We start from the raw sequence: 72,089 nt of genomic DNA, 5'->3' as shown, positions 1-72,089 counted from the left end.
CCAGGACAGATATTGGATTAAAAGCAGCTATCTGAAGGTAGAAGTGGTTTGGGGGGTCAGATTGTGGGTACAGAGTCGCTTTAAAAATTGGACTGGTGATAATATGTCTAAGACTAAACTCTGTAGTATTCCCTTTGAGGGAAAATATGTGTTTGGTGGGACCCTAGAGAAAATCTGCGAGAAATCTTCAGACAGGAAGAAAGCTCTTCCAGAAGATAGGACCCCTAAAAAGAAGGAGCCATATAAAAGACCCCGGACTCAGGAACAACCCAGAGGCAAAGGGAGGCGTTGGAGTTACCCCAAGGGAGGCCGTAGTAAGAATATTTTTTACAACGCCATGGCCTCACAAGATAAGCCATGACATAGTTCCGGTCGGGGGGAGACTGATCTAGACCATCTAGAAGCTTGGGAGAATATTACACAGAACTCCTGAATCCTAAACATTATCAGAGAAGGATACAAGATAGAGTTTACCCAGCCTCCTCTCAGAAAATTTCATATCTCCCGACAGTCATCTCAGCTTCTTCAAACAGAACTAACAAAAAGTGTAAGGAAACTGATTTCTGCCCAAGTAGTGGCCCCTGTACCAGTGACGGAACTTGGGAAAGGACACTACTCAAATCTCTTTTTGGTGAAGAAACCAAACGGGTCCTTCAGATTGATAATAAATCTGAAACTCTTGAACAGATTCAAAAAGTACAGGCGTTTCAAGATGGAGTCTGTGAAGTCAACAACTCCACGTATAAAGAGAGACGCAATGATGGCATCGATAGACTTGACCGATGCATACTATCACGTACCGATCCTAGCCTAATCCCAGAAGTTCCTGAGATTCGCAGTTCGATTGGACGGTAAAGTTCAACATTTCTAATTTAGAGCACTTCCCTTCGGGATCTCATCTGCTCCCCGTGTTTTCTCATGTGTAATGGGAGAGGTAATATCCTTACTCCACTTACAGGGAATTAGCATTGTGGCTTATCTGGATGATCTTCTTTTGATTGCAGACACATCAGACAGACTCCTCCAGGACTTGGAGATGACTGCAAAGCTCCTTCAGTCTCTAGGATGGTTGATCAACAGCCAGAAGTCGGACCTTACTCCAGACTTTCAGAAGGTATTTCTGGGGATATTGTTGAATTCAAACAGGCAGATGTCTTTTCTTCCCACAGATAAGAGATCGGCTCTAATAGAAAAGATTCGACACTTTCGGGAAAAGAAAACCTGTCGGATTTGTGAGGCAATATCCATCCTGGGATCTATGACAGCTTGTATCCCGGCATGACCTTGGAGCCAGGCCCGCTCGAGAATTTTACAATCTCAGATTCTCTCTACTTGGAATCATCAAAAATCAAGTTTGGACAAAAAATTTACTTTATCTTCCCAGGTACTACAGTCACTGAACTGGTGGTTAGACGAGAAGAATCTGACGGAGGGTGTAGTTTGGAATCCTTCCCCCAAGAAGATCATAACAACAGAGGAAAGTCAGGTCGGTTGGGGAGCACAGCTGGACTCAAAGCTAGTACAGGGCCGATGGAGTCCAGACATAGCAACAGATCATCCAACTACAGAGAACTGATGGCAGTATGGATGACTCTACAACAGATGGAGGACCTCCTGAGCGGCAGTCATGTCCAAATTCTATCTGACAATATTACCACGGTAGTCCATCTCCGACATCAGGGAAGCTCAAAGTGGAACTCCCTTCAGGGAATATCTCAAAAGATATTTTTCTGGGCAGAGCAGAAGATTCTCTCTCTCACAGCCACCCACCTCAAGGGTTCCGAGAACACTCAGGCGGACTACCTCAGCAGGCACTCAGTACTCCCAGGAGAATGGTGTCTGAAGGACAAGGTCTTCAACATGCTAACCCGTTGGTGGGGTTACCCGCAAGTAGACCTCTTCGCAACAAGAAAAAACAGGAAAGTTGATCTCTTTTTCTCCTTGAATCCAAAGGACAGTCCTCTGGGAGTGGACGTACTGGTACAACCATGGGAATACAGTCTAGTGTACGCATTCCCTCCAATACCGCTGATTCCCAGAACACTTCCGAATATTCTCTCAGAAGAAGCAAAGGTTATCCTCCTGGTACCATATTGGCCAAAAAGAGGCTGGTTCGGTCTGCTAAAACACCTAGCGTTAGAACCTCCAGTTCTTCTCCCATTAGATCAGGATCTGCTTCACCAGGGCCCTCTACACCATCCAGATCTCCTAAACCTGAAGTTGTCAGCCTGGATCCTGAGAGGACAATGCTCCGAAGCCGGGGCCTGTCAGAGAAGGTAATTTCCACCATCCAAGGAAGCAGGAAGCCAGTTACCAACAAGATTTACCTGAAGGTCTGGAAGGTATTCTTGGCCTGGTGTCCTAATCCACCAGATTTCCCGGGTGAACCTAATATTGCTTCTATCTTGGATTTTCTTCAAGCTGGACTCGACAAGGGTCTTAAACCCGCTACCCTAAAAGTACAGGTGGCAGCTCTATCAGCGATATACAACCACAATATTTCAGAACACAGATGGATCAAGAAGTTTATGAGAAGTGCGGCCAGACAAAAACCCACAATCAGGAATATTCATCCTCCTTGGGATCTCAACATTGTCCTGGAGGATTTTACTCGCTCTCCCTTCGAACCCATTGCGGAGGCCGATATCAAGTTCTTGTCCTTCAAAGCAGCATTTTTAGTCGCTACCGTTTCAGCTAGGAGAGTTGGGGAAATACAGGCCCTAACTATTAGAGAGCCATACTGTAATATTCTTCAGAACAGTATTATCCTAAGAACGGACCCTAGCATCCTACCTAAGGTAGTTTCTACATTTCATCAGTCACAGGACATTGTACTACCTTCCTTCTGTCCTTCCCCCACAAATAGTATGGAAGAGAAATTCCACACCCTTGATGTCAGACGTACAATATTACAATATCTGGAGACTTGCGCTAACCTAGCGTTAGAACCTCCAGTTCTTGTCCCATTAGATCAGGATCTGCTTCACCAGGGCCCTCTACACCATCCAGATCTCCTAAACCTGAAGTTGTCAGCCTGGATCCTGAGAGGACAATGCTCCGAAGCCGGGGCCTGTCAGAGAAGGTAATTTCCACCATCCAAGGAAGCAGGAAGCCAGTTACCAACAAGATTTACCTGAAGGTCTGGAAGGTATTCTTGGCCTGGTGTCCTAATCCACCAGATTTCCCGGGTGAACCTAATATTGCTTCTATCTTGGATTTTCTTCAAGCTGGACTCGACAAGGGTCTTAAACCCGCTACCCTAAAAGTACAGGTGGCAGCTCTATCAGCGATATACAACCACAATATTTCAGAACACAGATGGATCAAGAAGTTTATGAGAAGTGCGGCCAGACAAAAACCCACAATCAGGAATATTCATCCTCCTTGGGATCTCAACATTGTCCTGGAGGATTTTACTCGCTCTCCCTTCGAACCCATTGCGGAGGCCGATATCAAGTTCTTGTCCTTCAAAGCAGCATTTTTAGTCGCTACCGTTTCAGCTAGGAGAGTTGGGGAAATACAGGCCCTAACTATTAGAGAGCCATACTGTAATATTCTTCAGAACAGTATTATCCTAAGAACGGACCCTAGCATCCTACCTAAGGTAGTTTCTACATTTCATCAGTCACAGGACATTGTACTACCTTCCTTCTGTCCTTCCCCCACAAATAGTATGGAAGAGAAATTCCACACCCTTGATGTCAGACGTACAATATTACAATATCTGGAGACTTGCGCTTCCTGGAGGAAAGATCAAGCTTTATTTATCCAATTCCAGGGGAAAAATAAAGGGAAAAAAGTGTCTAAGAGTGTTCTAGCGCGCTGGATTAGAAACACTATCGAAGAAACTTACAAATTACAAAACTTACCTTCTCCTATCCAGTTAAGGGCTCATTCAACTAGAGCTATATTCACCACATGGGCGGAGAGAGCCAGCGCCTCAATTGAACAGATATGCAGAGCAGCAACTTGGTCTTCTCCGAACACGTTCATGAGGCACTATCGACTGCAGCTGCAGAGGAACAAAGACCTAGCCTTCGGCAGGAAGGTTCTTCAAGCTGTAGTCCCACCCTAAGGTAAATAGTTGGTATTTCTCCTGTGGTGCCGTCGTGAAGGTGAGGAGAGAAAATGGTATTAGTCTTACCGGTAACACTGTTTCTCCGAACCTTCACAACGGCACCAACACCCCACCCTATACTGTGTATGGATCATATATATATATATATACACTCACCGGCCACTTTATTAGGTACACCATGCTAGTAACGGGTTGGACCCCCTTTTGCCTTCAGAACTGCCTCAATTCTTCGTGGCATAGATTCAACAAGGTGCTGGAAGCATTCCTCAGAGGTTTTAGTCCATATTGACATGATCGCATCACACAGTTGCCGCAGATTTGTCTGCTGCACATCCATGATGCGAATCTCCCGTTCCACCACATCCCAAAGATGCTCTATTGGATTGAGATTTGGTGACTGTGGAGGCCATTTGAGTACAGTGAACACATTGTCATGTTCAAGAAACCAGTCTGAGATGATTCTAGCTTTATGACATGGCGCATTATCCTGCTGAAAGTAGCCACCAGATGTTGGGTACATTGTGGTCATAAAGGGATGGACATGGTCAGCAACAATACTCAGGTAGGCTGTGGCGTTGCAATGATGCTCAATTGGTACCAAGGGGCCCAAAGAGTGCCAAAAAAATATTCCCCACACCATGACACCACCACCACCAGCCTGAACCGTTGATACAAGGCAGGACGGATCCATGCTTTCATGTTGTTGACGCCAAATTCTGACCCTACCATCCGAATGTCACAGCAGAAATCGAGACTCATCAGACCAGGCAACGTTTTTCCAATCTTCTACTGTCCAATTTCGATGAGCTTGTGCAAATTGTAGCCTCAGTTTCCTGTTCTTAGCTGAAAGGAGTGGCACCCGGTGTGGTCTTCTGCTGCTGTAGCCCATCTGCCTCAAAGTTGGACGTACTGTCGTACTCTTCTGCCTACCTTGGTTGTAACAGTTGGCTATTTGAGTCACTGTTGCCTTTCTATCAGCTCGAACCAGTCTGCCCATTCTCCTCTGACCTCTGGCATCAACAAGGCATTTCCGCCCAAAGAACTGCCGCTCACTGGATGTTTTTTCTTTTTCGGACCATTCTCTGTAAACCCTAGAGATGGTTGTGCGTGAAAATCCCAGTAGATCAGCAGTTTCTGAAATACTCAGACTAGCCCTTCTGGCACCAACAACCATGCCACGTTCAAAGGCACTCAAATCACCTTTCTTCCACATACTGATGCTCAGTTTGAACTGCAGGAGATTGTCTTGATCATGTCTACATGCCTAAATGCACTTAGTTGCCGCCATGTGATTGGCTGATTAGAAATTAAGTGGTAACGTGCAGTTGGACAGGTGTACCTAATAAAGTGGCCGGTGAGTGTGTGTATATATATATATATATATATATATATATATATATATATATATATATTATATATAGTACTCACGTGGTGCCAGTTGTGGTGATAATGCACTGGTGTTAGTGGGAAGGGGAGGGGCTTTTAACCTCTCGTGTTGTGCTTTTCCTGTCCCTAGGGCTAGAGTTAACTCCTGTGGTGCCGTCGTGAAGGTTCGGAGAAACAGTCTTAAGCTGCATTTCCACGTTCCATGATCCTGACGGATCACGGATGTGGAATGCATGTACTGGAGTCCCCCCGCGCCCGGACAGCATCTGTAATTAGATGCTGGGAGCGGGGAAGACTGTATTCATAAGCGCTGCGCTGTACTGAATCAACCGCGCGGTGTTGTTACTACAGCGCGGCGCTTATAAATACAGTTTCCCCCGCTCGCAGCATCTAATTACACTTGCTGTCCGGGAGCGGGGGGACTCCGGTACATGTATTTCACGTCCGTGATCCCTTAGGATCACGGAACGTGGGAATGCAGCCTTACCGGTAAGACTAATACCATTTTGCCTTATGTACGTTTACTGTTTAATGATGATTGTGTATAAGTATCCATGTCTTAAATATTTTTTGCATCTCCTAATAAAAAAGAGAATAAAAAAAAAAAACATATACCAGACCTAGCAACAGAATGAGACAAAAACAGAGACACAAGGGGAGGAGAGGGGGTTTCCCTGGGTTGGTAAAATAGTTTGTGATCATGGCGAAATATAGTATGGAGATCGGCTCGGCTGCGCCCACCATTAAAGAGGTTGTCCTGCTCTGGACGGTTCCTGTCTCGGCCAGAGATGTCAGCAGAGAGCACTGTGTCTGAACGTAAAAAAACAACACTTCCTGCAGGATATACAGCAGCTTATACGTATGGGAAGACTGGAGATTTTAAATATGAAGTAAATTACAAATACACATAACTTTCTGACACCAGTTGATTTGAAAGAAATTTTTTTCACTGGACAACCCCTTTAAGGCGGTGAGAATAAGTTGGTTTTTTTAATAGAAGTAATTTATATCTGTATAGAGGTCCATTTACATAGTAATATTGCACAGAATTTTTTTTTTCCCTCTGAAGTACCCCTTCAAGTCGTCTTAGCACATTCTATATAAGCTCCCTGTACTGTCTAACTATTGCGATATACCCCAGTTATGCTAATATTTACATTTAGTTAAATAGGTAAGTACTTACTGTCAGGCCCCTTATGTTTTCTGTGCTTTATTTTGAACACAAAAGTACTGGAAAAAAAAAACAATAATAATGTAAAATCAGCAAATAATGAATCTGAGTATATATGCTTAATAGTGCTTAATGTAGGTAGTACTAGTCCATTGTAAGAACACTATACTGTAAATTAAAGGCTCCCATACACTTTGGGGGGGATTTACAAAGCGTACGCCAGGGAAAAGGTGCAGATTTGCCCCTTCTACCTGGCATACGCCTCTTATATGCCTGGCTTGCCCGATGGGCGGGCTGGCGAAGTTTGGGGGGCATGACGAGGCAGGGAGGAGGCGTGGCCTCTTCCCGCACCTCATTTATCATGATTTAAATGGCGTAAATCATGACGCAAATCTACACCTGCTGGAATCATGTGTAGGTTTGGTACGCCGGGGATTTGGTACGCCCGGACAGATTCACTAAGAGGCGTACGCCTCTTAATGAATCCTGCTGGAGAAAGGGGGTGGGGCTTAATATAAGACCGACGTACTTGTACGCAGGGCCGGCCTTAGGGTAGATGGCGCCCTGTGCAGAATATTCTTTTGGCGCCACCCCACCCCCCCCTCCTGGCTGATTGTAGCCCAGCCCAAGCCTATCTCTTGGAGACACACACTGTTTATACTGCTTACACGAACGGATACAATCACATATACACATACAGACACGGAGAGATTTATCAAACATGGTGTAAAGTGAAACTGGCTCAGTTGCCCCTAGCAACCAATCAGATTCCACCTTTCATTCCTCACAGACTCTTTGGAAAATGAAAGGGGGAATCTGATTGGTTGCTAGGGCAGTTTCACTTTATACCATGTTTGATAAATCTCTCCCAGTGTATATACTGCTTACACAGACACACATACACACCACACATGAGCATGATGGGAGTTGTTGTATTCCACACACACCACACAGGAGCATGCTGGGAGGAGTTGTATTCCACACACAGCCACACAGAGTACTAACACACACACTCCACTAACACACAGACATATACATTAATATACTCACACAGAAGGATCAGTGGAGGATGTCTCTGCCCATGAGGAGGAGGAAGTAAAGCGGAGGATCACACTGCTGATGTGTCCATCTAGAGGGAGAGGGGGCGGGGGCATTTGTGAGTCGGGAGATGCTGTGGGGGCGGGGGAAGGGGCCAGGCTGCAGTCACATGTCCAGGGGAGAGGAGGTTTTTCCTTGCTGACACTCAGCGGGAGACGGATATATGGGCTCAGGGGGAAGCAGGTGGCACCCCCTTCCTGCTGGGAGTGCACAGTGCACTGCTCGCATACCCCTAAGGCCGGCCCTGCTTGTACGCCGGTCTTCGTAAATCCCCCCCTATTATATTGACTGACAGCATAGGGCTATATTCACACAATGTACATGCTAAAAAGAACCATCCTTGTTTTCAATTAAAACAGTGAAATATGTTGCACTGAAGCCAATGAAAACAACGGCCATTGTCCACATAATGTATTGAAAAACGGCCATTGTTTGATATGGTCGTGGAAATAGTTGACACGTCAATTATTTCCAGCCATTGTGCATTCATTTTGATGCAATTTTTAATGCAACAACGGCCATTGTTTGACACGCAATAAACGGCCGTTGTTTTTGAGTGCCAAACAACAGCCGCTGTCTTTACGTTGTGTGAAGTTTGAACACAGTCTAAGGTCATGTTCACACATTGTGATACCTCGGCCATTCTGTGAACCGGCCGGGTCACAGAACGGCCGGTGTTACTAAAGATCGGATGATCTTCATTTCTGATGAATTGGGATGCGGGTGCATAAGTGTGCGCCCGCATCCCAATACAAGTTATATAGATTTGCAATTTACTTCTATTTAAAAATCTCAAGACTTCCCATACTTATTAGCTGCTGAATGTTCTGCAGGAAGTGTTATTTTATTTACATTCAGACACAGTGCTCTCTGCTGCCACCTTTGTCCATGTCAGGAACTGTCCAGAGCAGCAGCAAATCCGCACAGAAAACCTCTCCTGCTCAGGACAGTTCCTGTCTCGGCCACAGACATCAGCAGAGAGCACTGTGTCTGAATGTAAATAAAACAACATTTCCTGCAGGGCATACAGCAGCTTATAAGTATGGGAAGACTTGAGATTTTTAAATAGATGTAAATTGCAAATCTCAATAACTTTCTGACACCAGTTAATTTGAAAGAATTTTTTTTTGCTAGACAACCCCTTTAAGGGTTTATTTAACAGATAATATAAAAATAAATCTGCAAATACATCTTATTATCAAACGTCAAACGTTATAAAAAAACAGACTAGTGTAAATAGGGTGGATGCTATTTTGTGTTTTGGTACCTGCCATAGTATACATCCTAGAGGCTGTTTTCTCTTCTAGTCAAGCATGGTCAGATCTCTGATCAGCTGACCAGCAACTCCTTCTTTTTGGCGTGGGGCGTTTTTTCCCCGCTATATCCTACCGCCACTGTCTGCTGATAAGTGCCGCACATAAGTGCGGCATTTATCAGCAGCTCCTTTCTTGGCGTAGGGATATTTTTTCTTACTGTCAAAAAAACACGTAAAAAACACTACACTACACCACACTACATGGAATAAAGTTTTACACTACACCACTACATACCCCATATACCAATCCCCGTATAAAGATGGCCCCCAGGGTGTTTTCTGGGTCGGACGCATACGTTATTATTGCCTCCGACACCGAAACAGCCAGTGAGGATGAATGGGGGGATCCTTCTTTCCTCCATTCATCCTCATCATCCAGTGACGTGTCTGGGGGTAGCGTAGCGTACGCTGCCCCCCAGACACGTCTTTCCCGCCAGTACCGTCCCAATAAGAGATGACGGTATGGCGTGAAATTCTACAAACTCTGTGAGAGTACCTCAGGGTACACTTACAGATTTAGGGTACCTGCACACGGCGGAATGGCGAAGGATAACCCTTTGTGCATTCCGCAGCTGGCACCCACCGGCAGACTGATGCAGGCGTGTGTCTCCACCCATGTCATAGACTCCATTCTATGCACGGGCGGATTCCGTTGTCCGTCCAAAGAATGAACACGTCCATTCTTTGGACAGAGGGCAGAATCCGCCCGTGCATAGAATGGAGTGTGACACGAGAGGAGACGCGCGCCTCCATCAGTCTGCCGGCGTGTGCCAGCTGCGGAATGCACAAAGGGTTATTCTTCTCCATTCCGCAGTGTGCACGTACCCTTAGAGTGTATGAAGGAAGGGACACCCGAATCCAGCCCCCAGATGCCCCCCCCCCATCCTCGGAGTTAGTGGGAAGGTCGTTCGGGAACTGATCTTCCCACTGCTGGATAAAGGTCACCACCTGTACGGGGATAACTTTTATACCAGCACCCCCTCTTCTGGTCCCTCGCTGCCCGAGCTACTGTAGCTTGCGGCAAAATATCAGCAGTAGTAATAAAGCCCTAATATTTAGCAGCCATGGAGCGGACACAGCGCTTCTGCATATGAAGGACCCCGTATCAGGACAACATTTTCCAGGTGACATCCCCCACACTGGAAAACAGGAGAACCCAGAAGAATTGCAGAGTGTGGGGTAACAGGGGGATCAGGAAGGACACCATTTTCCAGTGTGCCACCTGTCCTGATCCCCCCGGCCTCTGCATACTGGATCGCTCCAAGGCGCACCACACGTCATTGGGGTTCTACATTATCTAAATTCTGTCCCTTATTCCTATTTCAGGGGTCACGTTAGTCCAGGGATTATTCTGATCGCCATTATGGAGTCGGGAAGCAATTTTTCCCCTGTGATGAGGCTACTGTCTTCTGCCTTACGAGGGTTTTTGCCTTCCTCTGGATCAACACAGGTTGAATTTGATGGGCTTCTGTCATTTTCAACCTTATAAACTAATAATTGGCCTAACACCCCCAAATAAATTAGAATTGTCCCTTTTCCCCAGCTAAGTAGGTATGGCCGCCATTCCCATTAGAGGATGCCATGATGCAATTACAAAGCCTCTGTGCGGCCAGGACAGTAGAAACCCCCCACAAGTGACCCCATTCTGGAAACTACACCCCATAAGGAATCTAACAAGGGGGGCAGCGGGGATATGGCCCCCTGGTGACGGCCACATTTGTGCCGTGAAAATAAAAAAAAATATTTTTTATTTTCACGGCACATGTTCCACATATGTGCCCGTCACCAGTGGGGTCCATATGCTCACTGTACCCCTTGTTGGATTCCTTATGGGGTGTAGTTTCCAGAATGGGGTCACTTGTGGGGGTTTCTACTGTCCTGGCAGCACAGGAGCTTTGTAATTGCGACATGGCCTCCATCCTCCATTCCAGCCTCTAAATGGCGCTCTGTCCCTTTGGTGGCTTGCCCTGTGCCCATATGGCAAATTATGCCCACATGTGGGGTATTTTCGTACTCAGTGTTCACTTTCTTTTTTAACCCCTTGTGGAAAAGGAAAAAATCAAGGCTAGAACAACATTTAGTGTAAGAAATGTTTAATTTTTACACTAAATCATTGATCTTGTCTTGATTTTTTCATTTTCACAAGGGGTTAAAAGATAAAAAAAACACTAAATGTGTAGAGCAATTTCCCCTGAGTACGCAAATACCCCACATGTGGACATAAAGCGCCATGCGGGTGCAGTGTAAGCCTCCAAAGGGAAGGAGCGCCATTTGGTTTTTGGAGGCTGGATTTGGATGGAATGGATTTCGAGGGGCCATGTTGCATTTAAAAGACCCCTGTGTTGCCAAGACAGTTGAAACCCCACACAGGTGATCCCATTATGGAAACTACACCCCTTAGGGAATGTAACAAGGGGTGTAGTGAGCATATGGACCCCACTGGTGACGGGCACAAATGTGGAACAATATGGCGTGAAAATGAAATATTACATTTTTTACACTATAATGTTGGTTAAAGAGTCACTGTCGTATATATTTTTTTTTTTTTGCAGAAATCAATAGTCCAGGCGATTTTAAGAAACTTTGTAATTGGGTTTATTAGCCAAATCTGCCATTATCTGCATGTAAAAAGCCTTTTCCCAGGTCCCCCCCTCCTTCCTCTTTTTCATCCACTCTGAAAAATCTGAAAATTGTGACTTGTTGCAGGAGACGTACCCTGTCTGTTCTAGGGAGAGGGAAGGGGGGAGGAGGAAGGAGGGAGTTAGCTGGCAGCAGAAAGCAGATAACAGAGGATTACAGGCATGGAGCTGGGTGACAGCTGTAATCAGACAGGTCACTGGTGACTGTCACAGGAGATATCCCGTGAGGGATTTGTAGATTAACTCTTTGTTGTCCTGTTTTGGTCTTTTCTTTAGCTCTCTCCATAGGAGAACAATGAAGACAGGGGGGAGAGCTTCAAACTGCTTTTTCATGATAAAAATGCATTTTTCGGATAATAAACCCAATTACAAAGTTTCTTAAAATCGCCTGGACTATTGATTTCTGCAAAAAAAAATTTCACGACAGTGACACTTTAAGCCTTAAATTTTTCATTTTCACAAGCGGTTAAAAGAGAAAAAAACACACAAAATGTGTAGAGCAATTTCCCCTGAGTCCGTAAATACCCCACATGTGGACATAAAGCGCCTTGTGGGCGCAGGGCAAGCCTCCGAAGGGAAGGAGCGCCATTTGGATTTTGGAGGTTGGATTTGGCCAGAATAGATGATGAACGCCATGTCGCATTTACAGAGCCTTCGTGCTGCCAAGACAGTGGAAACCCCCCACAAGTGACCCCATTCTGGAAACTACACCCCTCAAGGAATCTAACAAGGGGTGCAGTGAGGATATGGACCCCTTAATGACGGCCACATTTATGCCGTGAAAGTGAAAAAATGAAAATTTTCCCTTTCACGTCACATTGTTCCACATTTGTGCCCGTCACCAGTGAGGTCCATATGCTCACTGTACCCCTTGTTGGATTCCTTATGGGGTGTAGTTTCCAGAATGGGGTCACTTGTGGGGGGTTTCCAGTGTTTTGGCAGCACGAGGGCTCTGTAAATGCGACATGACCCTTGAAATCCATTCCAGTAAAATCCAGCTTGCAAAGGCCAATTGGCGCTTCTTCCCTTTGGAGGCTCGTGCTGCGCCCGCTTGGCACTTTATGTCCACATGTGGGGTATTTCTGTACTCAGGAGAAACTGCGCTACACGTTTGGTGTTTTTTTTTCTTTTATCCCCTTGTAAAAATGAAAAATGAAGGCTAGAACAACATTTTAGTGTAAAAAATTGAATTTTTCCTTTTTTACACCACATTGTTCTGAAAATCTGTGAAGCACCTGGGGTCCAGATGCTTACCGCACCCCTTGTTACATTCCTTGAGGGGTGCAGTTTTCTAAATGGTGTCCCTTTAGGGGTGTTTTTTAGGTTTTGGCACCCCAGAGCCTCTGCCAACCTGAAGTGGTACGGTCAAAAATGACCAAATATAACGGAGGCGTTGAAATTCACTAGGCGCTCCCTTATATCTGAGGCTTGTGGTTGCGTCAAATAGAGCAATAGGGCCACATATGGGGTATTTCTATAAACTGCAGAAACGGAGCAATCAATATTGGGGTGCATTTCTCTGCTAATAGGTTTATCATTATGAAAGATATTGGATTACAATAAAATCTCTGCACAGAAAATTAAAATTTTCACATTTCTTACACACTTAGCTTTTATTTCTGTGACTCCCCTAAAGGGTTAAAAAACTTTCTGAATGTGCTTTGCAGAGTGTGGGGGGGTGCAGTTTCTGAAATGGGGTGCTTTGTGGGGCTTTCTAACATACAGTCCCCTGAAATACACTTTAAACCTGAACAAGTCCCTAAAAATATCTGATTTTGAAATTTTACAGAAAATTTGGAAGATTGCTGCTAATGTTTTAAGCTTTCTATTGTCTAAAAAAATGAAATATTGTTTAATAAATGCTGCCAACATAAAGTAGACATGTTGCTAATGCTATTTAATATATAACCATTTTCTGTATAAGCAGAAAGGTTTCAAATTTGGAAAAATGCTTTTTTTCACAATTTTCAAGTTATTTTGGTGTTTTTCATAAAGATTCGTTATGAGTATCGACTCCATTTTACCAGAAATGTAAAGTACCATATGTCACGAGAAAACAATCTCAGAATCGTCCGGATAGGTAAAAGCATCCCGAAGTTATTAATGAATAAAGTGACACTGGTCAAATTCATAAAATTTCAGGCTCTGTCCTTAAGGGGTTAAGGGTGGGTTCACACTACGGAATCCACAACGATAAGTGCCAGAGTCTGCCGAAAGAATTGACGTGTCTATGGAGCCGGTGTGGATTTGCAGTGTGAACCCACCCTTATACAGTGATCAGCAGATCAAAACAAGATGGCGTCCTCTCCTCCCCTAACTGTGTGCACAAACTGTGGACAGAACCAGTGCACAGCTCCCCCTACAATAGTGGACTGATCCGACACAGCAGCACATAAACTTATCAGCCCAGTTTAAACTCTGTAATCCAGGGGTCGGGAACCTATGGCTGAGGCCGCATCTGGCTCGCAGCCCGCCCGCTTCAACTACTGCTCTGCTCCACTTACCACCCGGATGTGCTCCTCGAATCCAATCAATGGGGAGCAGGAGCGTGAGGTCGGCCATGGCGCACTAGTTGATTGGATTGGAGGAGCACGTCTACCGCTACGTGGGGTGGGAAGTAGGTAAAGCTGCCGTTTCTATTGTTGCTGCGCCCAGCGGCAAGGAGGTCAGGTGGTGTGTGTGGGAAGGTGGGTTCAAGTGGGTAGTATGTATGAGGGGGAGGTCAGGTAGGGTATTGTGTGTGGGGGGGAAGGGTAGGTGGAATAGTGGGGGGGGGGCAGGTTGGTAGTAAGTATGGGGGGGTCAGGTGGGGTAGTGTGTGTGGGGAGGTCAGGTGGGGTAGTGTGTGGGGGGTCAGGTGGGATAGTGTGTGGGTGGGAGGTCAGGTGGGGTAGGGTGTGTGGAGGGGTCAGGTGGGGTAGTATGTGTGCGGGGAGGGCAGGTGGGGTAATGTGTGTGTGTTTGTGTGTGGGTGAGTTGGAGTATTGTGCATATGTGTGAAGAGTCAGGTGGGATAGTGTGTGTGGGGGGTCAGGTGGGGTAGTGTGTATGTGTGTGAAGAGTCAGGTGGGATAGTGTGTGTGGGGGGTCAGGTGGGGTAGTGTGTGTGGGGGAGGGGGTTAGGTGGTGTAGTGTGTGTGTGTGTGTGTGTGTGTGTGTGTGTGTGTGTGTGTGTGTGTGTGTGTGAAGGGGTCAGGTGGGGTAGTATGTGTGCGGGGAGGGCAGGTGGGGTAATGTGTGTGTGTTTGTGTGTGGGTGAGTTGGAGTATTGTGCATATGTGTGAAGAGTCAGGTGGGATAGTGTGTGTGGGGGGTCAGGTGGGGTAGTGTGTATGTGTGTGAAGAGTCAGGTGGGATAGTGTGTGTGGGGGGGGGAAGGGGGGTAGTGTGTGTGGGGGAGGGGGTTAGGTGGTGTAGTGTGTGTGTGTGTGTGTGTGTGTGAAGGGGAGGTCAGGTGGGTTAGTAAGTATGTTTGTAGGGGGGAGGTCAGGTGGAGTAGTGTGTGTGGGGGTCAAGTGAGGGAGTGTGGGGGAGTGGTCAGGTGGGGCTGTGTGTGCTGAGGGGTCAGGTGGGGTAGTGTGTGTGGAGAGGTCAGGTGGGGCATCAAATTTGGCGCTCCTGGACTGGACGGTCGTAGGCTGGGGAGGACCAGAAAAAATGGCCCTTCCCACCCTAGTACTACTAGGCTGCTACTGTTTGGTTTTTAAACCTAGCTGGTTATGAAACTAATTGGGTTCCCCCTATTTCCATAACCAGCCAGGTTTAAAAATCAAACAAAAGCAGCCTAGTAGTACCAGGGTGGGAAGGGCCATTTGCTTTGGCCCTCCCAAGCCTAATTATACCAGCCTGCTACCGCCAAGTCCAGGAGTGCCTAATTTGACGCTCCTGGACAACTGGTACCCGGCTTATCCCAGTACCCCTGGTGACATTGGGTACTAGGGTAATATTGGGGGGGGGTAGTGTTAGCCATTTTGTAGTGGCTAACATTAGGCCTGGGCTTAATAATGGATGCTGTCTATCCTTCCACTAAGTCTGAAAGTAAATAAAAATAAAACACAACATAACAAAGAAAAGTATTTGTTAAAGGCGTTATCCAGTGCTACAAAAACATGGCCACTGTTCCCCCTACTGTTGTCTCCAGTTCAGGTGCGGTTTGCAATTAAGCTCCATTTACTTCAATGTAGGGCTGGGCGATATGGCCAAAAAATAAAATCTCGATTTTTTTAAAATTTTGGACGATTCTCGATTTAAATCTCGATTTTTTTCTCTTTTTGCTAAACAAACAGGACATTTTTCTCCCTGCAGCATCAGAAACTATTTTATAGACGTTTGAGACAACAACCATATTGCTTCCCAGTGTAACAGTGCTCCTCCCGTGCCCCTATGTAGTAGACAAGCCCATTGTGTGCCCCATATAAGTAGTTTTCCCAAATATGTGCCCTATGTACTAGTGTATTAGTAGTAGTACAGATGAGGGGATTAGCAGTACAGGTAAAGATGAGGGGTGTAGTAGTGGTACAGATGAGGGGTGTAGTAGTAGTAGTACAGGAACAGATGAGGGGTGCAGTAGTAGTAGTGCAGGTAAAGATGAGGGGTGTAGTAGTAGTACAGGTACAGATGAGGGGTGTAGTAGTAGTACAGGTACTGATGAGGGGTGTAGTAGTACAGGTACAGATGAGGGGTGTAGTAGTAGTACAGGTACAGATGAGGGGTGTAGTAGTAGTACAGGTAAAGATGAGGGGTGTAGTAGTAGTAGTACAGGTATAGATGAGCCTGGTGTAGTAGTAGTACAGGTACAGATGAGGAGTGTAGTAGTAGTAGTACAGGTAAAGATGAGGGGTGTAGTAGTAGTACAGGTAAAGATGAGGGTCAGGGACATAGCTAAGAGCATGGGGCAGACTGGGGGGAAGGGCATGGGGTACACTGGGCTGGAGAGCATGGGGTACACTGGGGGGGGGCAAGTATGGGGCACACTGGGGGGAGCAAGGGGCAGACTAGGGGGGAAAGGCATGGGGTACACTGGGGGACATGCATGGGGCACACTGGGGGGTGCATGGGGCAGATCGGGGGGAGAATAGGGCAGATCGGCAGGGGCATGGAGCAGACCGGGGCAGGAGGGAACATACCTGGTGTACCCGCTCTGCGCGGGCGCACACCACCGGCACTTGCGCTCTCCTCCCGCCCGCACTACTCCCCACAGCGGACCCGCCCCCATAGCCAGACATATACGCGCGCGTCCTCCCGGCCGCACATGGAGGTCCCCGGAGGAGGCTGCAGATACTGAAGCATCGGGTGATAGTGTCGCTGCTGTACAGCTCCAGCACCCGCAGCGATCACCCGATGCTTCAGTATCTGCAGCCTCCTCCGGGGACCTCCATGTGCGGCCGGGAGGAAGCGCTCGTACACGTCCGGCTATGGGGGCGGGTCAGAGGCGGGGACATAGGACGCTGCTGGGCGCTCTCACTCCTCACGCTGTTTCAGTAGCTGGAGGATGCGAGCAGCCCGCCCGCGCGTCCAAACCAATGATTTTTTTGGAAAATCGATTTTCGATTTTCCAAAAAAGTCAAATCGATTCTCAAATTCTGGGCGAATTAATCGAATTAATTCGATTAATCGCCCAGCCCTACTTCAATGGAACTGAGTTTCAAAACCCCACCCAAACTGGGGACAACAGTAGGGGGAAAGTGGCCATGTTTTTGTAGCGCTGGATAACCCCTTTAAAAAAAAAAAAAAAAAAACACCCCCACACTTCTCGTTGACCATTTTATTTAAATAAAAACAACGCTGGTCATCGCCATACTTCATTGAATCTGACGTAATCCACAAGATACCAATACAGGGGTACCTCTGTTCTCGAACTTAATTGGTTCCGGAAGGCAGTTTGAGAACCAAGCAGTTTGAAAACCGAGCAGTGTCTTCCCATAGGAAATAATGTAAATGTGATTAATTGGTTCCAGCAGCCACCAATAATTACATACAGTACCCATATATTACACTTATAAGTGCCCAGTATAATCTCTACAGTACATTACAGCACTATACTGTACAGGACATTAAACATAAGAAATGTTCATCAGAACCAGCAATTATAGTACAGTAGTCACCAACTCCTCACCCATCCTTTACTGTATAGCGTCCCCCCCATCCAAGCACTGTAATGTATGGGATAGGTGGTGCACTGCCTGTACTACTACTGCACTGTATATGCACTCAAGCAGTCTTATACAGCACTGTACTGTATGTGAAGCCTCACCACTGCTTAACTCGCCAGGTACAACCCACCATCCACGCTCGCAAAAACGTTCGAAAACCGAGCAAAGTTCGAATTTCAAACACTACTTCTGGGTAAATTTTCGTTCGAATACCAAGCAGTTTGAGTTCCAAAGCGTTTGAAAACCGAGGTATTACTGTATCTGGAAAACAAAAGGAGCAGAACACCCAGCATTGTGGCAGGTGTTCTGCACCTGACAGTAGGCAGCATCTTAGCAGATGCTACTTATAGTCTGCCACACAAGGGGTTAAGTATGGATGCATAGCATCCACACTTTAACCTTTGTGTGCCAGACTGAACTATGTGGCCCCCAAGGGGCTATAGGGAACCAATCAGCCCAAATGGGCTGATATGGTTCCCTGAGCCGCTGTATACAGCTTCTGAGCAGCCCGCGGCACGTATCGACCGCCGCTGCAGCAGGAGCTGTATACCCGAGAAAAAGCAGTTTGATGACCCGGGCGCGTGACAGGCAGAGACAGGGAGGTAGTCATCTGGGTGGCTAACCCCCCCCCCCCCCCCCCCCCCCCCCCCCCCGGGCTCTAGTCACCACTCTGTGTCTGTTAACACTCTCGGATGGGATGACTGACAGGCAGAGAGGTCCGTTACTGGAGCCGCTCAGATGACTACCTCCCAGTGTCTGGCCAGTAACAGACCTCTCTGCCTGTCAATCATCCCGTCCAAGAGCGTTGACAGGCAGAGAGCGGTGACTAGTGACGGGCGGGGAGCACCCAGATGACTACCTCCCCGTCTCTCCCTGTCACACGCCTGGGTCATCAAACTGCTTTTTCTCAGGTATACAGCTTCTGCTGCAGCCGCAGTCGGTACGTGCTGCGGGCTGCTCAGAAGGTGTATACAGTGGTTCAGGGAACCATATCAGCCCAATCGGATGCATGCCATCCTCATTTAACCCCATGGGGGCCACAATGATGTCACAATGTGCCCATCCCAGCAAGGAATGGGGTTAATTGCACCCCTCCCTGTGCCGTGTCTGCCACCCGCTCCAGCAAGGTAGGGGTCACTAAACCCCTTCCTTTCTGGAGCAGGTGCATTCTGGTTGGCATTTTGACCCAAACATGGACTTCAGCATTGAGACTTTCACACAGAAAGGCAAAAACACCATGTGTTGCGTTGGCGTTTTTTGGGGGCATAAGAAAAAGCCCCAAAAAAACTGTGTCTGAGGGCACCTTTAGGCTCTACAAAAGATGTGTCAAACGCAGGCCCTCCAGCTGTTTTAAAACTACAATTCCCATCATGCTAAAGCTTTGGCTGTCCAGGCATGATGGGACTTGTAGTTTTGCTACAACTAGAGGGCCTGAGTTTGACATCCCTGCTCTACACTTTTCCAGCGCCCCAATTAATGCCTTTCTTGAAGCCCTGCATAGTATAAGTTAGAGGGCTTTGCAGGACTAGAAGGTCTGCGTTACTGTAAAGTGCAGAATCAGGGAGTGCAGATAGAATAGGAGTCCCTGTTACTATACACACCGTACACATTCAGTAGCTCTCTAAGCTGCAGTCATAGAGCGCCGCACAATGTATATATAGGATAGCAGGGCTATATGCATTACCACTCACTTTTCATTCATAGAGGCAAAACATTTTGCACCCCCAGACAATGCAGTCTATGGTGCTTCCATTCACTGCTTGTGTCAGAATATCATAACATGTGATCCAAAGCAGGATGGGGGTATAACATCTAATATACTCCACCTCGTGATACTGTCCAGGCATGATAAAATGGCAGTATTTTAGTACAATAAATCCTCATCTGGAACATAATAATACCACACGCTGTGTCACCTGAAAATAGTGGCACTCACAAGGTCCCCTGACAGCATTATCTACAATTTGCTCCATATACATCATAACTCCTATATTAAAAGGGTTATCCAGCGCTAAAAAAAACATGGCCACTTTCTTCCAGAGACAGGCCCACTCATGTTTTTGTAGCGCTGGATAACCCCTTTAATTACACTAGACACAGTGCTGTCTCATAGTAAGACTCTTAGTTACCCATAGCAACCAATCACAGCTCAGCATTCATTTTACCAGAGCAATGTGAGAGATATAAGCTGAGCTGCGATTGGTTGCAATGGGTCTCTGTTGAAATGAAAGCTGAGCCATGATCGGCTGCTATGGATCTCTGTTGAAATAAAAGCTAAGCTGCGATTGGTTACAATGGGTGTCTGGTGAAATAAAAGCTGCAATTGGTTACTATGGGTGTCTGGTAAAATGTAAACTGAGCTGCGATTGGTTACTATGGGTCTCTGGTGAAATAAAAGCTGCCCTGTGATTGGTTGCTATGGGTCTGTGGTGAAATGAAAGCTGACCTGTGATTGGTTGCTATGGGTCTCTGGTGAAATGAAAGCTGACCTGTGATTGGTTGCTATGGGTCTCTGGTGAAATGAAAGCTGTCGTGTGATTGGTTGCTATTGGTCTTTGGTGAAATGAAAGCTGTCCTGTGATTGGTTGCTATGGGTCTCTGGTGAAATGAAAGCTGACCTGTGATTGGTTGCTATGGGTCTCTGGTAAAATGAAAGCTGAACTGTGATTGGTTGCTATGGGTCTCTAGTGAAATGAAAGCTGAACTGTGATTGGTTGCTATGGGTCTCTAGTGAAATGAAAGCTGAACTGTGATTGGTTGCTATGGGTCTGTGGTGAAATGAAAGCTGACCTGTGATTGGTTGCTATGGGTCTCTGGTAAAATGAAAGCTGAACTGTGATTGGTTGCTATGGGTCTCTAGTGAAATGAAAGCTGAACTGTGATTGGTTGCTATGGGTCTGTGGTGAAATGAAAGCTGACCTGTGATTGGTTGCTATGGGTCTCTGGTGAAATGAAAGCTGAACTGTGATTGGTCTCCACCTGATCTTGTTATAATGAACACTGGTCCAGATTTATTAAAGTGTGTGTATATAGAGCTCTCCACAGCAACCAATCACAGCTCAGTTTGAAGCTCTAGTAAAATGTAAGCTGAGCTGTGATTGGTTGTTATGGGCATTTTACACACCTTAATAAATATGGGCCACTGTGTATATGCAGGTTTATAATGGTTTGCTCCTTCAAACTTTCCAGGGCAGCTGTAATATATGTTATAGCGATTTATCAATTCGTGTGGGGCAGTTACCCATAGCTGGGGCAGTTACCCATAGCAACCAACCAGATTCCAGCTTCATTTTCAAGAAGACCTCAGACAACTGAAAGCGGGAATCTGACAGGTTGCTATGACAACTTTCCCTCACGGTGAGGTAAATCTCCCTGGCTGCTACACAGGGCAGGTTGTGCACATAGAACAATTACTCAGGCTAGTGATGCTGTGGATTTCCTGCTGGTGAACCTCCGCAGCCTATCTGCCGTGTGTGCATACACCCTCACAGAAAACAGCCAAGAGGCTGCAGACACTATATATATATATACACAGGTGACCACCCCACAGACCTATTATTGGCGGGCCCCTGCGGAAAGCCGCAGTACATGGGCCGGGTACAGGGTTACTAACTCCCACTAACTTGTAGGTAGGTACCTGGTAGTTGCCTGTGATGAGGAGGGGGGCGCCACCTGCTTCCTCCCTGCAGCTAATTGGGACAACCCAGCTGGCCGCCTCACACTGACTGCCCCAGTGACCGGAAACCAGAGGCCACAAGGGGGAGCTAGAGAGGAGGAGGAGCGTGTCACATGATCACACTGCTGGCCTCTCTGCTGAGGCGATGAATCTCTCTGCAGCTCATCACACTAATAACCCAGGAATATGTTATATAGAGCTGCTCTGTACTAATAATCCTATATGATGAACACCCCCCAGCGGCTGAGCTATAGCCTCTCCACTGCCTATCCTCTCTATGGAAGATGCTGCGGAGGAAGCTCCTGTGATTACGGGGCAGACAACGCGTCAGGGAAACTGCGCATGCGCGTCCTGATATGGCTGCCCTACAGCTACATGATGTTGCCAGGGGCAATTGGACCACAGGGCTTGTGGTATTTAGGACAATTATAGATAAAATATAAACTCTTTGTATTCTGAACCTTGATGAGCAAGCAATTTTTTTCATTTTTTTTCCCCAATGTTGTCAAACAAGAGCTCTAACATTGTTATTAGTTCATTACAAGTTACTTTTTAATCGCGCCATCTTGAGGTTAAAGTGTACAGTACCTGTCACCACATCAGCTTATTACATTTTATTAGTAGAATTGTCTAATGGTGCGTTTACACGTAATGATTATCGTGCGAATTTGCGCGATAACGATCGAATTCGAACGATAATCGTACGTGTAAACGCAGTGAACGATCAAACGACGAACGAGAAATCGTTCATTTTGATCTTTCAACAAGTTATCAAGTCGTCGTTCGCAAAAAAAATCGCACATCGTTCCGTGTGAACAGTCGTTCGCCGATTTAACCATTGTGTGAGATCGATCGCAAAACGAATTTTCCATACGATATATCGTACCATATAAACGCTGATCGTTATGAAAAAAAAATCGTTACTCCGACATCGATAATCGTACAATCGGGCCAATTATCGTTTCGTGTAAACGCACCATTAGTTGCTTCTAGCAACCAATCAGATTCCACCTTTCTTTCATCACGGAGTCTGAAAAATGAAAAGTGGAATCTGATTGGTTGCTAGGGGCAACTAAGACAATTCTACTTTATATATATATAATGTTTTCTATTATAGCAAAGCAAAAAAAAAACCATTTCTGACAGCCAGAACTCTTAATTTTTTTGCCGAAGGGATTATTGCAGGATGAGCTGTATTTTTTATCGGTAACAGTCCTGTGGTAGCTTCGATCTTTTCATAATTTTTATTTCTGCATTTTTGGAGGCAAGGTGACCACAAATACCAATTCTAGCTCAGTTTTTTTGAGGTTTTTATTATTACAGATAATTAACAGTATTTATTGTTACAAACGTGGCAATCCCTAGTGTGTTTGCTTTTATTTTTTAGTAATGATAAAAATGTAAGTGTGTATATATAGATAGATATAGAAACCAGTGACAGCACCGGTCTCCGCAGCGCCAATCGCATGGGCTCAGCTTCCACGTTATATACAGTTAATGCCAGCTCTAAGCTACGCTGCACCGAAAGTTTACTACCTTTACTTCATGCTGATTGTGAAGGAGTTAAAAGGCATATCTTTTTTTACCTTTTCATCTAAAGAACAATGTCAGGTCTTTTTTTTTTTTTTTTTTGCTATACCAATTGCACTTGTTCTTACATTGTTCACCATTTGAAAGTTCCACCAAGTAAAAGTTGGATAGCTTGGTGAAACCCATCATACTGATGCTGGAAAAGCTTGGAGACTTCCCCATCTCTCTTGTTGGTTAGCCGCCTATCCTCCTGTGTAGTTAAAGAAAAAAAAATCTATACTCACCTGGCTGCAGTCCTCTGGTGAACCCTCTTCCTGCTGTGCCGAGGAGCTGGGAGGAGAGAGCAACCTCTTGTAGTCAGAGGCACGAGAGTGACTGGCAGAGTAGGAAGCCAGTGGTTTCTCGCCTAGTCACTGCTCTGTATAACTATATGCATTCCTAATGAGCGCTTATAGCAGGGGTGGGGAACCTCCGGCCCGCGGGCCGCATCCGGCCCCTGAGACCTCCCGATGTGGCCCGCAGCTCCCCTGTGATGCGCGCCGCTCTGGAGGAGGAAGGAGCCGGCATACACAGCATCCTCCGGTGTCTGTGACAGCTGCCGGACACAGGAGGATGCTGTCTATGCCGGCTTCTTCCCCAGCAGAGCGGCGCGTGTCTTCAGTCTCCTGCGGGCCGCGCGCGATGACGTCATTTCATCGCGCGCCGCCTGCAGGAGAAAGACCGGCACAGAGGACCTGGGACAGAAGAGGACATGGGCAGCGTGGGAGCGGAGGTAAGGTGAGTGGGATGTTTATTTTTTTTATTTGGGGGTTAACTAGGCCACCAGGGACATGCCTGATGGGGGTTAACTAGGCCACCAGGGACATGCCTGATGGGGGTTAACTAGGCCACCAGGGACATGCCTGATGGGGGTTAACTAGGCCACCAGGGACATGCCTGATGGGGGTTAACTAGGCCACCAGGGATATGCCTGATGGGGGTTAACTAGGCCACCAGGGACATGCCTGACGGGGGTTAACTAGGCTACCAGGGACATGCCTGATGGGGGTTAACTAGGCTACCAGGGACATGACTGACGGGGGTTAACTAGGCCTACCAGAGGCATCACTGGGGGGGTTAACTAGGCTACCAGGGACATGATTTGGGGGTTAACTAGACTACAAGGGGCATCACTGGGGGGTTAACTACAATAGCAGGGGCATCACTGGGGGTTAACTACAATAGCAGGGGCACTAGGGGAACAATACTTTGCCTTGCCCCGGGTGCTGCAAACCCACGCTACTAACTGCAGCGCTCAGTATGCGGCCCTCAAATGATTTTATTAATGCCCGATCGGCCCTCGACATGGAAAAGGTTCCCCATCCCTGGCTTATAGTCAAAGGCATGGGGGCTGACCCAGGGGGTCAGGCTTCCCAGGACATATTCAAGACATTATTTTGCCTGCGCTGTCTCTTCAAAATTGGGACATTCCCACCAAAATCGGTACTGTTGCCAACTATGTTGTACTGTATATATCACACTTACTGAGGCGTACCCCAGATGATACCCGGTTTTACCCGTAGTTTTTTATGTTGTAACTTTTATTGATTTCAGGTTAAAATACGTAATGGTGAATAAAGAGCAATTCTAAAATATTGCTGCTCCCAACTAAGGCTGGGTCCACACTATGTTTCTGCAATCCGTTTTTTTTTGCAAAAAAACAGATGCAGTTGTGTGCATCCATTTTGATCCGTTTTTACATTGACTTCCATTATATAAAAAACTGATCAAAACGCCTCAGGTGTTTTTTAACATACACAAAAACGTAGCTGACCTAACTTTTGTGTACGTTAAAAAAAAAAACTGATGCGTTTTGATCCGTTTTTTTTTTATAATGAAAGTCAATGACATAGCATGTAGTATTGTGTCAGGTGACATAGCATGTAGTATTATTATGTTCTGAATAAGGATTTACTACAAAATTTAGAAGCTAAAGGTGTTTGGAGGCAAACTCACAAAAGTGAAATATAGCTGAAAGAAGTCACCATGGTGTGGGCCAAATGTGGAAGGAAAGAAAGGTGACAGACAAGATGTCACCTGCATTTGACTGTGTCCCATCAGCACTGTATTTGCTTGTCAGGTTTAATGTAATGATGTATGACACAACAACTCCCAGCATATCCTTATCATTGCTGGAAGCTGTACTTTCACATGGCAAAAGTACAGAACTTTATGCTGACCTGGTAATTGGTATATTAGAGCCTTAAGGTGCGTTTACACGTAACGATTATCGTGCGAATTTGCGCCAATAACGATCGAATTCTAACGATAATTGTACGTGAAAACGCAGCGAACGATCAAACGACGAACGAGAAATCGTTCATTTTGATCTTTCAACATGTTATCAAATCGTCGTTTGTCGTTCGCAAAAAAATCGCAGATCGTTCCGTGTGAACAGTCGTTCGCCGATTTAACCAATGTGTGAGATAGGCTTAAGCGATCGCAAAACGATTTTCCGTACGATAAATCGTACCGTCTAAACGCTGATCGTTATGAAAAAAAAATCGTTACTCCGACATCGTTAATCGTACGATCGGGCCAATTATCGTTTCGTGTAAACGCACCTTAAAAGGGAAACTTTCAGCATTATCAGTTGCATATGAATCTACTATGTTCCTATAGGGGAAGAGATGCAGATTCCAGCAATGATCTTTTTATCTTTCTCTGTGGAACAGTTTTTAAAAAGGCCTGGCGCAGCATTTGCAGGTTGCTGATGCTGGCCCTGCTGCCTCCTAACAGCAGAGGGTGCCATTTGGGGCCACCACTTCAGAAGAAGTGCCCCTGTGCAATTATTTGAAATTTGAAGAAGTGCCCCAGTGCAATTATTTGAAATTGCTAGTTACATGTTTTTTTATTTTTAAACAATGAAATGTAAAGCAACATATTCCATCGGAACCATGATATATCTCAAGCAGGTGATACCTGAAGCACTTAAACCAGCGAATGTACTATCTGGTACATCGTTTCAAGATTTTTATATAAATTGACTGGTGCCGACACAGGGGTGCATAGCGCCGGGGTATTCCCGGACACCAGCCCGGCCTGAAGCACTAGAGGCGGTACATTCGCTTTAAGAGTTAAAGGATACCTGTCACCCCCCGTGCCGGGGTGACAGGCTCCCGACCCCCCGTTAGAGCGCCCTATACTTACCTAATCGCGCTGGGTCCCGCTTCCTGATGCGGTCGGGTCACGGAGATTTCAGCTGCCGAAGCCCGACGTGCGCTCACAGGAGTGTCCGATGCCCATAGAGAATGACGGAGCATCGGACTCCCCATTCATTCTCTATGAGCGTCGGACTCTGCTGTGTGCGCGGGCGCCGGGCTTCTGGAGCTGATATCTCTGTGACCCGACCGGATCAGGAAGCGGGACCCGGCGCGATTAGGTGAGTATAGGGGGATCTAGCAGGGGGTCAGGAGCCTGTCACCCCGACATGGGGGGTGACGGGTCCTCTTTAAGTAGAGAAGTAGAGAATATAATGATGTTTCGCTTATTTTAACACAAAAGGTGGGGAATTCTCACACATCGCTCTTTGAAAGTCCCCCGCTACTGCACAGTTCCACAGGATTTATGCCCTAAAACCATGTTATATGAGCAATAAATACAGTGCACCCATGTGTGCGGGCCCACTGCACTGTCCAGCCTTCTCCCTGCCACGTGTTTGATGGAAATGGCAAAAATTTGTAGAGATTTTGCAAAAGAAATTAACTAGTTTTTGCTGCCTGGACCACCTGCACAGCTTGATATCCCCCCCCCCCACACACACACACACACACACACACAAAACATATACCTGTACACACACAGGATTTGGCAATTTATGAACTAGTCAATTATGAAAAATTCCCTCCCAATTTCTGAGCCCCAGTGCAAAAGACCCTTTACCCACCATGTGCTATTTATACATGGGGTTACTTTATATGTAACTGGCACGCTCACACATTATAGCCGGGTGGCCCTATAAAACTACACCCCTGGCATCTGGAGGTGCTTGATGGTGTTTTGGACATTGTAGCCAGAATTGGCCTGTTTTTATGTATCTACTGTAAATTGGTTGAAGCGTTAATTTTAATGTGTTTTTTGTTTCCTATTTTTCATAGATCCAAATCCCCTGATTTCCACAGACATAGATCAAAAGATAAACGGTTCCCTAAAATGTAATCATTATTGGTCCTGAGTACAACTATCATTGCTGGAGAGGTTCTCAGGGAATGTTCCTCCTGTATACAGCTAAGTGGACTTAGAATAAATATACGGGGATCTCCGTTTTTTTTTAGAGGAGGCTGTATATGTGTCTAAGATCCCTTTTCCCAGCTCCAATTCCTGTAAAAAGATATTCTGTGACAATAATATGCATACAAAATAGTGTTTAATGTTGAAGTTGTACTTTAACCCCTGGTACATCATGGCGCAGGAGGGGAGTTCAGAGAGGGGTCCAGCCGGGACCCCACTCTGAACGGTGCCACTCCCAACTGTTATCTGCAGCCAGGGAGCGCCTCTATTAGCCGTTGTGGGTCCTGTTGCCGCGCCAGCTAATTAAGCATTTAAATGCATTTGTCAAACCTCACAGCTGCATTTAAATGCTTTGTACCTCATGCCCTTGGGATGAATCTCCCACCCATGATGTGATCATTGGTGGAGATCCGTTGTTCTGCCCGGGCCGGGCCTCAACATTGCACTGATGCTGATCCAGGTTCAGCAATACATTGCTCTGGTCTGCAGCATGCCAGAGCAATGTATCACCGATTTCATTGATGAGTACTGTGTATATACACATCATTGATCTCTATGAGAGATCAGTGCTGTGAATATAGAAGTCCCCCAGGGGGACTTCTAGTTAAAGGAAAGTAAAAAGTAAAAATGTTTTTTTATTCATAAAATATCCCCTCCCCTAATAAAAGTCCAAATCACCCCCTTTTCCCATTTTATAAATATAAATAGACAAATAAACACATATTTGGTATTGCCGCATGCGTTATCGCCCAAACAATTAAATTATCACATTCCTGATCTTGCATGGTAAATTGCGTAAGCGCAGAAAATTACAAAAAAGTACAACATTTCGCATTTTAGGTCGCATCAAATCCAGAAAAAAATTAATAAAAAGTGATCAAAAAGTTGCATATACGAAAACAAGGTACCAATAGAAAGCACAAAACATGGCACAAAAATGACACCTCACACAGCACCATAGACCAAAAAATAAAAGCGTTGTAAGAATGGGAATAGAGCAATTTTAGTTTTTTTATAAAAGATTTTAATTTTTTTAAAAGCCGTCAAATAAAATAAAAGTTATACAAGTTACATATGGTTGTAATCGCACTGATGTGAGGAACATAGATAACATGTCAGTTTTACAATAGGGAAAGCGGCATAAACACGAAACTCCCTGAAATGAAAACAAATTCCTTTTTTTTTTTTCAATTTGACAGCGCAAATAATTTTTTTTCCAGTTTCTAAGCATATTTTATGGGAAAATAGTCTTTCATTGCAAAGTATGATTGGTGTTGCAATAAATAAGGGCTCAAATGGGTCTCTAGGTGAAAAAAGGCAAGTTCTATGGCCTTTTAAACATAAAATGGAAAAAGCAAAAGCGCAAAAAGTAAAATTGGCTTTGACCTTAAGGGGTTAAAATGGATGTCTGAAATTTCTAAAAAAAAAAAAAATTTGTCTTTGCCTGCTTTGTCCATTTTTGTCCCTAATGGGACATTTTTGTCTTATGGTAGCCATGAGACAGTTGATGCTAACTCATGGTAGCAGATATTTTGTCTTCCCTTACCTGTACATCCCTGCTGCGATTTTGTCTGCAGCCCGCCCCATTAACCCCCCTGGCCGCCGGACATTATACATTACCCGGTCCCCGTTCCTGCTTGCTTCGGGGCTCCTGGTGTCTTCACGGCCCGCCCGGCCAATCAGTGCGCTGCGGCGGGGCAGCGCACTGATTGGCCGGGCGGAACGTGACGGGAGCCGCTGAAGCAAGCAGGAGCCGGGATCAGGTAATGTATATCCTGCAGCCCCGATCACCCCCAGCCCCCGGCCGCACGATCGCCCGCAGCCCCCGGCCGCACGATCGCCCCCAGCCCCCGGCCGCACGATCGCCTGCAGCCCCGCAGCCCCCGGCCGCACGATCGCCCACAGCCCCGCAGCCCCCGGCCGCACGATCGCCCCCAGCCCCCGGCCGCACGATCGCCTGCAGCCCCGCAGCCCCCGGCCGCATGATCTCCCGCAGCCCCCGGCTGCACGATCGCCCGCTGGGGGCGATCGTGCGGTTGGGGGCTGCAGGCGATCGTGCGGCCGGGGGCTGGGGGCTGGGGGCGATCGTGCGGCCGGGGGCTGCGGGGCTGGGGGCAATCGTGCGGCCGGGGGCTGGGGGCGATCATGCGGCCGGGGGCTGCGGGGCTGGGGGCCATCATGCGGTCGGTGGCTGCAGGGCTGGGGGCGATCGTGCGGCCGGGGGCTGGGGGCGATATACATTACCTGATCCCGGCTCCTGCTTGCTTCAGCGGCTCCCGGCACGTTCCGCCTGGCCAATCAGTGCGCTGCCCCGCCGCAGCGCACTGATTGGCCGGGCGGGCCGTGAAGACATTGGGAGCCCCGAAGCAAGCAGGAACGGGGACCGGGTAATGTATAATGTCCAGCGGCAGGGGGGTTAATGGGGCGGGCTGCAGACAAAATCGCAGCAGGGATGTACATCCCTGCTGCGAGTTTCTCTGCTATTGAAAGTATAGAAAAAAAATTCCTTCAAGACTGATAGCTCACAACAAGATATGATAAACAATGTACACTTTATTGATAATTCATGTGAAGCTCATAAAAATACATATTTAAAATTCTAAAATTATAATATAGACAGATTTGTACAGATGACATAGGTGGGCCACAGAGATCACCAGGACATAATTGAGCAGTGAGGGGAAGCGTGGTAAAATTAGTCAGGCGCCCAAATAAGGGAAAAATTTATAAAGTGCACAGTGCTATAGGATCTAGTGTCCGATAAACATGTATAGCAGCAATGATAGTATATATTAAAGTGCACAGTGCTATAGGATCTAGTGTCCGATAAACATGTATAGCAGCAATGATAGTATATATTAAAGTGCACAGTGCTGTAGAGATACTGTATATGAAATCTCTGATGTATGGGCGACTGCGGTAATTACACATACACACAGTGATAGCGACAATGCCTAACCAGCTTCCAAACTAGTAACATGCTGTAGTGCGGGATATACCTCAAGTCCGGTGACTGCGTGGGAGGAGGAGGACCACGCAGTCACCAGACTTGAGGTATATCCCGCACTACAGCATGTTACTAGTTTGGAAGCTGGTTAGGCATTGTCGCTATCACTGTGTGTATGTGTAATTACCGCAGTCGCCCATACATCAGAGATTTCATATACAGTATCTCTACAGCACTGTGCACTTTAATATATACTATCATTGCTGCTATACATGTTTATCGGACACTAGATCCTATAGCACTGTGCACTTTAATATATACTATCATTGCTGCTATACATGTTTATCGGACACTAGATCCTATAGCACTGTGCACTTTATAAATTTTTCCCTTATTTGGGCGCCTGACTAATTTTACCACGCTTCCCCTCACTGCTCAATTATGTCCTGGTGATCTCTGTGGCCCACCTATGTCATCTGTACAAATCTGTCTATATTATAATTTTAGAATTTTAAATATGTATTTTTATGAGCTTCACATGAATTATCAATAAAGTGTACATTGTTTATCATATCTTGTTGTGAGCTATCAGTCTTGTAGGAATTTTTTTGCTGTTAAGATAGCCCTGTTTATATATTTTGGTCTATGTAGGAAAGGTATTGAAAGTATAGGGCCGGGATCTGCAGCGAGTCTCCCTGCAAAAACGCAGCAAGGAGACTCGCTGCAGATCCGGCAAGTGGGTTTGTAACCTTAAAGCATTTTTTTCTCTTCTCCTTGTGTTCTGACAGCCAGTGTGTGAACACAGCCTTAAAGTATTTTTTTTTTTAAATCCTAACTAGAGCAGTTTTAACGTCTTCATTCTTAAGGCTGTATGTGTAATGAGGGGGCTGTTGGGCTTCTCTAGAGCAGGGGCCCAGTCGCAATTATAACCGTTGAAGCCCTCTTGGTACACCACTGATCCCGGTTCCTGTGGCTCTTATTTTCTCCTCCACTCACCGCTCTGCTCCGTAGTGATCGACTGCTGCTGACAACAGCCATCATTACTTTGTCACTGTGTAACTTGACACAGTGACTTGTTTATGTGCTGTCGTAAATATACACTTATCCTTGTTAACATCCTACTGGCTTTGCTGTAAATGCTGGAGAATGGGTTAATCCTAACAAGAGCTTGTTTAACATCTCTGTTCCTAAAGCTGTAAATTACAGGGTTAAACATCGGAACTAGGACAGTATATAGAAGAGAAAAATACTTCTCCTGCTTTAGTGAAAACCTTGCTGTGGGTCTCATATACAAACAGAATATAGTCCCATAAAAAATAGTGACACAAGTCAGATGGGCTGTACAGGTAGGTGTACGCCTTGCACTGTCCTTCAGTGGATTTTATGTTTAGAATGGCAGAAATTATAAAAAAAATATGATATTAGAGTGAGAGCGAACGCTGTAATGCCTATTAACGTCCCTTCAACACAATTTAACAAGATGACATTAAATGTATCTGTACAAGCAATTTTTAGCAATGGGGTTATGTCACAGAAAAAATGGTCAATAAGGGGGTTTGAGCAAAAACACAGTTTAAATATGAGTACAGCATATCTAAAAACCCGACAAACCATGAAAGAAATGACAATCCAGCACATCGTCTTATAGGCATCAGTACAAAGTAATGGAGAGGATGGCAGATTGCTACATACCGGTCATATGCCATAGCTGCTAGTAGGATGACCTCCGTACAAGACAAAGACACAAAAACATACATTTGTGTTATACAGCCTACAAAGGAGACTGTGCTGATTTTAGTAGAAAGTTTAGATAATACTTTTGGTATAATATTTGAGGTTGAAGCGACATCGATAAATGACAGATTTACTAGAAACAGATACATTGGAGTTTGCAGATAAGAGGTCTTTAATATAAGAACAATGACTGTCAGGTTCCCAAAAATGATCAAAAGGTAGATAAATAGAAAGATCCCGAACATTGGGTTCTGGAGCTCTGGAATATCGGAGAAGCCCTGGATTCTGAATTCTGACACATTACATTTACCTTCTGATTTCATTATGTATATGAGCCAAAGAATACAGCCAGAAAAAAAATAAAATTTCCCAGAGCCTTTGAAACTTCATATGAAGTAACTTGTAAAGTCTTTCTATGTAAAACTTTGAAGTTTGCCATACAGACTTTTCCCTTCTACTAACTTAGAAATGGAAACTGCTAAATTGAAGATTTGATATGTTGGTCCCTCAGATTCTTGCTGCGGACTTCTTGTCCTTCCTCTTTGTCTCTTTCAATCCACAATGGGAGTATACATATAACTGTCCTGTCAATGAACTGCTAAACTGTAATCGATTAAAGGTCCTGGTAGGGCTGCAAAGAAGCTTCTTTTCTACTACACTTTGCAAAATTGAAAGAATCACAAGTCCCCGAGCCTATTCAGACAACTCAAGAAAAATGGAGGGAGATCAAAAGTGGTGCCTTGGATTATGAGCCAAATTCGTTCAGGGACGGCGCTTGTAATCCAAATCCCTCTTAAACCAAAGCAAATTTTCCCATAAGAAATAGTTGAATTCAGACAAATGGTTCCAGACCCCCCAAAATATTGTTTTTTTTTATATTCTGAATAACAGATACAACAAATGAAACACACATTTAGAAAGCTGGATATATTATAAGTGCAGTATAGCAAACAGCATGTGGTGTATAATGTATAGTAAGTGCATAAGAATGAAAAAACAAACAAAAACACAGCAATTTGTAGATACAGGAAGGAACTGTAGATCCCCATAAAGCAGTAGTGGAGTACAACTGGTTAGAATAGAGAAGCACAGCTGCTGCCAGAGGTCTGTGTGGTCACATGACAGCAATGAGGAAGGGTAGTGTGTTCAGCATCGACCAATCAGGAAGTGAGAATCACAGCTATGCAGGAGGACAGTGACATAAACTTTTCTATACAACAGTGTGAATGGCTGATTGAAAGTGCATTGAAAGTGCAGGCACATTATAGCAGCAGTGTGTATAGCTGAGTGAGTGCAGACACATTATAGCAGTGTGTATAGCTGAGTGTGATGCTGGGTTTACACGGAAAGAACGACGAGCGAGAACACGGGGCGAACGACGAGCGAGAAATCGTTCATTTTGATCTTTTAACAGGTTCTTAAATCGTCGTTCGCAAAAAATTCGCCGATCGTTCCGTGTAAACAGTCGTCGCATGATAGTCCCGCCGGCCGCCCGCCGCCCGGCCCCCCGCTCGCAGCCCGGTCCCCCGCTCATCCGCAGCCCCCTGCGCCGGCTCGATCGCCACCCCTGCCGCCGCTCTATCTGCCACCCCCGCCGCTCCGATCGCCACCCCCGCCGCCGCTCCGTTCAGCCACCGCCGCCGCCGCTCCGATCGCCACCCCCCTCCGCTGCCTCTGCTCCGATCACCACCCCCACTGCCGCCGGTCCGATCGCCCCCGCCGCTCCGGCCGCGACCATACGTTACCTGCTCCGCGTAGCAGGTCTTCCACATCCCCGGCTCCCCTCTTCAGTGCACTGATTGGCTGAAGAGGGAAGCCTGGAATTTCAAACGGCTCCCCTTCAGCCAATCAGTGCTGAAGAGGAGCCGTTTGAAATTCCCGTCTCATCTCTTCAGGGAAGTCGGGGATTTGAAGACCTGCTACGCGGAGCAGGTAACGTATGCTCGTGGCGGGGGCGATCGGAGCGGCGGCGATCAGAGCGGCTGGGGTGGCGATCGGAGCGGCGGTGGCGATCGGGGCGGCGCAGGGGGCTGCAGTTGAGCGGGGGGGCGGGCTGCGGGCGGGCCGGGCGCGCAATCGCAAAACGATTTTTCTGTACGATATATCGTACCGTCTAAACGCTGATCGTTATAAAAAAAAAAAATCGTTACTTCGAAATCGTTAATCGTGCGATCGGGCCAATAATCGCCTCGTGTAAACGTAGCATAAGTGCAGGCACATTATAGCAGGAATAAAGAGGATGGAAAACACAAGGGCTGACAGAGACTGCAGGAAAGAATGAGGCGGGCAGATATGGGCACATAGCTGCAGCACTCTCTGTGCGGGAGAGAAGGGTTACAGCTCTTAAGAGATTACCTCCACAGTCCTGTCCCCTGATGCAAGCTCCAAGCCTGAAGTAGATCTGCTATGATTTGGAAGGTGAGGGAGACTTTCTGGGTCAGAGTACAGTGCTGTAGACCCCGCTATGCAGACCATCCCCCGCTCCCCCTCCCACCTAGTACAAGGAGCTCTTAAACCAAAGCAATGCTCCTAAACCAATTTACAATTTTGTGAACTCTTCTTGCAAAATGCTCCCAATCCAAGTTACTCTTAAACCAAGGTACCACTGTACATAATAAAAATGTACAAAAACAAAACATGTCAAAAAAATTTATTTCACAATAAAGTACGTGGTAAAATGATGGCTGCGTTCATGGGAAAAATAAATACTCCATGGATTTGATGTGAGGATGTATGGATGGAAGAAGAAAAATAAAACACTGGTTTTAAGGAGAGAAAAAAAAAACACTGGGGCAAAAACAAGCTGGATAATACATTCTCTCCAACTATAGAAATCTTAATTTTATCGGGGTTATCTTATCAGCACAACCTAGTCCTAACAGTTCTAGCAGACCCACAAAGTCCATGTATTACCTTCATCTAAACAGCTGTCATGTAATACTATATTTCCCCTGCAGCAGCCCCTGGTAGGAAAAATGTCTTGCTGGGGGTCTCAGGAACTGGTATTCTTCCATATTGAAATAGTTGCCATGGTGAGATAACTATTGTAATGTTGCATTTATTAGTACTGATGGAATTATAGTATATATTCAAGATAACAATACACATAATACAGAGATTAAATATTGAATACATTATCACTACAAAATATTTTGAGGGTATGTTCACACTGTGCAATGGAACAATGTTCCACCGCAAACAGCCGTTGTTTAACACTATCTACGTCAGGAATAATCCTGATCATTATTTCTGACTGTAGATAGTGTTAAACAATGACCATTGACGGTGGAACGGCCAGTGTTTGTACATTGTGTGAACATAGCCTAATAATAATACAATGTAAAATAGCATTTTGAGCACAATAGCTACATACCGGTGTGCATGCTGGGATTGATTTAAGGAAGCATGGTATAATGGATTCCAGAAGCAGGAAAATCTCTACTCTTTTATATACTTTTGTTAAAACACTTTAATCTCTCATGGGAAACAAGTTTACAAAATGTAATGAATCTTTTAGGATTACAAGAAAAAAAAAAGTTAAACTTTGGATTCAAGAAAGTTTTCATCAGCTGTTACTATCTAATTCATCAAAGTAATGCCTCTTAATGGTTTAGAAGCTGAAAGGTTTTTTTTTGTGATCTGGAAGAGAACCTGTTACCCACAAATTATTTACCTGAGAAATAACCAGAGTTATAACCAGAGATCAAAATTCTAAATTGTAATTTAAAAAAATGTATTTACTAGAGTTTGTCAAGAATAATGGTTGGCTCTTTGCTAATGTTTTAAAAAATTCAAGAAAACTTTGTGCAAATAAAAACCCATTGTCGTGCAGGGCCACGTGCTCCTTTCCCCGCATTGCCAGAGCATGCGGCCGGCTCTCTGACAATGGCGACAGCGTCCCTGGAGACCGGCCTGGCCAGTTCCTAGAAACGCGCCGACGGCGTCCTAAGCGGCAGGCCGAGTTGCTGGGGATGAGTCGGCGCTTCCTTGTGATGTTGCCGTGGCCACAGCTTCACCTTCCCCGGCCGGTCGGCATTAGGTGTGTTTAGTTTATTGCTGACTGACGGTAAGCACTTCTAGTCAGAAGTCTGTATTTGCCCTGAGGCTGGAGTCTCGACTCCAATCACGCCTGGGGCTGGGACTATCGGCCTGATAAGTATCTTCTCCTTTCCCATGATCTTGCCTGCGATAGAGCCTAGTTTACTAATGTGTCTTGACCTAGTGTTCCTCTTGCATTTGTATACTTGGTATTTCTGACTTCTGGCTTTTGGACTTAGACTGTTCTCCTGGATCACATTTTGTACTGCGCTGCCCTTTTGTTGCTGGCTTGGACCTCTGACTTTGTTATTTTGTGTTGCATTTGTCTTGTCTATTGTTCCCTGTTCACACTTAGTAAGAATTAGGGACCTTATCTTCTGCTTTCAAAATTACAAATAGTACCCGGCAGGGGTGCCCATTGTCCCCTATCATTTTTGTGTTGGCAATGGAACCCTTTGTTCAGCACATTAGATAATCCCCCCAATAACTGGTGGCCCTGTTGATCATAGAATAGGGATATTTTCGGGCAATGTGATTATATCCTTGACGGATCCTGCTAATACCTTAAAGGAGACCTGTAACTCCCTGTGCCGGGGTGACAGGCTCCCGACCTCCCGTTACAGCCCCCTATACTCACCTGATCCCGCTGGGTCCCGCTTCCTGATCCGGTCGGGTCACGGAGATATGAGCGCCCGAAGCCCGGTGCGCACGCTCACAGGAGAGTCCGACGCTCATAGAGAATGAATGGGGAGTCCGATGCTATGTCATTCTCTATGGGCATCGGACTCTCCTGTGAGCGCGTGCGCCGGGCTTTATTTGAATGAATAAATGTCCTAGAGTAGCTGCTAAAATCCTTTCATCCCCAGAATTAGGAGGACTTGGTTCCCCGAATCCTAAGCGAAGTATTCTAAAGCCTCTATTGTGGGCCAAATGGATCTCTGTGGGTTATTGAATTACTCCCCCCCCCCCCCCCCATTGGTTTAAAATGGAAGCCTCAATATTAGGATGTGATTCCATTCCTGATAAAGTGGGGGCGGTATCTATAGGGAATCAGCCACCTAAAGTCAATAACCCAATATTAACTGTCGCCTTTAAAACATGGTTAGCCTTCCCAGAGATAAAAGAACTTTGCCCCAAGAGATTGTCAGATATTTCCCTCTCTGCGCTGCAGCTGTGCATATCCCAAGTAGACCTATAGGGCTGAATTTCTAAAGGGATAACTTCGTTATCATGTCTTTGTGACTCCAATGGTTTGCTTCCTTTTGAAGATGTAGTAGAGAAGTTAAATATTTCACATAGGGACTTTCATAAGTACTTACAGATCCAGCATAGTATTAAAAATCTGCATTGGCTTTGGCAATCTGAAACATCTCCCTATAAGCTGATTTATTTTAGAGCCAAGACTTCTAAAAAAATTTTTTTAAAAGAGTGTCCATGGGGAAAAAGAGCTGTTAGTACCGCATACTTCCCAGCGACTTTCCTTCTTGGTTACTCTCAGATTAGCAATGGAGGGCAGTGCTCTCTGTCCACAGGGGCATATCAAAATTTATCAACCACCTCGAAGCTTCACCTTAGCTTAACTATAGATGGTGAAAAAACTGAAGGTGCAACAGCAACCTACAGGTGCAAGTGCTTACCATACATACTCTCCCCAGCATACACACAATAAAAACCTGCTCTAAAAAATGAGGATCTTAGCAAAACAATCTGATCAAACAGAATATACCATGTCACCACGTTAAGGTTTCCTCAGAGACATGGTCCTAATCTAGCATGCACACTAGCAATGGCCTCTCCTGGGCTAACAATAAGTCTACAATGAGCCCTATTTATAGCACCCACAAGACATGGGTGGAATGCAAGCCAACACGAGGTAGCCCCCCCCCCCCACACACACACACGCACATACAACAGAAAAAAAGCAAAGATTGGCAGCACCCCCATGCCTCTGTTCACACTGTACGTTGCATGCTGCATGTGACTTAAGTACAGACAAAAAAAAAAAAAGGTTGTTTGGCTACCTCCTACAGTGTGAACAGAGACATAGAGTGCTGCCAATTTTTGCTTTTTTTCTGTTGTATGTGTGTGTGGGGTGGGGGGGGGATGGAGGGGGTGGCAAAAACTGACTTCTTTTTGAATAGAGGTGGTATTACTCAGGGTTATGAGTTAGTATGTATTTTAAAATCTCATTTTAGAATCTTGATAACTCTGTTAATGAGTATCAGCTGTTTGTATAAGGCAAACTTTTTCTAAGTTTTAACAGCCCCAATGGGACACAGTGCGTCTCATTTTATTCTATAATAGGCCAGGCTTTTCTAGCATCTTGCCTACACATCACTGCCACATTACACTGCTTACATGTAAGAGAAGATTTAAAGATGCTTTAATGGGTATGTACTATGATTTCCACTGGTAACTTACATGTTATATGTCATAAATAAAAAAAACTTTACTCCATGACTGTCACATCACTTACATTATTTACAGCAACAAAGAAGAAATTATATTGTTAGTGAAGAAGATAAGGAAAAGAGTTGGCTAAAGTCCATAGAGGAGGTGTATGAACACAACAGGGCAGACAGTTTGCATCAGAATTAGAAGAAATGCATGAAAGACCAAAGATAAGTTAGAAAGATAATACAGTAACTTAAATTATCGGCTGTATGTTAATTTATTACACAGGTGTCTTTATCATATAAAATATTATAGATTTTATCATCAGAAAACTTAAAACCCTTTACCACAGAAATATTTGCATTTTAATCTGTTCCTCCTCTCCATAACTCTTTTTTCCATATAAGAGCTCGTTTTTTGTTGTACAATACCATTTGTACTTTTTAATAACACTCTTCATTTTACTATAAAGTATATTGAGAAACAGGTAGATACATGTTTGTGAGGTGAAGTTTTATGGTGTTCACTGAGAGTGGCAATGTTTTTGGATACCCCCTTTTAAGGTTTTATGTGTTGCTATCAGATATAATCAACAGTACATGTGATATAAAGCAAGTTTGCAATATTCTTTCCATTTCTTTTTTAGTTTTCATGGAAAATACGGCACTGCCTGTTTTCTTACTCTTTTTTTTCCCCCAAGGAGTCTAAACACAGGAAGTCCTGTGTGTGCCAGGCCATATGTGCGCTCGCAGAGAAGGCAGTCATGTGATTGATGGACACATTGAGCCGTGACTCTCTGTACTGGCCGGAACTTCATGTGTTTAGTCTCTTTTTTTCAACCAACACAAGACTAAAAATCTGCCTTTAGGAGACTGGACCTGGATTTCGAGTAAGTATAGCTTTGTTATACAGCATGATACAGAGAAAAAATAAATGAATAAAAATAATGAATGTAAATTGCAAACTTGCTCTATATCGTGTCTATTGTTATAACAAATACACTTTAAGAGCCTGATTATCAAATAATAAGTCACTACAAGAATTACATATGTTTCCAGTACCCTTAAAATACTCCAATTAATACATGATCGACAGACAGAATTCTGGGACACAGAATTCAATGTACCTCATATCTCAGTCTCAATACATACATACTTACTAGAGATGAGCAAACCGGGTTCGAGTTCGAGTCCATCTGAACCCGAACTTTCGTCATTTGATTAGCGGTGGCTGCTGAACTTGGATAAAGCTCTAAGGTTGTCTGGAAAACGTGGACACAGCCAATGACTACATCCATGATTTCCACATAGCCTTAGGGCTTCAAACTTCAGCAGCCACCGCTAATCAAATGCCAAACGTTCGGGTTCGGATGGACTCGACCATGCTCAAGGTTCGCTCATCTCTAATACTTACCTCTTACTATTTAATATACATTGGTTTTTTTTCATCATAGCTCTTTAACTTTCTTCTAGAAATGAAAGAGCGGCTCAACACAACAGAATTTATATTTGAAGGTTTAACGGACGACCCATTTCTACAGTTTACATTTTTACTAATATTTCTAATAATGTACTTTACAATAATCTGTGGAAACACTGTCATATTTGTGGTCATTTGGCAGAACCCTGACCTGCACACTCCTATGTACATCTTCTTATTGAACCTGTCAGTCATCGATATTACGTCTACATCAAATATCCTACCCAAGCTTTTACTTATGGTTTTCACAGAGTACAATACCATCTCATTCGGCGAATGTATAACTCAGCTATATCTCTTCATTTTGTTAGTTTGCACTGAGGTTTTCCTTCTTGCAGCCATGGCATATGATCGCTATGTAGCAATCTGCCACCCTTTTCATTATATCACTATAATGAACTTAAAGAACACTGCTGGACTATCTGTTATGGCATGGACGCTTGGACTTCTGAGTCCAGTTGGCCACGTTACCCTCATATCAAGAATGTCCTTTTGTGTTTCTCATGTAATCCGTCATTTTTACTGTGATATTTCACCATTGTTGATGATCTCATGTAGTGATGTATATAGTGTAGAAATGTTAACCTATGCTGTAGGGACGCTCGTGGGAATTGTTACATTAGTTTTTACATTACTGTCATATATTTTTATTATTTTGAAAATTCTTACCATTAAATCCACTGAAGGTCGAGGTAAAGCTTTCTCTACTTGCTCTTCACATCTAACTTGTGTGATTATGTTCTATGGAACAATGATGTGTCTGCATATGAGACCCACCTCAACATATTCTTCAAAATTTGACAAGTGCTTTGCCCTTGTGTACGCGGCCCTTGTTCCAATGGTTAATCCCTTTATTTACAGTTTAAAAAACAAAGAAGTCAAAAAGGGTTTGAAAAAGCTCAAAAAACAAATATTAATAAATATATTCAAATTATAACATATTGTATATTTTTTTAATAAATTGTTTTTTTGTTTTTTATTTTTTTTTCCATTAAAAACATAGAGAAACAAAGATTCATCAGTGACACCACAACTTGAATACAAATTGCAAGGCAGAAAAAAAGCCAACCACACAACAAGAAATATACCAAACAACAGAGGTGAGGTGCAGAGAACATTTCACAGAATGGTGTACCCAAGAGTTCTGTATAGGTATTGTAGATAAAATGTTCAGTCTATTGATCCAGCATCAATAATTCAGCTATATAGGAACAGGACTCGTCCTCTACTTTCAGACTGAATCTTAACTAACTAAGAAAAAACACTAAGAAGGACAAGACAGACACAAAAGGATAGGAAGTATGTGATAGGATTCCAATAACTAGGTGTGGTGCGTTCTTTCATAGTAGTAAAATTTGTCGACCCTGCCTTCATGTGTAGCCGACATATATTGTAACCTCTTGACCTCTTGTATATGGTTGACTAGTTCTAGAGCAGAGGGGATAAGGCATTGTTTCCAATACTTTGCTAACAGACATTTTGGAAGATATGCAGGGCCGGTTGTAAACTAAACGTGGCCCTGGGTAAAGTTGAAGTTGGGGCCCCAAATGCTTAAATATTGTAGCAACAATTTAAGATCCCCATACATTTTACACTTTTGTTGGTGGTACCTGCTGCTTGTAGTGGGTTTGGCCATCAGTGTAAGGTGTATGGGGCTCTCTGGACAGTCCTCTGACAGATGATGTCAGTGGACATAGGGGGTCGGGCTTGATTGAAAATCAACGCTCGACCTCTTTGTTCTCCGAGAGACAAGCCGCCATCAGATCTTTCTGGCTATGGCTTACCCCTCCTATAGAGGACACAGGAACACTCAGCTGTTCCGAACATTCTTGTGTATGAGGAGGATGGGATCGGATGGGAGAGATAATTGTCAGTGTAAGGATTGTTCAGCCAGCAGTTACTGAAAGTGTATGGCCACTTTAAGGGCCATATTACACAGCCTGATATTCTGGAGAAGTGAGCGCCAATTGGTAGAATAGAGTTCGCTTACAGAGCCTACTACATGGCTCAATTATCATGCAGCAAAGTCTGTATATATATATATATATATATATATATATCATTAGTGATGTCTGTGCAACCCTTGCTGTATATCGTAAATAATAAAGATGTATACTACCTGATCACGTTCCTCGGTGTCCTCAGCCCTTGTCTGTGATATATGCTATCTGATCTTGTTCCTCGTTGTCCTCAGGCCTTGTCTGTGAGATCTCCCAGTCACCGCAACTGCAGCTCTCACTTCTGGTCCCCTCTCTGAAACGATAGGCCGCTCAGCCAATCACTGGCCGTAACAAACAGACAAAGCCTGAGGACTCCGGGGAACGTGATCAGGTAAGTAAAAGCTTTATTATTTTATACGCACAATCATCAGTCAATGATTTTTTAACTTGCCAAAAGACAACGATCAGTTTATGATTGTTGTTTTTATTACACAGAGCGATATCGGCCTGATTCGGACAATTTTAACTCCGTAATTAGGGCCCTTAGTCACATTGAGTCAGTTCAGAAGGCTACATGCCAGGACTGCCACTACATGCCAGGACTGCCGCTACATGCCAGGACTGCCGCTAGTGTTGTAAACACAAAAACTATAGTGTTATAGCAGTGGGACGGCCAGTCACTTGCTAGATGTGACGCCACTCGTGTGATGGATGGTCGAGATACAGCCGGACCGTAAGTTTTTGTCACGTGACGCCAGTGACAGGTGGGCACACGGGTGTGATGGTACACCTGCCTTTAAGGTGTAAGGCTGGTTTTACCATTTCCCCCTGTGGTCGATGTCCTGTCGGGTTGCTACCGGGTCCCTTGGGATAGTGTAGTCATAGATGATATAGTCACAGGTGGCCAAAGCAATGTAATGACCCTTCCGAATAGTAGGACCCGCCACCCACAGAAAGGGGAGATGTCCCAAGGTTGTGGTGTATATGCTGTGCAAGTGGTAGCGAATAATCACAGAGTCATTGGATAACATTGACTTGATTTACTATTGGCAAATGTGCAACAAGTGATACAGATGAGCTTGAATATACACTTGACAAAGTTCCAATAAATACTTGAACATAGAATCACCAGATCTGTAGGATAAGTGCTGAGTAGGATGTAGTAGTGTTGGTAGAGTTGTACTGAGGTAGCGTAGTAGAGAGTAGGGTGCCGTGAGAGTCTCAACCCAAGTAGTAATGTGCTCTGCCATGATGTAGAAGAATGCTTTAGAAGAATAAGAATAACCTGTGCCTGTGTATTGACCTTTCTGTAGTCTTCACACAATCTTATGCCCACTAGCGTTGGCTGAACCGTAGTAATGGGTGAGACAGGCCCCAGACCTTGTTACCTGGGATGAGCAGGGTCTCTGGTGAGAGATTTAACACTGCATCATGCAGGGTATAGGTACTAAGGGAGGAGTTTGTAACCGAGCACTGTCCTGCGTCCTACCCATGCGGAGTACTGACTAAGACTAACTCATCTTCTTTATGTGGGGACCTGGCAGAGGGCCAGGGCCCAGGCAAGACCGCTGTGGAGAGCTATCTGGTCTGCATTCTTCCTCCATAGAATCTTGACTTCTCCTTCACCCAAGGGACTAACTTCCTATCCAGCATGTAAGACGTGCTGTGGTTGGGTGGAAAGAGTGCGGCAGAAGAGCAAAGAGAGAAGAGGTGATAGGACAGAAGAAAATAAAGATCCTTCTTCCTCACAGATTCTGAAACACCCGAACACAATAACCCTTTGAGACACTTCAGCTGTGCAGCTTCCACACTTCAATACATAATATAGTGACATCTAGTAGTCATCTCTAAATACTACTTTGGCTACAACAAGACCACAAAAAGTACAGACTTTTGCGAAGGGTGTGAACAACAGTAACACCCCTAGTGGGACACCACATATTAAAATGCATTGTTTTAAAAAATCACTATGTCATAACCAAATATTATCTCCATACCGTTATTGAAGAAAACACACTATTTATAGGCCAATATTACCACCATAGAGTGACCACCGCATAAGGACTTTATATACACTATACACAGACCAATGTTATGTGGTGGTCACTCTATGGGAGTAATATTGGTCTGTATATAGTGTGTACATATAGAGTCATTATGTGGGGGTCAGTCTATGGCGGTAATAATGGTCTATGTATAGTGTATATATAGAGTCATTTTGTGGCGGTCAGTCTATGGCGGTAATGACTCTATATATACACTTTATACTGACCAATATTACCGACATAGACTGACCACTGCATAATGACACTATACACACTATATACAGACCAATATTACTGCCAAAGAGTGACCACCGCATAATGACTCTATATACACTGTATACAGACCAATATTACCGCCATAGAGTGACCACCACCTAAGGACTAAACACCACCCTATTTTTTTCTCAATAAAATACACCGTATTGCCATAGTGACATCATCATACGCTATACATACAGTAGGAGCTGCAGCCAATCACCAGCCTCAGTGGTCACGTGCAGCAATTACATAGGACTGATGAGGCCAGAGAATGGCTGCAGCTCCTATACACAGTCTATACACCTCAACACTTCTAAAGACAGTAGAGTCAGTAGTGCTGATACACACACACACACACTATATGTATCTATACACACACACACACACACTATATACACACGCACATGTGGTGTCCTACCACGGGTGTTACAGGTCTATACACCCTTCGTAAAAAGGCTGTACTTATTGTACTTGTGTGGTGATGAAAGTAGCACTAAAAGTTTCGCCACTAGATGTCACTGAGTTATATATGTGTATTTGGGAGCTGCACAGCTGAAGGATGTAAAGGGTTTTCGTCTCTTTATGTGTTACACGAATCTGTAGACCAGTAGGAATCTGTTTTTCCTTTCTCCTATCAGCTCTCTCCTTATTTCTTCTGTTGCACTCTTCACCCACTCACAGTGCACGTTAGTAATGCTAGGGAAGTAAGTCACATGGGTGGAGGAGGTGCAAGTGTCTTTCGTGTTGGGCATTGTGGAGAAAGGACGCAAGCCAGATAGCTCTCCACAGTAGTCCTATCTGGGCCCTGACCCTCTGCCCGGTCCCCGTACCCTCAAGGGTCAGTCTTAGCTAGAACCCGTATGGGAAGAACCCAAGACGGTTCTTAGTTTTCTTCTCAGTAATGCTACACAGCACTGTGCACTGTTAAACCCATCTTAGGAGAGGACAAGCCAGAGACAACCTCAACCCACGCCATGGACAAGGAGAAGTCACAGATCAGGACAGTATCCACTAAAGCCAAAGAGCTAGGAACTGATCTAGATAGAGCAAAGTTGCAGTAAGCCTATGAACTCTATCTTTCAGCGCGGGTGTCGGCAGGAAATCATCAGCATTCCGCTTAACCCAGGTAACAAGGTCTGGGGCCTGTGTCACCCTCTAGGAAGGTTCAGCCGAGTCTAGTGGGCATAAGGTGGTGTGAAGACTATTCAAGGCCAAGACATGGGCACAGTTGTTGTTCTTCTTCTAAGTATTCTACCTCATCCTCCAACATCCCGGCAGAGCACAGTACTAATTCCTCTCCACTACTCTGCTTCTTTGTATCACTCAGAACACTACTGAGTTGGCACGACTATATCTTATACTACATTCCTACTATAGATCTGGTTGCTGTATTGTCAAGTATTTGGAACTATTGTCAAGTGTATTACCAAGTGCTTTATCAAGAGAAACCTCATAACCTTGTAACCTACTGCAAGCAAGCACTTTCTAGTAAACAACAAGCTTATTTAGGTTTAAGAGATGCTGTGGTTTTTCCATTTTCCACCGACACAGCACACACCATAACCTTGGGACACTTCCCCTTTCTGTGGGTGGCTGTTCCGATAGTCCGGGATGGTCATTACACCTCTGTGGCAATCCGTGATCACACTAACCCAAGGGGCCCCGTAGCAATGCGGCAGGATACAACCGGCCTTGTCAAATAGTTACATAGTTAATACGGTTGAAAAAAGACACATGTCCATCAAGTTCAACCAAGGAGGGGATGGATACAGGGAAGGGGGAGGGGTGATAGGTTCTATACATATGCATTTATATTATTTTGGTCTAAGAACTTGTCTAGGCCGGTTTTGAAGCCCTCTACTGTTTTTGCTGTGACCAGATCCTGTGGTAGACTGTTCCACAGATTCACAGTTCTCATGGTAAAGAAGGCTTGTCGCCTCCGGAGATTGAACCTTTTTTTCTCCAGGCGGAGGCAGTGCCCCCTTGTCCTTTGAGGGGGTTTAACCTGGAACATCTTTTCCCCATATTTCTTGTAGGGGCCATTTATATATTTAAATAAGTTAATCATATCTCCCCTTAAACGTCTCTTCTCCAGACTAAACAAATGTAATTCTTTTAATCTCTCCTCATAACTAAGATGCTCCATTCCCCTTATTAGTTTAGTTGCCCGTCTTTGTACCCTCTCCAGCTCTAGAACATCCTTTTTATGAATCGGGTTCCAAAACTGGACAATATACTCCAGATGAGGCCGCACCAAGGCTTTATAGAGCGGTAATATTATATCCCTGTCCCGTGAGTCCATGCCTGTTTTAATGCATGACAATATCCTGCTGGCCTTAGAAGCAGCTGACTGACATTGTGTGCTGTTCTGTAAACTATTATCTACAAGTATACCCAGATCCTTCTCCATCAGCGACTCTCCCAGAGTAACTCCCCCCAGGACATATGTGTCACAGCCGCGGTGGCGTCCCGCGTTCCGGGCCGCCGCCGCGACCGCTTCCTGCCCCATGCAGCAGCCGGTGTCCATAGTCGGGGACCCGGCGCTGCTATCACCTCGGCCCCGGGGGGCGCCTCACCTCTCCACGCTCCTGTCTCCCGCTGTGCCGGCCGGCGCGCGCGTTCCCGCCTCCTAGGGCGCGCGCGCGCCGGCTGTCTCAGATTTAAAGGGGCAGTGCGCTCCTAATTGGTAGTTGCACCTAATCACTCCCCTATAAATCCCAGCTTGCCCTGTTCCCTGTGTTGGAGCCTCTACATGCTTCCCATAGCGTTTGGCCCAGCTCCCTGTTGTTCCTGTGTCCTGTCCGTTACCTGGTCCCAAGTCCCTGTTCCTGAGTCCTGTCCGTTACCTGGTCCCAAGTCCCTGTTCCTGGTTCCTGTTCCCCTGTCACTCCACCTGTTCCCGTGTCCAGCCTGTCACGTGCTCTCTCATCTGCAGACTATTGCCTGTGCCATCTCCTGCCACGCCTCGCCTGCCGTCACCAGCAACCAAGCCAGGGGTAGCGACCTGGGGGTCGCCTGCCGCAGCAAGTCCATCCCGCCTTGCGGCGGGCTCTGGTGAAAACCAGCGGCCCCTTAGACTCCGCTCCCTGGTGAGGTTAGTGCCATCGCTGGTGACGGTCCAGTGGATCCACTAGTCCAGGCGCTACAGTAGGCTCCAACCATGGATCCCGGCGAGGTGCCCGATCTCCGTGACGTCGCCAGAGTGGTCACTCAGCAGGCGCAACAAATCCAGAAACAGTCACAGCAGATCCAGCAACTCACTGCCGCCTTACAGCAGCAGACTACTGCCCAGCGCACACCACCTCCTGACGCTTCTTCTTCACTCCGACTGGCCCTCCCAAGCAAGTACTCTGGGGACTCTAAGTTGTGCAGAGGATTCTTGACTCAGTGCACCATGCACATTGAACTTTTGAGTAGTCAGTTTTCCACCGAGCGCTCTAAAGTGGCTTTCATCATCAGCCTATTAGAAGGTAGAGCCCTGGCCTGGGCCACGCCACTGTGGGACCGTGATGATCCAGTTGCTGCCAATCTCCGGGCCTTCCTATTCGAGTTTCGCTCCGTCTTTGAGGAACCTGCCCGTGCTTCTTCAGCCGAGACTGCTCTCCTCAATCTCTCTCAAGGCAGCTCCTCTGTTGGTGACTACGCCATCCAGTTCCGCACCCTGGCAGCCGAATTGGACTGGAACGAGGCCGCCCTATTGGCCACCTTCAAGAAGGGCCTGTCTAGTCGTGTGAGAGACGTGCTCGCTGCCCGAGACCTGCCTACCTCCCTGAACGAACTCATTCTATTGGCCACCCGAGTTGATACTCGTTTTTCGGAGAGGGAGGAGGAGGTTCGGCATGAACATTTACTAACCCGTTCCCGTCGCCATCCCCAGCTGGCGCCGGTTTTCCAGAATCCTGACCTTTCGATGTCCCAACCCTCTCCTGAGATTCCTATGCAGGTGGAACGGGCTCACCTGACGCCTGATGAAAGAATCCGGCGCCTGGAGCAGAATCTCTGTCTCTATTGCGGTGGTTCCGATCACTTCCGGCTGGGATGTCCCCTACGTCCCCAAACATCCGGAAAATGCTCGCACCTAGGTCCGGTGGGACAGGTGTCCCTAGGTGTGAATGCTACCATTCCAAGTCTGTCTATGCCAGTTTCCATCCGGACTCTCTCAGGACGAAATCATCAGACTACTGCCTTCCTCGATTCTGGGTCAGCAGGCAGTTTTATTGCGGCAACATTGGTCCAAAGATGGCGGCTACCCGTGACCCGACTAGCCAGGCCCCTGACTATCTCCTCGGTCACAGGCGAAATTCTTACCGACCGTGTGTACTACCAGACCGCACCTTTAGTCCTCCAGGTGGGTCCTTTACATCAAGAAGAGATATCCTTCTACGTCCTGCCCCATTCTTCCCCCGCGGTCCTCCTGGGACTCCCGTGGCTGCAAGAACATGCCCCTCAACTGGACTGGAGAACCGGGGAGATTCTCAGTTGGGGTCAGGACTGTTCCAACCAGTGTCTCAGATCACCTCAGACCAAGTGTACTATGTCGTTTCCTGTCCCAGCCAAGCCTCTATCCGACCTACCGGCAGAAGACCAAGACTCGGCGGATGCCTTCTCTGCCGAGGTGTACCCTCTCTCCGTACCCAAGACTAAGGTCGGGTCCTCTCACCACCGGGAGAACTTACAGAAGGTCCTCGTCCACAGACCCACAGTCCCTTGCCATGTTTTACCGCCTGATCACCTAGCATCAGTCGTCGAGTACCCCCCGGAAAGACTCATGTTCACCCTGCGCTTCGAAGAGGTATTTTGAAGTGGGGTCATTCCTCGTTGGAGGCCGGGCACCCTGGAGTCCGTAAGACCGGCCAACGGATCTCTCGCCACTACTGGTGGTCCAGTTTGTTTCAAGATGTCAAAGACTTTGTGGCTTCCTGTGCCATCTGCAGGCAAGAAAGAGGGGGAGGCCAAAGGGGGGGGGTACTGTCACAGCCGCGGCGGCGTCCTGCGTTCCGGGCCGCCGCCGCGACCGCTTCCTGCCCCATGCAGCAGCCGGTGTCCATAGTCGGGGACCCGGCGCTGCTATCACCTCGGCCCCGGGGGGCGCCTCACCTCTCCACGCTCCTGTCTCCCGCTGTGCCGGCCGGCGCGCGCGTTCCCGCCTCCTAGGGCGCGCGCGCGCCGGCTGTCTCAGATTTAAAGGGGCAGTGCGCTCCTAATTGGTAGTTGCACCTAATCACTCCCCTATAAATCCCAGCTTGCCCTGTTCCCTGTGTTGGAGCCTCTACATGCTTCCCATAGCGTTTGGCCCAGCTCCCTGTTGTTCCTGTGTCCTGTCCGTTACCTGGTCCCAAGTCCCTGTTCCTGAGTCCTGTCCGTTACCTGGTCCCAAGTCCCTGTTCCTGGTTCCTGTTCCCCTGTCACTCCACCTGTTCCCGTGTCCAGCCTGTCACGTGCTCTCTCATCTGCAGACTATTGCCTGTGCCATCTCCTGCCACGCCTCGCCTGCCGTCACCAGCAACCAAGCCAGGGGTAGCGACCTGGGGGTCGCCTGCCGCAGCAAGTCCATCCCGCCTTGCGGCGGGCTCTGGTGAAAACCAGCGGCCCCTTAGACTCCGCTCCCTGGTGAGGTTAGTGCCATCGCTGGTGACGGTCCAGTGGATCCACTAGTCCAGGCGCTACAATATGATGCGTGCGGGTTATTAGTACCCAGGTGCATAACTTTACATTTATCCACATTGAACCTCATTTGCCAAGTGGACGCCCAAACACTCAGTGTGTCTAAGTCATCCTGTAATATCTGCACATCCTCCATAGACTGTACTGTACTACAAAGCTTGGTGTCATCTGCAAAGATAGAAACATTGCTGTTAATTCCATTCTCAATATCATTAATAAACAAGTTAAACAGAAGAGGGCCCAGTACTGACCCTTGGGGTACACCACTTATTACCGGGGACCATTCGGAGTAGGAATCATTGACCACCACTCTCTGGGTTTATTAAGCCAGTTTTCAATCCAGTTACACATTAAACTTTCCAAACCGATAGACTTTAACTTACCCATCAGACGTCCATGAGGAACTGTGTCAAACGCTTTAGCAAAATCCAGGTACACAATATCCACAGCTGCGCCCCCATCCAGGCTTCTACTCACCTCTTCGTAGAAACATATCAGGTTGGTTTGACAGCTTCTGTCCTTAGTAAAACCATGCTGGTTATCACTTATAGTACTATTAGTCACTACATATTCCTGGATGTAGTCCCTTATAAGCCCCTCAAATAGTTTCCCCACAATGGACGTTAAGCTTACAGGTCTGTAGTTACCTGGGGAAGTTCGAGAGCCCTTTTTGAAAATCGGCACTACATTTGCCTTACGCCAGTCCCTCGGCACAATACCAGTAAGCAAAGAATCAATGAATATTTCATACAAGGGTAGAGAAATTACAGAACTGAGTTCCCTAAGAACTCTGGGGTGTAATCCATCAGGCCCTGGAGCTTTGGCTACATTGAGTTTATTTAATTTATCTTGGACCATATCTATAGTAAACCAGTTCAGTACATTACATGTGTTCGCAGCACTGGCCCCACCCACCTCAGTACTGGCCCCACCCACTACAGTTCCATCCTTTTTTTTGTATATACAGAACTAAAGAAGCCATTAGGTAACTCAGCTTTCTCCTGATCCCCAGTTATTAACTCCCCGTCACCATTATTTAGGGGTCCTAGATGCTCTGACCTTGGTTTTTTTGCATTAATATATTTGAAGAATTTTTTGGGGTTTCTTTTGCTATCTATAGCTACCTGCCTTTCATTGTGAATTTTTGCTGCTTTTATTACATTTTTACAGGTTTTGTTGACTTCTTTGTAATGTTTAAAGGCTAAAGCTGACCCCTCTGATTTGTATTTTTTGAATGCCCCTTTTTTCTCATTTATAGCCCTTCTAACCTCGGTTTTAAGCCATGTGGGATTTGATTTTAACCGTTTATATTTGTTACCCATAGGAATATATTTAGCAGTACAGTTATTTAATGTGGATTTGAAGATTTCCCATTTATTAGCTGTATTAGTATGCAACAGCAGCCGCCCCCAGTCTATGCCCTGAAGTTCAGCCCTTAACCCAGGAAAATTGGCACTTTTAAAATTAAGAGTTTTTGCCCTCCCAACATGTTTTTCTTTTCTACACTTTAAGCTAAAAGTCACTATATTGTGGTCACTATTCCCCAGGTGTTCATGGACAGTGACATCCCCAACCAGCTCAGCGTTGTTAGAAATAACCAGATCCAACAAGGCATCACTTCTAGTTGGCTCCTCCACAAACTGGCCCAGAAAATTATCCTGCAGGAGGTTAAGAAATTCCCTCCCCTTTGTGGTTTTAGCTGAACCGTGACCCCAATCTATATCTGGGTAGTTGAGATCCCCCATTACCACTACTGTCCCCTCCTGGGCAGCCCGCTCTATTTGTCTATTCAACTGGCCTTCTACCTCCTCAATAAAAGCAGTAACACTCAAAGGTCTGGCTTTATCTCGGCCAACCACCACAGGAGTGCCGTCACACCTCACCACCTAGCAAATGACCGGACAATCCTCCGATATAACATAATCACGGGGGCATGCACCACACTTGGTCTCCAAAATTCCCAGATCTCAATCCGATTGAGCTTATATGTGAACTTCTGGAAAAACAAGTTAGATCAGTAGAAGATACACCTCGCAATTCGGAGGACTTAAAGGGAAACTATCAGCAGGTTAGAATCTAACTTGCTATGTCCCTATTGCACAGGAGATGCCAAGGAGGAAGGTATGCCTCTTACCCTCCTCCCTCCATTCATTATCATTAGAAAGGGGCAGGCAGCTGCCTTATTGTGTTATCTGGTCACCAAAACACCATTTCCTAGCTCAGTTTCAATAGGATAAAGCTGTTTGGAGCCACAAGGGGGACATACACAGTATCAGGTTTTAGGCCATGTTCACACACAGCACAAAAATACCAAAATACAGCCATAAATTTGAGAGAAAATAACATTTCAAATTTTTTTCCCCCAAAACATATTAATTAATAATGAGCCTGTCCATTATTTTATGCCTGTGTTTAGTTACACCGATTTTTACCTTTTTGTGTGCATTGATGGTCAATTCCCCATAAACCTCAATAGAAAAGACTATTTTCTATTATTTTATTGTTTGTGAACTTAACCTTAATAGTGGCAAATTAGCGCGCCAAACCTTTTTTTTTTTTGCACTGGACATTTCCTGTCATGTTCAGAGGTGGCAGCAGAGAGGAATGTGTCAAACCGGAAAGAATACACCACTTCCTGCAGGACATACAACAATTTTTTTCAATAGAAGTAATTCACAAACCTGTAAAAAATTTTTACAAATGGTTGTATATATAATACTAGACACAAGCAAATTGAATGCAGAAAAATTGATTATTTGACAAAGCAAAAAAAAAGTTTATTTACCTGTCCACACTCCCCTGGTGTCCTCTTTAGTGTCTTCAGCTGCCTCCGGCCCACTAAGGCAACCACAACCACTGATTGAGGGACAGCGATGTGGCCATTGATCGGCTGAGCAGGCTGTCACTTTTATGTCTCGAGAGTGACAGCCTACTCTGCCAATTACTGGCCGTGGTGCTGTCTTTTCTCAGTCAGTGATTGCCTTAGTGGGCTGGAGGTGGCTGAAAACACAGAAGAGGACAATTGAGGAGCGTGGACAGGTGAGTAAAGGTTCATTTAGGCTCATTGCGGTAAACTCAAATATTGCAATATGAGTTTTTAATATGTGTGCCTGTTTTGGCTGATAAACTTTTTTTTTTACCTCATTACTGTAATGCAAAGATTATTTTTTTTATGTGTTTCATCAATTTCTCTTGGGGCGCACTCTCTTTCTAAAACACACAGCATATAAGGAGAAGCTTTGAGCCACTCTCTGTTGCTGAATTTCTGGTAGATCAACACTCTGTTATTATCCTGTGTAGTTTGAGTCAGGTAAGATTTTTTCTGAAAGTATTGTACAATATATGCATACAGAATATTAAATGTGGAAGGGGTAGCAAGTCTTAGAAAAACATGGCCACTTTCTTTCAGAAACAGCACCTCTCTTGTCCTTGGGTCGGGTTTTGCAGCTCAGTTCCATTAAAGTGAATGGGGATGAATTGTAATACCATACACACATGACACAGTTTTTGATCCTGTGTTCGGTTATAGTCCAACCGCTCATGTATAAATGCCAATATTTCTAATAAAGCTTTGATTTTTGTGATAATGGCCTACACTAATTTTGTACTTATTGAGATGTAACATAAAATTTTGGCTTGTATTTGTGTTTTATCTTAGAAATGATTAACATTTCACTACAAATTCGATAAATGCTGCGTATAACAGCTCAAAAATAAGTATATTTCCTCAATTTAGAACTATACTGTAAATCGTCATCACAAATCGTATCGGACCTCTGGATACCATCTAAATCAACTTTAGCTGTGTACACTAGGTCACTTAAAATCTACAGAACATCAAATGAATTGGTTAGTTTAAGGTAACTGTATTTATACTGCTACGTGCACTTGTTGAGCACATTCCCAGAAAGTTCTAGACAGGCCTAGACAGTTCCAGAAGGTTAAATTCTATTTACTGGAGTTTTTTTTACCCAATGAATTCTCTATAGGGCTTGGAAATGCCACGTTACATGAAAAAAAAAATAATGTGGTAGAAGCACATGCTGTCGGGAATAGGTAAGCCCGACCAGCATATGAGACCGTGGTATTAATAAATCTCCGTCGATAAGTAGACATTAAAATGGTTATCCAGTGCTACAAAAACATGGCCACATTCTTCTAGAGAGAACACCACTCTTGTCTCCAGTTCAGGTGTGATTTCTAATTAAGCCCCGTTCGCTTCAATGCAATTAAGTGGCAAAACCTGCACCCAAACTGGAGACAAAAGTGGGGCTATCTCTGGAAGAAAGTGGCCATGTTTGTGTAGAGCTTGATAACCCCTTTAAGTCAACGCTGGCAATATCTATCCAAGTGTCAGTGCTTTAGATTGTGGTTTTAATTTCAAGGGTTATCAATGCTTCACCGATAGTGGTTTATAAATTGAATACACACAATGGCGGAGATGTATTAAACATGGTGTAAAGTGAAACTGGCTCAGTTGCCCCTAGCAACCAATCAGATTCCACCTTTAATTTTTCAAAGAGTCTGTGAGGAATGAAAAGTGGAATCTGGTTACTAGGGGCAACTGAGCCAGTTTCACTTTACACCATGTTTGATAAATCTCCCCCCAATGTGTATAGTACATAGATTTTATAACTGGAAAAAAACAACTATGTTATTTTAGCCAGGGACATCTATAGAATGAATCCAGAAGCGACAGACAATATGACAGAATTCTCCATCCATGGCTTGTCAGAAATACCAGAACTCCAGCTACCGATATTCATAACGATTCTCCTTCTCTATGTTCTCATTATTTTCGGGAATGTGACGGTTATTGCGGTCATCGGGGGAAATACCCACTTACACTCTCCTATGTACAATTTATTGCTGAACCTTTCCCTCATTGACGTTGCCTACACTTCGAATATTTTGCCAAAGCTGTTGACTATACTTCTTGCTAAGCAAAAAGTGATCTCCTTTGTGGCCTGCATGGTTCAGCTGTATTTCTTCATTGCCCTGGCTAGCATCGAGGTCATCATACTGGCAGCGATGGGATATGACCGCTATGTTGCAATCTGTCGACCTCTTCATTATTCTTCCCTGATGAGTCAGAAACATTGTTCCATGTTTGCAACATCCGCCTGGGTCATTGGTTTTCTGGATCCCACAGGACATATTTGCCTTGTATCTAAGCTCTCGTTCTGTGCATCCCACCATATCAACCATTTTTTCTGTGATCTCGCCCCCCTCCTTAAGATCTCTTGTAGTGACACATATAAAGTAGAGATGTTTAATTATATTGTTGGCAGCCTTCTGACTCTGTCTACATTCTTACTTACATTGATCTCTTATGTTTTCATCATTCTTACCATACTGAATATCAAATCTGCTAAAGGACGGTATAAAGCATTTTCTACCTGCTCTTCCCACCTCACTTGTATTAGTATCTTCTATGGTACTATCATATGCTTGTATATGAGACCAGCATCAAGTTATTATCCACAACAGGATAAGTTTTTTGGACTATTATATATTGTCTTGGTACCTCTATTAAATCCTATCATTTACAGCTTAAAAAATAAGGATTTCAATGCAGGAATTAAGAAAATAATGCTCAAACTGACTTTGTAAATTAATTTCTGCTTGCCTCATATATACAGTATATATACCTTGTGTGTACATTCAATAAAGATTCAATAAAGTTGTCTTTTTTTCAAACAATAAACCTTTCTACAATTTTTATTCCAGTGTGAATGTTTCTTTATGGTTACTTATAAATTTCTTACATTATATTATTAGAACTTGATAATGATTAATTATTAGTATTATTAGTGCCTACTAGTTCTATTACCAAACAAGTTTAAACAGAGTCTAGAATATATGGATAACTTAACTACAATACAAAGATATATTTTTTTTTTATACACCCAAGTCAACATGTGTGCAAGAAGCTCAAATGTGAGAGTAAAAACACATGGCTTTGGTTTGTACGAGACATCCAGACATCACTATACTGTCTAATCTTAGTGGTGTCACATTCAGACATCACGATACTGTCTAATCTTAGTGGTGTCACATCACCAGATGTTATCAATACACTTTCAGTGACAGAGAGCGAGCGGCCTCTATGAGGCAGACTCTATGAGAAAATAGTATTTTACCTCCTGCAGTCAAAATTTTTTTTGCAACAACGGGCGTGATTTATCCCCTTCCCCCAATATGACGTCCAGGGACGTCATGAAAAGCAGTGGCAGAATGCATCATGACGTCCCTGGACGTCATGCTTTCCCTGCCTCCCCCCTCTGTCCCTAGGTGAGATCGGGCAGCAGGAGGAGGCTGTGTCACACGACCGCAGCGTCTATGCGTCTTTGGTCAATGCGACCGCAGCGTCTATGGGGAGATTCAGTATCCCCCGCCGATCGGGCGGCGGGGGGAGGCTGCAGAACGCTGCCTCCCCCCACCGCCACTCAGTCTGTGTCCCCCGGCCCCCTCCCCTCGTCCTCCGATACCGGCGGATCGCCGCTACTACCGTTTTAGCGGCGATCCGCCGGTACCGGGCATTACCGGCGCCGCCGATAGTTTTCATCTCCCCCCACCGTGAATCCACGGTGGGGGGAGATGAAAAATGTCCCCTCAGACCCCAGATCAGCCCCCCGATCACCCTACCCGGGCGGCCATCGGATCCAAGATGGCCGCCCCCATCCCTGCGAACAAACGATGTTTGTTCGCAGGGATGGAAATTAATTAGTGATCAAAGCCCCATGCTCTCCGCCACCGGAGGTAGCGGAGAGCATGGGGCAGTGATCGGGGACCCCCCCGTGTGGTCCCGGAGCAGGCGATCGGCGGTATATACTATATACCGCCGATCGCCTGTTCCCAGTGCTGATCAGCACTTTTTATCCCCTGTCACCATAAATCATTGGTGACAGGGGATAAAAAGTGTCACCGTGCCCCCCCCCCAAGTCGCCCCCCACCCCCCCAGTCACCCCCGTCCCCCAGTCACCCCCCTTCCCCACATACGTTACCTGATCCACGGAGCTCCGTCCTCCTCGACGTCCAGGCTGATTCTGAAGTGCGCATGCGCTCCAGAATCAGTTATCTCAGAAAATTTAAAGTGACAGAGACCAATTTGGTCTCTGTCACTGAACTATGATTACTGTGATAGAAAATATCACAGTAATCATAGTAATACAGTGATAATTAATGTATAAAGTACAAAAAGTGAAAAACATACAAAAAAATAAAACACACAGATTTACTCCCAGATTACCCCTAGCCCCCCCAAAGTACCCGTAACCACCGCAGGTTGCCCATATCTGCCCCAGATTGCCCGTATCCGCCCCAGATTGCACGTAATCACCGCACATTGCCCATAACCACCGCACATTGCCACTAACCACCGCACGTTGCCACTAACCACCACACGTTGCCCATAACCACCGCACGCTGCCCATAACCACCGCACGTTGCCACTAACCACCGCACGTTGCCCATAACCACCGCATGTTGCCTATAACCACCACACATTGCCTATAACCACCACACATTGCCCATAACCACCGCACGTTGCCCATAACCACCGAACATTGCCTATAACCACCGCACGTTGCCCATAACCACCGCACGTTGCCCATAACCACCGCACGTTGCCCATAACCACCGCACGTTGCCTATAACCACCACACATTGCCCATAACCACCGCACGTTGCCCATAACCACCGCACGTTGCCTGTAACCACCCCAAATTGCCAGTGAGCCCCTCCAGATGGTCCGTAATCAGCCCCGATTGCCCGTAACCCCCCATATTGCACGTAACCACTGCACGTTGCCTCTAACTCACACACGTTGCCAGTGACCCCCTCCAGATTGCCTGTAACCACACCAGATTGCCGTAACCACCCAAAATTACATGTACCCACCCCTGATTACCTATAAGCACTTCCGTTTATCCGTAACCACCCCAGATTGTCTGTAACCACCCCATGTTGCCCGTAACCACCGCAGATTGTCTGTAACCACCCCATGTTGCCCCTAATCACATGTAATTCCCCCCAGATTGCCTCTAACCACCGCACGTTGCCCCCGACCACCGCACGTTTCCCCCGACCACCGCACGTTGCCTTCGACCACCGCACGTTGCCTCCGACCACCGCACGTTACAGGTTCCCATCCCAGATTACCTATAAGCACTTCAGTTTATCCGTAACCACCCCACGTTGCCCGTTACCACCCCACGTTGCCCGTTACCACCGCAGGTTGCCCGTAACCACCCCAGATTATCCGTGACAACCCCACATTACCTGTAATCTCATTTTTTTATTGTATTTTAGTAACTGCGCTATTCTAATAACCATTACTAGCTGCGGTTTTGCTCCAGCAAATTGGCGCTCCCTTCCTTCTGAGCCCTGCTGTGTGCCCATACAGTGGTTTATGCCCACATATGGGGTACCTTTGTACTCAGGAGAACCTGCGTTACAGATTTTGGGGTACATTTTTTCTCCCATTCCTCGTGAAATTGAGAAATTTTAAACTAAACGAACATATATTGGAAAAATTTGAGTTTTTCATTTTTACTGTCTTATTTTGAATACTTTCCTCTAATACCTGTGGGGTCAAACCGCTCACTGCACCCCAAGATGAATTCTTTGAGGGGTGTACTTTCCTAAATGGGGTGACTTTTGGGGGGGTTCTCTTCTGCTGACACTACAGGGGCACTGCAAACGCACCTGGCGCTCAGAAACTTCTTCGGAAAAATCTGCACTGAAAATGCTAATTGGCGCTCCTTCCCTTCTGAGCCCGGCTGGGTGCCCATACAGTGGTTTATGCCCACATATGGGGTACCGTTCTACTCAGGGGAACCTGCGTTACAGATTTGGGCATGCAGCTTCTCTCCTGTTCCTCGTGAAATTGAGAAATTTCAAACTAAACAAACATATTATTGGAAAAATTCAAGTTTTTCAATTTTACTGTCTTATGTTGAATACTTTCCTCTAATACCTGTGGGGTCAAAATGGTCACCACACCGCAAGATGAATTCTTTGAGGGGTGCACTTTCCAAAATGGGGTGACTTTTAGGGGGGTTCTCTTCTGCGGACACTACAGGGTCTCTGCAAACGCACCTGGCGCTCAGAAACTTCTTCAGCAAAATCTGAACTGAAAATGCTAATTGGCGCTCCCTTCCTTCTGAGTCCTCCTGTGTGCCCATACAGTGGTTTATGCCCCCATATCGGGTACCGTTGTACTCAGGAGAACCTGCGTTACAAATTTTGGGGTGCGGATTCTCTCATGTTCCTTGTGAAATTGAGAAATTTTAAACTAAACGAACATATTATTGGAAAAATTCGAGTTTTTCATTTTTACTGTCTAATTTTAAATACTTTCCTCTAATACCTGTGGGGTCAAAATGGTCACCACACCCCAAGATGAATTCTTTGAGGGGTGCACTTTCCAAAATGGGGTGACTTTTGGGGGGGTTCTCTTCTACGAACACTACAGGGGCTCTGCAAACGCACCTGGCGCTCAGAAACTTCTTCAGCAAAATCTGAACTGAAAATGCTAATTGGCGCTCCTTCCCTTCTGAGCCCTCCTGTGTGGCCATACAGTGGTTTATGCCCACATATGGGGTACCGTTGTACTCAGGAGAACCTGCGTTACAAATTTTGGGGTGCGGATTCTCTCATGTTCCTTGTGAAATTGAGAAATTTCAAACTAAACGAACATATTATTGGAAAAATTCGTGTTTTTCATTTTTACTGTCTAATTTTGAATACTTTCCTCTAATGCATGTGGGGTCAAAATGCTCATCCTACCCCAAGATGAATTCTATGAGGGGTGTACTTTCGAAAATGGAGTGACTTTTGGGGGGATTCTATTCTGCTGACACTACAGGGGCACTGCAAACGCACCTGGCGCTCAAACTTTTTAAAAAAGCTAATTGGCGCTCCTTCCCTTCTGAGCCCGGCTGTGTGCCCATACAGTGGTTTACGCCCACATATGGGGTAACGTTGTACTCAAGAGAACCTGCGTTACAAATTTTGGGGTGCAGATTCTCTCATTTTCCTTTTGGAAAGGAGAAACTTTAATCTAAACATATATATTATTGGAAAATTAAAATTTTCGATTTTTTTAAGGCCTAATTGTGAATACTTTCCTCCAGCCCCTGTAGGGTTAAAATGCTCATTATACCCCTAGATTAATTCTTTAAGGTGTCTAGTTTCCAAAATTGGGTCACTTATGGGGGTTTCCAGTATACAAGCCTCCTAAACCCACTTAAAAAAAGAACTGGTCCCTAAAAAAATCAGTTTTGGAAATTTTATGAAAATGTGATAATTTGCTAATAGATTTCTAAGCCCCATAACAGCCTAAAAAAGTAAAATATGTTTCCCAAATTATGCCAGAATAAAGAGGACATATTGGTAATGTGATTTAGTAACTAATTTATGTGCTATGACTTCCTTTTTTAGAAGCAGAGAATTTCATAAGTTCATAAAATGCAAAATTTTCAAATTTTTCATGATATTTTGATGTTTTTCACAAAAAACACACAAAGTAATGACCAAATTTTGCCACTAATATAAAAAGCCATATGTGACGAAAAAACAATCTCAGAATCGCTAGCATACGTTAAAGGATCACTGAGCTATAAGCGCATAAAGTGAGACAGGTCAGATTTTGAAAAATGAGCCTGGTCATTAAGGCCAAAACAGGCTGCGGAGGCAAGGGGTTATACAGCACACGTTGTATGCAAATAAATGGAATCCCGGTCGGAGTATATACACATAGTATATGCTCTGGTCGGGACCGCTAGTGCCGCCGCGAAAAACTGATATGTCAGTTTTCTATGGCCAATATTCATTGAATAGCGGCCCAGAGAACCTATCAGTTCACACAATGGAGCGTGCGGCTCCGGCCGCACACTCATTGTGTGCAGCGGTGAATTCGGATGCGGGCACACACCGATGCGTCTGCATCCCAATTCATCAGAAATTAAGATCATCTGGCCGGTACTGCTGTACTGGCTAGGATGATCTTTTCTGACACCAGCCGTTCTGTGACCTGGCCGGGTCACAGAATGGCTGGTGTCTTACGCCATGTGAAAATAGCCTATGTTGGGAAGTGGTTAAGAAGATAAACACATATTCTACTACTACATCTGAAAAATATTGTCTAGGCTGGATACTGTATTGGGCTGTTCTAAACTGGTTAAAAAGGTTTGTGTTCAATATCACACAGATATATCAAAAGTCTTCATATAATTTTCTTCTTGATTTGTTTGGAGTGCCAGTGAGTACATATGACAGGCCTTCCCTTTCGTTTTGCTGAATTGATCAATGAAATCAATGCAATGCCACCTGTTCCATGCACACGCCACAGCAACAACGATTGTCATTCCCTTATGGCCGCAAAAATAATTGACAAGTCAATTATTTGCGCCACTAATGCAGGAACAACTGTCGCTGTTCCCGCTCTGTCCACACAATGTATGGTCGTGTTGTATGGCTGCTGTCAAATTGTGGCCGTTGTTTACACATAGTGTAAAATGAAAATAGCTCACTAGCTCTGGAATGTGGATTATAAGATAACTTATTAAACGGTACATAGGGTGGGAGAAAACCTGACCACTGTTTCCATACACATACCAAGAAACATTTGTATTATTGTGCATATCAAATATAGGCTATGTTCACGCAATGTAAAAATAAGGACAAAATACGTCCGTATTTGGATATATAAGGCCTGAAATAATGATCATGTTCTTTTATTTAATTATCCAAATATGGCTGTGTTTTGCCCTTATTTTTACATTGTGTGAACTAGGCCGTAAACTGTATTGCTTTGTCAGTAGTTTGCTCTTAGTGTCCTTTTCATCATATAAATTTTTTGATATTTCGTAGAAACGTGTAAAAAGTTTTCATTGAGTTTGAAGTGTTAAAATAATTAATGATCTCTAGATGTAGCCGGGAGAAGGCTCCCTCCAATCTCTGTCTCTCTACAACGAGATGGAGATTGGAGGGATGCGGGGAAAGAGGCTACATGCCTCTCCCTTCTATATATAGAGATTGGAGGGGATCTGAGAATGCTGAAGACCACTGACCGATTAAAACGTTTGACTCTGTGACATGTCAAAGATTTTCATGTTAAGTAGGACACTCTGGGGGAGATTTATCAAAGGGTGTACAATTTAGACTGGCCACTCGCCACCAGCAACCAATTACAGCTGGTGAAAGGATAGAGGAGCTGTGATTGGTTGCTGTGGGCAGTTTGCACCAGTCTAAATTTTACACCCTTTGATAAATCTCCCCCAATGTGTTTTGTCACTGGGCCCTTTCTTTGATTTTTTTTTCTACATATCCAAAATTATCTTGGAAAAATAAGATTATAAGACATTCCAAGCATTATTTAAGTGAAGAACATGGTATTACAATTGAAGCTTTCTTGATTTTCAATTTTACGTTTTTGTGATTAGTAGTTTTGCTACTTTGTAATACCTGGCAATGGGAATAGGAAATCACCCAGGAGTATAAATCTCCAAGACATTAATTAGTAGATATACCCTCTAAACATAACAATGATGTAATCTGCTGTATTTGTAAATCATAGGATTAACAGAATTATTCCCCAGACGTTTGAAATCCTTTGTGTTCAATTTCCATTGTTTACTCAAATATCTCTCTCTTTTTATTCTTCAGATTGCAATTCCCATAACCAGCAATTCTTAGTTTCTTAGGTCTGTGAAAGTTTTACATAGTACAAAATGAGATAAAGATTTAGCTCTTCTAATAAATCTATAGAGAATTTTTTTCAGTAAACGCCAACAAATTAAAGTTTAACACTCCTGAATAGTAAATGAATCACATAGTTGTTTAAAGTCTGGTCATGTCATTTATATCAAACTTTATTTTGCTTTTAAAAAAATATTTGAAAATATTAGTGAGAACTAACATGATCACAGTAACTGAAAGATTAACACTGTTAACACTGTCTGTCTATCTATCTATCTATCTATCTATCTATCTATCTATCTATCTATCTATCTATCTATCTATCTATCTCCTATCTATCTATCTCTATCTATCTATCTATCTATCTATTTATCTCCTATCTATCTATCTATCCATCTATCTATTGATCAATATGAGCAGAAGCCTAATGTATTTATACTATTTGTAATATATTATTATTCCACATGTTTTGTATTAGATATTAATTTACTTACACATCATGTCACTCAGCAATGTTTAAGTCCGGGCAAAATAATTTTAAGATATCTTATTGTCCAACGAAAGTTATGAAAATTACTAATAGACACTTATTATGGGAAACACACCTATAGTCAGTATGGCCTGTTTAGTAGAGATGATTAGAGAAATTTAGTTTAGTAGAGATGATAGAGAAATTTTAGGTTTGATCGAACGCGAACATTTTCAAACGTGCAGCATTTGATTCCCGATGCCTTCCCGTTCCTTGGAAAAGGAGGAGACAGCCCGAGACAGTCTATTTCCTAGGCTTTATCCTGGAATTCCAGGCGGTACTCTGGCTGTCTCCTCCTTCCCCAAGGACTCAAAGGAATCAAGGAATGAAATGCTGCACATTCGAAAATGTTCGCATTCGATCGAACCTAGGATGTTCGATCATGTCTAGTGTTCAGGTCTTTGTAAAGTTGGTGATGTCACGTCACATAAACTGCCAACACCTGCTGCTCCAGTCTGTCCCACCACTGCAGCAGGAGTTGGCAGTTTATGTGACATGACATCACCAACTTTACAAAGACCTGAACAGACCATGCTGTAGTAGGCAGGGAAAGTACACTATGGGGAAGATTTATCAAACATGGTGTAAAGTGAAACTGGCTCAGTTGCCCCTAGCAACCAATCAGATTCCACCTTTCATTTTCCAAAGCGTCTGTGAGGAATAAAAAGTGGAATCTGATTGGTTGCTAGGGGCAACTGAGCCAGTTTCACTTTACACTATGTTTGATAAATCTCCCCCTATAGGTGCTTTTTCCATAATGTGTCTATTAGTAATTTTCATAACTTTTTTGGGCAATAACATATTTTTAAATTATTTTGCCCGGAATTCCCCTTTAACTACAGTTATTTTCTACTGTATATTATATTAACGTAAAGAGTGCAAAGAACATTTGACACGTCACAGAGATATGTCAAAAGTTTTGATTGGTTAGGGTCTGAGTGTTCACACTGTGACTGATCAGGAGAATGAGCCAAGAGAAGTCACACGTTCTCTCCTGGCTCTGTGTTATGTGACCGAGATGGCCTCGTAATCAAAGTCTATGGAGCAGACCAACTCACACAGAGCCGGTAAACGACAGCATGGACATCTCCCCACTGGTTCTACTTATCTGCCACAGTCTAAACATTCAGACCCCAATCTTTTGACATGTCTCTCTGACATGTAAAGCATTTTTTTCTATTGAGAGGGATGCTTTTTAAAAGTATAGGAAGATTTCCACGGCGCCAGATAAAGTAAAGTTTTTAACTTGTACCATGTTTTAAATGTTCCAATAAGAGTTTGCCTTTTACTTTAGCTGTAGCAAAGGATATTTTCCTATACCTCTGATTGCTTCATCACCCGATGGCCTGCTCTGAACTGGAAGCCAGTGTTACACTTCTACAGAATCATGCACCACTTTGGTGAGCTGACAAGATTATCCTCCATGCTTTTTAAAAGTAAGGCCTTGTTTGCATGTTCAGTGATTCTTCACGTCCGCTATTTTTACTCCATGAAAATGGTCTGTAAATTCATCGGTAGTGGACATCTGCAAAAATTTTGAACTAATAAAAATAAAAATTAACTAGTTTGCTTGGATTTGATCTGTGTATTTTATGGACGTCATGGATGTAACATCTCAAAGATCTCATAGACTTCTACTGGCTAATCTGTACCACAATCATGATCCGCACCAGGATATTTAACAAATTGTGGAACGGATCTGTCAAAAAGCAGAATGCAGAGCAGCACGATAAAAATAAATGGGCAATAAGTTGATCCATGACTGTGGATTCACAATTATGGACAACTTTGCGGGAAGTGTGAATAAGGTCTAAGACTCTATAAAGGATGGTACATAGCTAACATTGGCAACAATTATGTATAATTAGCAACTACAGGGTCTGACAAATAAAACAGTCTCTTTAAATGCATAGCAAACAGTCTTTTCATGGCATGTGGAGGAAGAAGAGAGGTTATTGCCCTATCCATCACATTGCTGTTGCCATTACTGCAGCTACTTCCAAAACCATCTTCATTACTACAGTTCCACCTTAATCATGTCATTGCAATGTGTCATTTCCATACTGTACTTTTGCTGCTGGTCCTGTTAGAGGAATCATGTTCCATACTACTCTGCTTCTTCTGAGAATCCTATCATGACTGCACAGGGTAAAATAACTAAAATGTTCACGAAAAAATCAGCAGGTTAAATTCTTCTAACCTGCTGATAGTTTCCCTTAAACTAGCTTTCTCATGCTAGCTTCTTTTAGTTAAAGCATACGTGTCATTAGGCAGCTCCACTTAATTCATAGGACAGGAGGGCTCCCCTCGAACGTAGTCTGTACCTCGTCTGTACCTGAAAGTGCGATAACTGAGATGGAGTACTTAGTTAAGTTGGTCTGCAACGTCACCCAAAAGTAGTAATCAAAGTTCTGTATTCCCAGTTCATCAAAAGAAAAGGTGGCAGTAACAGAGATGGAAAATTATTTAAAATCACCTGGTGTTGCAAAATTTGGGAAAGACATGAATACAAAAACATAATCACCTTAAGGCAGCCAATATATTAACCCCTTCATGTAAGTAATCTGTGTGTATATATATATATATATATATATATATATATATATATATATATGTACGTTCGTACTACATATACCCCATGCAGCAGGAATGTACATATACGTTCCTGACTTCAGGAGCTGACTGATGTGTGTGGGACCTCTGCAGTGAGAGCGGCCCCGCACACATCAGTGTGTCCAGGGCTGAGGATAATGAGAGGCAGTCTGAGAGGTGAAAACAAGGTTTGTTGTAAAATGTGTCTTTTTCTTTGTTATTCCCAGCCAAATTGTGGATCACACATAAAAATCTAACGTTTTTTTGGCACTTTACCGGAAGCTTCCGAATGAATGGAGTGATGGCATAAGAACACTAGACTGTTATATAGATTATTGTTTGGAGGGTTGGGGTGATGAGGGGAGGTGTTCAGGGGTGTAAGTGATGAAGATAGAGGGAAGGCGCCCAATTAGGAAGAGGGGGTTGGGGTAGCATGTGCTAAGTGTGAGGGGGGAAGAAGTAGAGGACTTTTGTTGTTTCTATTTTCTTTTCTTTATTTATTTTAATTCTTTGAGGACCAGGCCCAAAATGACCCAGTGGACCGCGCAAATTTTCATTTTTGTGCTTTCGTTTTTTCCTCCTCCCCTTCTAAGAGCTCTAGCATTTTCAGTTTTCTATCTAAAGGGCCATGTGAGGGCTTGTTTTTTTTACAGGAGTAGTTGTACTTTGTAATGGCATCTTTCATTCTACCATAACATGTATGATGGAACCCCAAAATTATTATTTATGAAGATATAAGTTGGTGAAATTGTAAAAAAGAATGCAATATTGTAACTTTTGACCCATGGCGTAACGGTAAGTCCATAGTCATCTAGGGCTTAATGAAGAGCTTTAACAAGAGAAATTGTACTCTGCAATGTATGAGTCCTGTACAATAGGAGGAAAAGATGTGCAGTCTATTATTTGGTCAACAGGCATCTACCATCAATTATGTGTCTAATAAAGACCCACATGACTGAGAATATTGTACACAATATATCACAATTTGCAACACAGCCTGCAATATTGGGCACAGTGGTTAAAGTCATTATGGTAAATGACAGCAAGACAAAGAATTCTACTGTACAGAGGGGATCAGTCAGTTCAGAAGAGGTTCTTAAACACTTCATTGACACATTGTTCATCTACCTTACATGCCCACTTGGCTGAGGTAAAGCAAACCTCTAAACTATTCTTAGATTTAAGGGAAGAACAGATATTGTATGGAAAAAAATATACTCCTTCCTTAGTATCATAAAAATTGCACTGATATTTTTTTTTCAATATAATTGTGTACTTTTGTGTAATTGATATAATTTTATTAATGTTTTTTTCACATCCTTGTTCCTTAGACTGTATATAAATGGATTTAACATAGGAATAACATTGACATAGAGAACAGATAACATTTTCCCCACGTCCAACGAATAGGAGGAGGTTGGCTTCATGTACACACATACCACTAAGATGTAGAAAAGTGTAACGACTGTAAGATGGGAAGCACAGGTGGAGAAGGCTTTGTGCCTTCCTTCGGTAGACTGGATCTTGAGAATGGCAGAAATTATATAGACATAGGACATTACTGTAAGAAGGAAGCAGCTAAAGAGCAACACAATGCCTTCAGTGAACATAGTCATTTCTATAGCGCTGGTGTCATCACATGATAGTGTAAGTAAGGGAGTCACGTCACAAAAGAAATGGTTGATGGCATTTGATGCACAAAAAGTTAAAGATGAAGAAAGGATTGTCACAGGAAGAGCTGCAATAAATCCTGAGGTCCAGGCTGTGAACGATAACCAGAAGCATACTTTCCTGTCCATAACTTGGGTGTATTGAAATGGCTTACAAATGGCCATGTAGCGGTCATAAGCCATTGTAGTGAGCAAAAGATATTCAACGCTTGCAAAAGAATTGAAGAAGTAAAGTTGGGTCATGCATTTTTTTATGGACAGATTTTTATGTCCTGTGATTAAAACATATAACATGTAAGGAGTTGTGACTGTGCTATATGAAAAGTCTAAAAATGACATATTACAGAGAAAACAGTACATAGGCTTTTGCAAGTGAACATCCCACATGATCACAGTTATGATGACTACATTGCCAAGCACTGTAAGAACGTAGATTTGCAGGAAGATCAAGAACAGAACAGGTTGTAAATTTTCAATATCCGAAAAACCACAAATTAGAAATTCAGTAACCACGCTTTTGTTTTCTTTGACAATTTCTTGTTGTTCAGTATATAAGTGTGATGATAAAGCCATTAATCTAAAATCCATAAAAAAGAGTGAAAAGAAAACCAAGTCTATTTCTATATGATTTACATTTTATGCCGCCTACTTTAAAGAGTACCTTTTATTAATGAAAACTTTTGAACCGTCTGAGAGAAATGTCTGAGGCAGGTAACTGGCAGGCGTGCTGGGGGAGGGGAATAAGCAGGGTGGGAGGGCTGTGATGAAGAGCCAAAAGAAAAAGTAGGTGCACCATTGTGTTGGAATATTAAATGGATTTTTTTAACTGTTAATACACAGTATATCTGAATTACCTTACCTCTAGAAGGAAGAAAGTTGTGTCTCTGGTGTCATATATCTAAGGTAGATTGCCTGTAAATTAATATCTTAATTTTCAGGCAAGACAAAATCTTCTGTTGGCCTTCTCCAATTCTTGTCCATCATCAATACAAAGAAGGGAACAAATTTTTTGTTTGTTGTCCATATGTCTTACATAAATGGTGGCTCAGAGATTAGCACTGTAGCCTTGCAGGGTCCTGCGTTCAAATCCCACCATGGGCAACAAAGAGTTTGTATGTTCTTTCTGTGTTTGCGTGGGTTTCCTTCGGATACTCCAGTTTCCTTCCACACCCAAAACATACAGATAGGTGAATTTAGATTGTGAGCCCTAATAGGGACAGGGACCAAAATTGGCAAACCTATGTAAAGTGCAGCGGAATCAGTTGGCGCTATACAAATAAAGGCATTATCCTGGAAATAAACACTTTGGAAATAAATGACTTAGGTCAAACCATGAGAAGCCAGACCCAAAATACTATAAAGTGAAAAATCTGCATTGCTCTGGGGTTCTGTGGCATCATTCTTTACACCACTCCAGCAAAAGACTTTCACTTCATGAAGCTTCTAAGGTACACATTATTGTGCTTCTGTGATTTCCAATGACAGTATAGAACTCAGTGATCCAACAGAGAGGGAAATAATTTTCACATAACATGGGTTTCAGCCAATGTTGCACTATCTATGAAAGCTATGACTGAGCTGCAGTTACTTCTAGATGTTGCTATTTCACAGTAGTAGAGTATACAATTGACAATCTAGCAGGGAAGATCTAGAAGATCAAGAAGTTAATCAACTATCTTGTGGCCAAAATGACATCCTAATATAGAGTTCTAAACATAAAGCAATGGTGCAAAGAGCTTTAACCTAAATTTATTGTATAGATCAAAAGGTGTGATATGCAGCCCTATGTGTATCCACGGTGACAGACTACAAACAAAACCTCTGTAGTCTGATCCTACAGTAACACCTTCTATCAATCTCTTACTTCTTATTAACTTATATTAGGTCAAAAAGCAAAATGTAAAGGACAGATGAAAGATTTTACAGCAAGATCAGAATACACATGGTTTGCTGACACATACAGTATATTAGAAGCTTTGAAAAGAAACTTATTACCTGCTTCTAAATCTTTATGTGGATAAGTATTTTTGTTGTTGACTCCTTAAGCTATTGTAATAAAAAAAGCCTCACAAAGAACATTTTGGTTTTTAAATGGCTAGTCAAATGCTTCAAGACAAAGATGTCAGCCAAATATACCTAAATAGTGTCAGACAAACTGATAGGAATAAATCAGAGATGGAAAATCCTGTATTAATAAGCCTTTACCAACAATGTTTATACGCTTTAACAATATAACCTGGGAATTTACCATGCAGCAAATTGGACACTAGACATTTGCTCTAAGTTGCAGGTTCCTTTTTTTATTATTAAAATGTTCATAAATAAAGTAATTCATCCTGTTTTTTCCCCCCCTCACATCTGCTTCTGAGATGTAAAAGAAAATAATATTTTTGCAGTAAGTCAAGACCCAATAAAAAATACTAAAGATCTTTTTTTTTTAAAACTTGCAAAATTTGGTCCACAAAAGTCCACATATGATGTCATGCACAATAAATGACCTTATAAGTATGATTACATACAGTTAACTCCTGATGAAGTGAGCGAAACGTACGTCGGGCTTTTGTGCCAGGCGGGTGTTAGGATTTCAGTGTGGTATTTTTCTGTGTTCACTGAGTTACTTGTATTATGGATGTAATGTATTGATTTTACTGCTTGGTTTTTCACCAATATTTTCATTGGGATTAGCCTGTGGAGGGGTTGCATACAGCCCCCCTCTTCTTTAATGTGATTTTTTGTAGCCAATGATTTTTTTCAGTCACCTCCCTGGGTTTGTGTATTCGGCTTATAGCTTCCATACCATTAGGGACCACTAGATGGTGCTGTTGTAATAATAATTACCTCACCCACTAAATCTAATTGGGTTTTCACTGACACGTACCACGCTGATATCTTCCTCCCCGCCTGGTTTTGACCTCTGTGTTTTATCCCATACTATACTCTGTGTAATTTTATCAATTTATAATTTCTAATAAAGATTTTTTGTTATATTTTTCTATTCGATTTGTGCAATCTCTTTTGTTGTTTCTTGTTCTGAACTTTGCAAAAAGTTTTTGGTTTGGTATGAACAAACCAAACTTTTTCAAAAGTTCGCAACAAGTTTGAAAATATAGAAGGTGTGCGTAAAAAATGTTTTCTCACCTGACAACGTTCCCTTGGTGTCCTCCTCCTGGTCGCCAGTGTCTCCTTCAATCTGTTTAACAAATTGTTGGCTGACTGAGACGGGAAAGTGCTGCCGCCTATCACTTGCGAGACAAGAGTGACAGCCTCCTCAGCAAATCACTGGCTACCACTCTCCATTCAGAAGGACACCAGGGGAGCATGGACAGGTAAGTATTGATGATTTAATTTTTTTGAACCGTACTAAAACAGCTAAACACCTGCAATTGTTTAGCTGTTTTAGTGTGGTTTGTTAAAGGTTTGGTTAAGAGATACCCAAACTTTATGGTAAGTTTTGTCAAACCTGATGAACTAAACTTTCAAGCAGTTTGCTCATCTCTAATTTCTATTCTAAAACCCAACTGCAGTTGTGAAAGACAAAAGCATCTGCAATATGCAACAGAAGAGAAAAAGACAAATATGTATAAGTTGTGCTCACCCTCCATAAAATCCTTTATTTTTATAACATCTACAAATTATTCACTTAATAAGCTTCAGGGCAGTATGTTTGTTAGAAAACTAGTAAAAATTAAATAAAAATAAATATTTTTATTTATATAGCACCAATATAATCCAGCACTTGACAATTCTGGGGGTACATATACAGACAAAATAAATATAACAGAAATAACAGAAAGGAATACAGTCATAAATGATCGATTTTTATTGTGCAGTAAAGTGGACAATGTTGACAATAGATAGATAAATAGGAGATTTTGGTCTAGGAACTTGTCTCCCCGTTTTGAAGCCCTCTACTGTTTTTGTTGTCACCAGATCCGGGGGTAGACTGTTCCACAGATTCACAGTTCTCATTGTAAAGAAGGCTTGTCGCCTCTGGAGATTGAACCTTTTTTTCTCCAGTTGGAGACATATTTTCCCCATATTTCCTGTAGGGGCCATTTATATATTTATAAATCATATCTCCTCTAAACGTCTCTTCTCCAGAATAAACAAATGTAATTCTTTTAATCTCTCCTCATAACTAAGATGCTCCATTCCCCTTATTAGTTTAGTTGCCCGTCTTTGTACCCTCTCCGGCTCTAGAACATCCTTTTTATGAATCGGGTTCCAAAACTGGACAGCATACTCCAGATGAGGCCACACCAAAGCTTTATAAAGCGGTAATATGATATCCCTGTCCTTAGAGTCCATGCCTGTTTTAATGCATGACAATATCCTGCTGGCCTTAGAAGCAGCTGACTGACATTGTGATAATAGATGGATAGATAGAAAGATAGATAGATAGATAGATAGATAGGTAGATGATAAATAGATAGAAGATAGATAGATAGATAGATAGATAGTAAATAGATAGATAGATAGATGATAGATAGATAGATGATAAATAGATAGATAGATAGATAGATAGATAGATAGGAGATAGATAGATAGATAGATAGATAGATAGATAGATAGATAGGAGATAGATAGATAGATAGATAATAGATAGATAGATAGATAGATAGATAGATAGATAGATAGATAGGAGATAGATAGGAGATAGATAGATAGATAGATAGATAGATAGATAGATAGATAGATAGGAGATAGATAGATAGATAGATAGATGATAGATAGATAGATAGATAGATAGATCCCGCCCAGCAGTCCAGGAGTAAGCAGC

General features: G+C 44.1%; 3 protein-coding genes and 1 pseudogene across 5 annotated transcripts; 2 read left to right on the top strand and 2 right to left on the bottom strand.

The window, feature by feature from the left end:
- The first annotated feature begins 21,146 nt into the window (after positions 1–21,146).
- On the top strand, positions 21,147–55,437 carry LOC138798523 (olfactory receptor 5AR1-like). 3 transcript variants are annotated; one of them, XM_069979034.1, is made up of 3 exons: positions 21,147–21,196; positions 40,910–41,006; positions 54,477–55,437. In XM_069979034.1, the coding sequence occupies exon 3, from the start codon at positions 54,494–54,496 to the stop codon at positions 55,424–55,426; it is 933 nt and encodes a 310-aa protein (XP_069835135.1). In that variant the 5' UTR covers positions 21,147–21,196; positions 40,910–41,006; positions 54,477–54,493; the 3' UTR covers positions 55,427–55,437. The 3 variants fall into 3 exon arrangements, with proteins under 3 accessions (XP_069835135.1, XP_069835132.1, XP_069835131.1); XM_069979031.1 differs by having other exon boundaries at positions 21,173–21,201; XM_069979030.1 differs by lacking the exon at positions 21,147–21,196 and adding an exon at positions 27,326–27,406.
- LOC138798914 (olfactory receptor 5AR1-like) lies at positions 31,310–32,318 on the bottom strand (annotated as a pseudogene).
- LOC138798913 (olfactory receptor 5AR1-like) lies at positions 39,895–40,843 on the top strand. The gene has a single exon (XM_069979530.1). It carries the CDS (start codon positions 39,902–39,904, stop codon positions 40,841–40,843), a length of 942 nt encoding a protein of 313 aa, XP_069835631.1. The 5' UTR covers positions 39,895–39,901.
- An 11,461-nt stretch (positions 55,438–66,898) lies between the features above and the next one.
- LOC138800010 (olfactory receptor 5AR1-like) lies at positions 66,899–67,882 on the bottom strand. The gene has a single exon (XM_069981818.1). The coding sequence runs from the start codon at positions 67,880–67,882 to the stop codon at positions 66,899–66,901; it is 984 nt and encodes a 327-aa protein (XP_069837919.1).
- Between the last annotated feature and the right edge of the window lie 4,207 nt (positions 67,883–72,089).

This window comes from Dendropsophus ebraccatus, chromosome 8, assembly GCF_027789765.1.
Source record: "Dendropsophus ebraccatus isolate aDenEbr1 chromosome 8, aDenEbr1.pat, whole genome shotgun sequence".
NCBI lineage: Eukaryota > Metazoa > Chordata > Amphibia > Anura > Hylidae > Dendropsophus > Dendropsophus ebraccatus.
The sequence above is the reverse complement of the archived record's forward strand: the minus strand, read 5'-3'. Positions and strand labels throughout refer to the sequence as shown.

What these genes read in the sequence shown, in the direction of transcription:
- LOC138798523 (XM_069979030.1), top strand. Translation starts at nt 27,371, where the DNA reads ATGTGTCTAAGATCCCTTTTCCCAGCTCCAATTCCT. An exon ending in TTTTCCCAGCTCCAATTCCT is followed by an intron (nt 27,407 to 40,909) that starts GTAAAAAGATAT and finishes TTAAAAACATAG; the next exon opens with AGAAACAAAGATTCATCAGT. An exon ending in AAATATACCAAACAACAGAG is followed by an intron (nt 41,007 to 54,476) that starts GTGAGGTGCAGA and finishes ATGTTATTTTAG; the next exon opens with CCAGGGACATCTATAGAATG.
- LOC138798913 (XM_069979530.1), top strand. Translation starts at nt 39,902, where the DNA reads ATGAAAGAGCGGCTCAACACAACAGAATTTATATTTGAAGGTTTAACG.
- LOC138800010 (XM_069981818.1), bottom strand. Translation starts at nt 67,882, where the DNA reads ATGGCTTTATCATCACACTTATATACTGAACAACAAGAAATTGTCAAA.